The sequence below is a fragment of the Nannobrachium achirus genome, assembly GCF_963921795.1.
Source record: "Nannobrachium achirus genome assembly, chromosome: 17".
NCBI classification, from domain to species: domain Eukaryota; kingdom Metazoa; phylum Chordata; class Actinopteri; order Myctophiformes; family Myctophidae; genus Nannobrachium; species Nannobrachium achirus.
Genome location: NC_137824.1, coordinates 28776655 through 28837602, shown reverse-complemented (window position 1 = coordinate 28837602; position 60948 = coordinate 28776655). Strand labels below are relative to the sequence as shown.

At 41.6% G+C, this 60948-nt stretch overlaps 1 protein-coding gene across 4 annotated transcripts; it reads left to right on the top strand.

The window, feature by feature from the left end:
- Positions 1–736: 736 nt before the first annotated feature.
- rab28 (RAB28, member RAS oncogene family) lies at positions 737–42221 on the top strand. 4 transcript variants are annotated; one of them, XM_080746148.1, is made up of 8 exons: positions 737–763; positions 1081–1180; positions 8520–8616; positions 13898–13986; positions 16939–17068; positions 34588–34691; positions 35000–35077; positions 38953–42221. In XM_080746148.1, the coding sequence occupies exons 2-8, from the start codon at positions 1106–1108 to the stop codon at positions 39043–39045; spliced, it is 666 nt and encodes a 221-aa protein (XP_080602274.1). In that variant the 5' UTR covers positions 737–763; positions 1081–1105; the 3' UTR covers positions 39046–42221. The 4 variants fall into 4 exon arrangements, with proteins under 4 accessions (XP_080602274.1, XP_080602275.1, XP_080602273.1 ...); XM_080746149.1 differs by lacking the exon at positions 737–763 and having other exon boundaries at positions 977–1180; positions 35018–35077; XM_080746147.1 differs by lacking the exon at positions 737–763 and having other exon boundaries at positions 977–1180.
- The last annotated feature ends 18727 nt before the right edge of the window (positions 42222–60948 follow it).

The following is a 60948-nucleotide window of genomic DNA, read 5'->3' as shown; positions in this document are numbered from 1 at the left end:
AATGATTAAAACCACTAAACAACGGGTATTTATTTATTAAATGTAATTTATCATGTCATTAATTATTACTATTATTAAAATCCTGGATGGCTTGATTATAGGTATAAAATCATATATATAATTTTGTAAATCTCTATGAGAAAAATGAATGGCAGATTTTTGTGAACCACGTCCACTGCTCTGCCCAAGGATGCTAAAAGGATAACACAAAAATCCATGAGGGCTTGTTTCCATTGTGGTCCTAATATTGGTATTATGTCCTAAATTATACGCAATGTAGGCGTACAAGATCATCTTTTCCTGTCAAGCTTAAAAAGAACACAAGATGATGATGATGATGATGATGATGATGATGATGACGATGACGGCATGGTTGTGTGTGTGTGTGTGTGTGTGTGTGTGTGTGTGTGTGTGTGTGTGTGTGTGTGAGAGAGTGTGTGTGTGTGTGTGTGTGTGTGTGTGTGTGTGTGTGTGTGTGTGTGTGTGTGTGTGTGTGTGTGTGCGTGCGCGCGTGCGCGCGTGCGTGTGTGCGCATGAGGGCCAGGGGCACCTTGCTCAGGCTTATTGGCTTGCTTTTTATTTTTTCATAATCATTATTTAAACATAATCTGATTTATTGTCATCATAATCGGGAGAAAGGCACGGCTATAATAAGGGTTTTTCTTTTTTGTTTGTTTTTGTTTTAATGCTCAAACCTTGACCTGTATTGCCATAGCAACGGCATCGCGTCATGGTAGGACGGGTCCATGGCAGTAAGCTAGCGGTAAACGATTTCATTTAATATGTAAAATGTTCTCTTTTAAGTCGGAATAGATTAAAATATTAACCGATAGCTGCATTCAGTGGACTCTCAGATGTCATGCCGTGGTCTCTGTCCGTGCTCTGGGGTAGTAGACGTGTTCATGTTATTTTCTTTCACCGTGTGTGTGCGTGTCTGCGTGAATGGATCATGCTGCAGTGCAGAGTCAAAATGGCGTCTGGCGTGTGTTCATTTAATCCATCAGACTAACCGACTACATTCAACAACTTGTAACTTCTTTATGTGTTTTTGTTTTGTGTTTTTTTGTCGGTGCAACACAGTGGCACTACATAGTTTAACGCCGTCATGTCGGACTCTGAAGAGGACAGCCACGACCGACAGCTGAAAATAGTAGTGATCGGAGATGGTGCGTCTGGGAAGGTGAGGACATCACAGTGTGACAACAGTGTGAACAACACATCCACGGAAAAGAGACTTTAATCAATAATCTTTACTTGCTCTCACGACGAGTGTCGCTTCAGCAAAATGTCGCGTTCGAACGTATCTTTGTCGCACGACTCACGATGAGTGATCGCTTGACCTAAATACAATATCGCATTTCAAATTGAAAAACGTATATTTTTTTTGTGAAGTGACCGCTCTTATCTCGCTTGACAAATGCGTGTCTATTTTCAAAGGAAGAAACGTTGTCGATTAAACGGTTTAAAATGTCATTATTTGTGAGTGACGACGATATAAAAGCCTGCAGCCTTTCTGGTCACCATGGAGACCGACGCTATAATGTTAGCTACGGCGGCTCGACGCTATCATGGCTATTGGCTATAAGCTAGCTGCCTGGCTGCAGTGCTGGCATCATAGAGCATTGGACGTGGTTGGTTCTCAAACTTTTTGATGTCAAGGACCCCCAAATTGACACTTATTAGGCCGTGGACCCCCATTTGAAAACATTTGCCAGGGTACCCCCACAAGAGAACATTTTTACAGCTCTATAGCAACGATTCTCAACCATTTCAATTTCAAGGACCCCCAGTTTGACATGCATTAGGGCTACGGACCCCCATTTAATGGCATATCTATCTCTGAGACCACAATTTATATTGTAAAAACAATGTCTCATTTGTACACTCTGAGCTTCATACCCACAAGGGTCCATTTGGATCCTAACTACAACTGGGGACCCCCTGAAACTCCCTCAAGGACCCAGGTCATGCGTTAGGTGCTACAAATGCTCCACTGCAGGTGCAAACTTGTGTGTCACTATTAAGTGACACATATAATAAGTGCAGTTAAGCATCTGTGGCTCTAAATGCTAACCCGTTTACGGGTATTTTCTACATAAGTCAGTGTGTTTAACTTAGTTTTATTCTTTTGGTGCCAAAAACAGCCGCTGTCTTTCTTTAATACATCTAGTTAATGTGTCTCTCGTGTGTAGAGTTAACTGAAATGTCAGGGCTGCAGTTTGTAGTGTCGACAGGACAGAAGTAGCACAATGTTAACGATCATATGATTAATTTGATTTGTACATCAGGAAGTTAATTGCTGTAGTTTTCCCACTACAAGTTTAACCTAAGCCTCAGCGATAGCATACTAGATTTAAATCTGACACAAATCCTGTCTTCTAAACCTATTAAACGTACCTGGTCCCTAATCCATGTTGCATGTGCTGTTGAGAGGGTCACCTGCAGTGCCAGTGCTTTCAAGGGTGGTGGTATGTGTGTCAATGGTGTCTACCTAGTTGAGTTTATCGACATAATGCAGATTTATAGAGCTAGTGTCATCTTCTTTAATCCTGGATGTGTACATCCAAAATTTGAATATTTATCAATTAATTGTAAACCTGTAGGCTAGCCGATGCTCTTATCCAGAACAACTGATGTATGATTCAGTAGTAGCCAGGTTAGGGTTTTTGTACAAGCTCCATAGTTAGTATGTTTGCCATAGGCAACACACTCTTATGTTGGGTCAGAGAATTTTTCCCTAGCAAAGTCAACCTGAGTGTTGTAACCTTTCTGAGTGATATTATCCGGGTTGGGTGGCTGCACAAAGGAAAAGTGAAGTTTTGTTCATGCTTCACTTGACATCACAATATCTAATATAAATGGTAAGACGGATTTCATTACCCAGCAGATTCCACATGACTCGCGTCATGGCAATCACACTTGCAATATCCCACAATTGCATCTTTCTAGTTTTTGTTATTAGAGATGGACCGATTGCAAAATTCTTGGCCGATACCGATCCCCCGGTTTTATGAAGGTCTGACCTGCCAAAACCGATTTTTCTGCTACTGATTTCTTTAGCTAATAACTAGAAAATAGGGTTGCTCCAATACCCTTTTTTTCAGGCCAAGTAGGCCTACAAGACATACTTCAATTTGAGTACCAATAAGCTAGAAGAAAACTAATGCCAAATCAATCACAATAGTACAGGAGGAAAGCAGGTGACGCATGCTTTTTTTTCTCCTTCTTTTTGGAGACGACATTGACACAGGATTATGGAATATATCCTTACATTGCAAAGGTAATCAGCACCATCTGTATTCTGTAGGCTGCCACTAGTAGACTGGCTGCTACTTGCTAATGTTTACTTTAGTCACAGACCAGAGCATCATGCTGTGCAGTGCCATAGACACAATCGGCATAAAACCGGTATTTATGTCAGTGACCTGCCGGTCACCGATGCGGCCGGTTTGATATCATACCTGCCGATTTTTTATATTGGCCGATTCTGATGTCCATCCGTAAGAAAGAAGAAGAAGATCGTATACATATTTACTCGTAGTACCGGACCAGGGTCTTGCTAAATACTGCTGCTGTGGCTTGTAAATAAATAAACCTTTATGCACCTATTAGGACTTAGACTAGAACAATTGATTAAGAGGACTACAGTTTGATCATCCTGTTTTCTGGTTCTGTGTTACACACTTCTACTTTGTCAGACAGTGAGACCCTAGCCCCATTTGGGGACATAATGTCAGGACAACCCATCTGAGAAAAAGCTGTTTTGTTATTTGATTGAGCATATAAGGGAAAGGGGATTTAGGGCACGGTCACAACAAAGTACCTACAGTATGAGAGTGGATTCCCCATTCCGCCCATGTATTTCAATGGGAATGGAGCAGTTTCATGCCAGTAGAGGATTTCTGCATGGGCAGATACATTCTCCACGTAGATGCCGGTTTTCCCCCTCTGTTCAATCGGGTGAGTCAACGGACGATACAGGGAGGGTCTTGGAAGTGAGTGACAGGTGCATCACAGGCTTTGGGACAGAATGCGCTCTCTGTGTTTTTAGTCAGCCGTGCACAAAAAGAGTTTATCAGCTGGAAATCATACTTTGGTGTGACCGTGCCCATAGCCTACCGGTACTTCCGTCAGGTTAAGTAAAACTTCTCGCTAACCAAGAGACCTGTAGTATGTCCTGCAAGACTTTCCGTGCATTTATTGTATGATATCGTAGCAAAGATGAGCCTGAATTAGGGTATGTCAGGCTAGATTATTTTTTTGTTTGACCAACCTTTATTTTTTTCACTCAACATAGTTTAGGCAAGGCACAGAAATACCTTCCGTTAAGTAATTTAAGCAGTTTGCCATCATTCTCCATTTTTAGAAACTAGGTTTGCATTATCTACATAGGTGATGTTGTTTTGCCTGTCTAAACCTGCATTAGAGGGGATAGCTCAGCTTCAGAATTGATCTTATGTCACTTGCAATGATTTGAATATGTTGGAACGTGGCCCTAATATCCTTAATTTACAGCGAGTTATTCATTATTATTATTATTATTATTATTTTCACCATGTGAAATGGCCGTACAACAAAGTATACATTAGGCTTTAGGCTGTTCGGCGCTATTAGTTTATTTATTCCTGGTTAGGAACATTTAAAAGATACATATATAGCTACTGCAGGCTTCACCTACACCCCATAATCAGACTTTTCTTTCATAGTAACAGCATCACACCACACCACACACAGTGCTTGTTTTGCAATGAGGTGTCATGACAATATACTGAATATAGCTATGTTTCCTTTTCAGTGAATCTTTGAATCCTCAAAAGATTGAGTGTGTGAACATTAAGGCCTTCTTTTAAGATGCTTTCAACTTCAACTTTTCGAAGGTAATCTGTCCTCCTTCCTGTGGGAGAGAGAAAATGAACGTAGCAGTAATGGAGACACCCAATGAGAGGTAGAAAAAAAGAATGTTCTTATTCTGGAAGGTTGAAGTCTTTTGGGGTGGGAGGGGGCAGACGGATGGTGGTGTGGGGAATGGGCAGAGAACACACACAACTCAGTTCCCAGTAGATACGCTACATTAATAACCCCCCCCCCCCCCCCCCCCCCCGTCTTACTGCTGCCAGGTGTCCGTTCATCACTGTCTGAATGACTTACCTGCTTGTCTGTTTTGGGCAGAAAACAGGAGGGCCCCTTACCCACACCCACCCGTTTTGACTAGGCACCACTGACTAACATCTTGAATGCAATTTCCCCCCCTTATTAATGTCAATTTACTGAGCAAATTGCAATCGGATCAGTTTTTCTTGGACCGTTTTTTGGTGGTATTTGTGCTTGTGGTTGGTTGTCCATTCAGAAATATAAGGAGATGTGTGAACTGAAGGCTTGTCCACCTGAGCGAGGTGTTTTTAAAATATGGAGGCTCATATGCTAGCATTTTGGTTTGCAAGGCCTAGCCGAGTGTCCTGTCCACCATTGCCCATATTTTTTCAACTAGATTTGAAATCAGTCAGTGTTTTTCTTTTTCTGAATATCTTCTTTCAAGGATTATGGATATCGTTCTTAAAGGAGTAGTTCACCACTTTGCAACCTGTCTTCATATAATAGGTCCTATCTACTCAGTCCAAGTCTCCTAGGAGAGCTGTGGGAAGTTCAGAATCCATCGTCTTGTGACATCATCATTTCCCCCCCAAAAAAATTGTAATCAATATTTTAGAAAAAAATATTTAGATTTTTATTATCGCGACAATGGCTTCCACTTTAAAATTGCAACTTTTCAGGAATAGAAAGCCTGCAGTTTCTATAAGCTGGATTGGCAATCGATGATGTCACAAGACGATGGGTTTCTGACCTGCCCACAGCCCTCCTCTGAGAAGAAAAAAAAAAAAAGAAAAAAAGCTATTTTTGAGTGAGGACCAATTATATGAACATAGGTTGAAAAGTGGTGGAGTGCCCCAGCATCTATGATTTTATGCAACCAATTACCTATATATCTTTTTTTTTTTTTTTCATGTTTAATTCCTCATTTATACAACAATTAATCACGATTTCACAATGGTGATCTTTTATTAAGGCTGTCACGAGAAATAAAATGAAAGAATGCATAGTTTTTTTTATGGCATTCATTCTGCAAGAATGAGCTCCATCTTGCATCATTTGAAACATATTTGGGTTGCGTCACATCGACATGGACTGCTTGTCGGTTTTCTTCTCTCTCTCTCTCTCTCTTCTTTCTCCCACTGTTTTCTTTTTTTTTCACTGGAACTTCCCTCATTTCCCGGCAGCGCTATCATTGGTAACCCTGTGCCGTTCTCTATTGGAGTGTCAGGATTACGCCAATTTTTTCATTCGTGGGTTAGTCCCAATTGTGTGGTGGAAAAGAAGGACTACGAAGAGGGAGGAGAGCCAAGCTACTGGAATGCCAAGACAAATGGCCAGCTAGGCCAACGTGAGCATGTGGAATACATTTTTGCTGTCCAAGCGAGTTATTCCTCTGTTGTCGCTGATTGTTTGGGCTACTTAAATGGCCGATTTTCTCCTTGTTGCATCAGTCACCTCTTATAATTTTTCAATCACTCTAGAGCCAGTGACACTCACTGCATGCTGGGACAAGAGCCCATGGGCGGTTGAAAAATAATTAGATGGCTAAATCATCCAATGTACAGCTCCAAAGACAGGTTCATCTGGGAAGCCATTGACCCCAAAGGTTAGCCTTAAACTTTCAGTGTGTTGGGAATTTGAATTCCAAGATTACTTTAGCAGATCCGTGCTCGGATGAACTTTAAGGTTTAATATCAAAGGTGACAGTCCCAGCAGCACATCTGTGTCTTGAGGAAACCAAATAGGTCTCTTGCCTTAATTGAAGATTCAATTCAAGCCAATTTAACATTGAGCTTAATTGTCTTCCATTGTGCCTTTAAAACCCTATCCTTTATTTCAAACATGTTTTGGCTAAAGCCGACTCACTTCTCAGGGTGAATGAAGGTAGACTGGTTTGTAGGGCTGAGTGAATTCTTTGTGGATTGAGTTAGAGTTAAGAGTAGCATTTTAGCTAAAAAAATAAAAAGAAGGAAAAAAAAATCCAGTGTCTTAATCTGTGCAGTTTAATAATGTGTACACAATAATACTCTGTCAGTACTGTGTTAGCAAAGCCGGTTTTCTCAACATTTTTATCACATTTCAACAAGCACTTTACGCAGTGTTTTTGTGTATTTACAATGCTTCACCATAGGTTAATACACAAGCTAATACACTGAAATGAGGTCATAGTAAAGTAAAGTGCCACTGAATGTGGCTCAAAATCCTCAAATCCTGAATGACTGTCAAATAGCACATTAAATGCATTCACTGCCACATGAAGACCAAGGAAGTCCCACTGTTACGGCTCTCTGCTATGTTTATGTAAGCTCACTGCTCTAAAGATAGCTAATAGACATGCAGCACTTTTTTATCCTCATCCATCAAAATGAATTAAACTTGGCATGTCAAGACTCTGCGCTGAATTCCCATGGATTTCAGGCGGGCCCCCAACATGCCATTTTTCTCCCGTCGTCTCGGGACACAACAGTGACAAGGAGTGATGGAGTGTTGTTGTAATTCGCGGCGATTATTGGGTCTGCAGTTTGACATGACACATTCCCTGACACCTGTTTTTGTAATTCACATTGGTTTTTCACTGTCACACCCGTGACAAAGTTGTGAGACTGGTGCAGTGTCAATGCTTGCCATTCCCATTACTTCTACAATGTATGTAGAAGTTCTTAGTGAATGTATATTGTGCAATAAACAATCATAATATAATAATAATGCACTACTACGGAGAATAACTATCATAATACAAATGTGTGTTTATTAGTAATTATTACATTGCTAGAGGATATTGGATGCATTTCCTTTTTTGTCTGGTTGGGTTATTCACCCATGTAGGTGTAGGTAGGCTATAATAACTGCCCTGGAAAAAGAAATGGAAAAGCCTTTCTTGGAATTTGGTCAATTTGAATGAAACAAAATGTTTTCTCTGATGTGGAATGCAATTAGTTGGCTGTGAATTCTATTCAGCACCTAAGTACCCTTCTCAGGAACTTAGGAAGCACACTAATATATTTTTCTTGGAAGATGTTTTGCAGCTTCTTGCACTTCATTGGCTTATGCCACGATTTTGACCAAAGCTTAAGTACAGTATGTATGTGTACGTATACAGTAGATATTCTCTCTCACACACTTGCTTACTTGCTTATGCTTACACACACACACACACACACACACACACACACACACACACACACACACACACACACACACACACACACACACACACACACACACACACACAGAGAGACACACAGAGAGAGAGTATATACACGCAATAAAATGTGTGCAGCAGTGTGTATCATCGTATGTTTATTTTATTCGATCAGACTATTCATAGATTCATTTGGTTAGGTCTCGAGCTACAGATTTTGAAGGATCTTGCCGGCCACAGCACTCGGCACTCATTCACTGACTTTTCCTTTGTCTCTCTATTTCAGACGTCACTCGCCACCAGGTTTGCACAGGAGGCCTTTGGGAAACAGTACAAACAAACCATCGGCCTGGATTTCTTTCTGAAGAGAATAACTCTTCCAGGTGAGACACCTTCACAATCCTTTGGGAGTGCTAGTTTGTTGTACACCCCCAGCGTAGACACGTGGGCTCTATAAGCACAAGCAGGAGGCTTTTTAGACTTGCAAATACAATGGTATTTTTGTCTAGCAAGGTCATAGGGGAGACATACCGGTACGACTATTTGTAATCGCCGTAAATGCTGCATTATTAACCTTTTAAATATGTGCTATTTATGTAGTATTATGGGGAATGTAATTATCTATTTGAATCCCCATTGGTTATTACAAATGTAACTGCAATTCTCCTCTCGGGATCAGAGAAACATTAATAGTTTTTATTTATCAAATCACCTTTTTTATTAGATTTATTTGGCTTCATATTAGGAACATCCCAATCTGCTCCAAAACATCATTATAGCCACCTAATGAAGACATATTTTTATTGATTGGTATATCAGCGGTATTCAGCCCTTTTCTACCCCATTGCACTGTTCTTTTTATTTGGTACATTATAATACACATACACATGCATATTGTGCCTAATCTGTCAGGATATTGCAAAGTTACATTTCCATTGCAGTCCTGTTTTGGCTGGAAGGTAGGCAGGATACTGTAGCATGTAAGCTACTTGTAGCACATTATAAAATCAACACATATTCCACAGATTACATAGTATAAACTAATGTGCATTCTGATATTTTACTCAGAAGCCAATTTTTCTAATGTTTCCTAATTCTTCTCCAAGTATTAACTGATTTTCTTCCACTCTTTCACACCAGAGTAAAGAAATGTAGCCTACTTCTAACCTGCTTCTTAAACATAGTTTCAGGTTGTACACCGTAGTCCTCATATTCATATTATGCAAGTTTCTTATGAAAATAATTAAATAAATGAATAAAAAAGACAATGTTGAATCTTATAAACCATGATACGTTTTAACTACAAAATCCTAAAATCACCCTGAAGCCATTTAAACTCTTAAAAATATTTTGGACTTTTTGTGTGCTCTTGCTGTCTAAGGACTATTACCCTCATTAGCTGTTCTACAGTTTATGATGCTAGTTTTTTGCTCTTTTTGTTATACAGTTGTTCCAGGCAGTTTGAGTGTAAGCAGCGTATCTTTGAGCTAATGATGTATGTCCTTACTCCTTATGGTTTCTTTATCAAGGAACTTTAGTATTCTTGTTAAACATGTTTATTGAATTACCTTCCCAATAACAGAAAGGGCCATAGATTCACCTGTCATACATAGGTTCAGCTCACATCCAAGATAAGTAACAGAATGTTGTTCTGCATCACATGGCACTCCACAGAAATACCAGGCAAGTCTCTTAATTTAAACCTTGATCCAAATAAAATACTTAGGATTTACCTTAAGTTATATTATTGTCACATAGCTAACCACTTACATTTTGGAGCTCTTTACCAAGTAATGTCTTTATAGGGGTCTAATGGGACTGAATGAACACGATATGAACAAACTGACTCTGTGTCATTTATAAATAATAATAATAATATTAATAAATAGTAATAATATGACTGATAATGTATATGTCTAAAATAATAAAATATTTACTATACAATTTAACAATTATAATAAATGATATATAATACAGTAGGTGTCATACAGTAGGTGTGTACTCTCAACTTGCCACAGCGAGGCAGAAACACGTGTTTACCGTCTGTAGCAAGAAGATATTTTAAAGTGGAAAATGAAAGCAGTCCAACAGCCACGTATAACGTCTGAAATGCACGTTTTTCAAGAAGCGTCAGGCATATCTTACCAAAGTTGGATTGGTTTTGCTAACTTTTAACGTTTTTTTAAATGTGCATTGTGCAGCTGTATTGCTTGGAAAATATACTGTAAATATCGGATCAGTTCTCGGTGTTGGCACTTGGTACACACTCAATATGAAATGACTTGATCAGGACATCCCTACTTTATGTTGATTTCGGTGGGGTTTAAGGTTCAAGTGACCTGTTTGTTGTAACCTCAAATGATTTACAGATGCACCACAGTGCGATAATCTTCTGTGATGATTCCATGTTTAACGGTTTCTGGTACTGCCATTTCTTTATTTTTTTTATTTCCCCAAAACCAGCATTTCCAGGTAGAGCGATTAGAGGCTAGTTCCGCAGGTTAACTCAGGACTGTTTAAATGTGTCTTTTCTAGTAGCTCCACATTGTGGAGAGTCTGCCACTTCTCAGCGTTATTCACTGTGAAAGCTCTCCTCTCCAGAGCAAACACCAACCTTTTTTTTTTTTCTTCCTCCACAAGGCCAATGGACAACTTATGCCCCAACGGCCAAAGCCTCGCTCATAATTCTGTGGGTACAGTGCAGAGTAAATACATTTAGCATTTTATATTCATATAGTAGATCCCTAGTTCAACTGATCTTTGTCCTGCACCACATAAAACATTCATGTTCCTATTTGTTTATGTTTAACCTGCGGAAATAAAGCCATGCTCTGTGTCCCTGCTTAGATCTGTAAAATAAATGTTTATTGACTAATGCTATATTTAGACGAAGGTACTCGTTTTGACTTCCTACCCTATGAAATGGGGGATTTTCAGCATTTTTAAATGGCCACGGCCTTAAGCTCCGCAAGTCTGCAAAGTGGCTCCATTCTTTCATTACTAATAAAATACCATTAAGCGAGGGCGAATTAAGTGCTAAAGTAAAAGTTATGCTGATTTGTGTGTTGGCTGAGATATAGTATTTTGGTTTTGTTTCAGTCTCAGCTTATGGGACTTAAGAGAACTAAACCCCCAAATATGTTGTGGTTAAGTCAAAATGAAAAGGCCAAATGTAAGCACATGCTGCAAGGCTCAAGTTTTAAAATAAGACCTTGCTGTACAATGCTGTTAATTGTAGAATTTTTCTTTCCAGTACATTGTTTTTTTTATTCTGTCGAAAGCGCTGATCCCTCGCGTATCAAGCAATGACCTTTTGTTTTATGATGGCTGACATCTGTATCTTTGCTGCAGCTAGAACACTGGTTCAACACCAGAGCTGTTAAATGGCCCATTTTCTGGGGGAATTGGGTGTTGATGAGCTGATGAAGAGGAGGGTGGCTTTGCGAGCTGGGTGGTCTGGAGCTTCGTTAGGACCCCCCCCCCACACCCTTGCCCTTTATATTGAGAGAGGTTGTGTGGGTCTTTGGGGCTCAATGGGGCTATAAGGCTCTCCTTGCAACGGGGCGAGAGTAGCCTATACAGCCAGCGCTGGCCCCTCTCTTACACATGAAGGCCCAGCTTGTCAAACTTAATGTAGATTTTCCAATGCGGGGAGAGGTGAGGCGAGGCCGATTGGCACACAACAGCCTCCTCTGTGTGTGCACTTTTTTATAACAATACCTCTTCCAGATGTGTCTGCCAGCAGGGGCCGTGGGGGTGGGGACAGCAGGGTTGACCAGAGGTGGAATTGACCTTGATAAATACTTTTTTCTTCTTACCCGTTATCCCCCCAATTTGGTAATTGCTAATTCACCCCAAGTATAAGTCCCCGTCACTGACCAACCATGACTTGTTGGTCTTGGGTAGGGTGCGATACACAGAGCGTCACCCGCCGCTTCTTTTCACCTGACAAGAGAGGAGGGTCTAACGTCTGTGGAGGAACACACTGTCCCTCACAGTTCTGCTCCCTGCTGAACAGGCCTCCTCTGCCAGCTTAAGTTCCCCCTCGTGAACACGGTGTGTTCGTTGGATTGCCCGGCCAAGCCCCATGCACCGTGGAGAAATTGAATCCCAGTCTCCATGGTGGTGGGCAAGAACTTTACCCGTGTGCCACCCGGAACCATCTGCTGATTTATACTTTGACAACCTAATTGTGTTGGATGCCACTGGACTCTCTCCATCTCCATCATTGTTTATAATGGAAAAATATGGAACAGTTTGTTCTTAAAATGTAATTTTAGACATTAAAATATCTTTAGACAGTAAAAAGACGAGACACTGAATGCAGAGAGAGAGAGAGGTTAGGACATGCAACACACGTCTCCAGCTGGACTTGAACCAGGGATGTTCTGCGATTACAGCATGTCCTGTGAGGGATGTTATTTTCTTATCAATGTGTAATTTTTACATTTCTGTTGGCTTTTAAAAAGATATCTTGGAAGGCCGCTCTATCAGGCGCATGTGTGCTATTTCAGTATATGTAATCCACCACATGAGCAGGGGAGTAACGTCTGGGGGGGTGTGGGGTTTGTGTCTAGTCAGCGTGAATCTCCCGAAACATAAATAAAGTTCATGTGTGAGTGTGGCGGATAAGGGGCGCGGATCGCTCGCAGTAACACCGAGGGTCCGTTATTCATTGCCCTCTTCAAATGTAGCTTCATGTTGATGCTGTATAGTCTAGATGTAGTCACTGGGAACATTGCCGTTTCCTTCCTCTGGGTCAAAAAAGGGGAGACTCGTGAAGGGGTTGATTTGTCCAGCCGTGTCCGCACACTCCTCCATCGCTTCACCCACCCGGCGCAGAGCTCTCATTACACACCAACATTGAAGCCTCATGCTTCGTCATACGATAGCGTTGCTTACCGAAAATAACAGACTTTTCATGTTACGTTATCTTGGGAGAGTGGCACCATTGTGCGGTGAAGCATAACTGAGGCTAAACTCCTCGCCTTCTTCTTAGACTTCTTTTGCTTCATCCACAGAAATCATAGCAAGTCTTCTTTTCCCCGTATTTTTCAGTTTTAATTTTTAGCTGTTTTTCTTAACAGCACATAATTCTACTCACTTTCCTCGACTTGGCAGAAAAAGTCACAATGCAAACAGCTCTTCCCAGGCTAATAAGTGCTCATTTTCCCCCCCTGTCAGGGCATTGAGAATGTTTAAATTAGAGGGTAAGCATACCTATTCAACCCCCCCACACACACACACTCTCAATCTGTGGACCTGGATGGTGTTGGTGACCTGCCAGGCGTGAGCGGTTTAGCATGAAAGATTAATCTCTGATTTATTGTTTCCAATATGTAGTATATGAACAACGACGACTTTTATTATAGAAATCCCTCACCCAAAACGCGGGGCTCCGGTTACGGCTGACTCGCCGTTTTCCTGGGGATTATGGGCTTTGTTAAAACAAACTACTAAATGTTTTAAAAGTGAGAGACAGAAAAACATCCGAGATGGAAAATCATCACAGACTCACGTTGGTGTTCGTTGACCAACATACATCAAATCCTTTCCACAGAGACATGTTAAAACACTTTTTAGAAATTATTTCTTAGGTTTATTTGTTAGTTGGTTGCATTGAAACTATTTCATTTGTGGAATTTTCTTTTTCTTTCTCTTTAGGTAACTTGAACGTGACTCTGCAGGTGTGGGACATCGGAGGTCAAACACTAGGAGGGAAAATGCTGGATAAATACGTCTACGGAGCTCATGTACGGTGACACCCACATGTGCCAAAATACACCAGCCCACGCAGGGTTCGATTTGCGGGGGATGGAGATGCTTTTGACATCCACCCATGTAGTGATAAATGTTCATCGGCAGTGGCTATATGTTTTATTTTTTATTTTTGGGAAATGTAGGCCGCCTGATAAGTTTGATATTTACATTAAATTTAAAGGTAATATAAGTGATATTGTCTGGTTCAAACATGGCTATATTTGTGAAAAGGTTGAAGCTCTATATTCTGATAGTAATCACTGCTGTAGAGTCTTTAATACAATTTCATCCAGTCAGGGGAGAGTATCCATTTATCACCTTCACTTTTATAGTGTCACTTCCAATTTCACTTGTTTGTTCTGTATCCTGTATGAGTTTTCTCTCCTGATTGGATAAAGTTGGTATCCCGACCTGAAAATATATTTTCTGTTTACAAAAGAGCTGGAGAGACCCTTGTTATTGAACAAACACACTATAGCAATTATTGTTATCAGAATACAGTATAGAGCCATTTAACAAAAGAAAATCCCTTACTGCACCTTTTATCAATTTAATAAATTGTTATTGTTAAACACATCCCTGTTTTGGGCAAATGTGTAAATGTTCAAAAATGAAGAATTGTGATAGTAGCACATTTACAAGCTTACAGATTGGCCAATTTTGCCTATTTGTCATATGAAGAAATGTAAAGGGTTTATGTGGTTAAGAAAATTTCACTTTTTAAACAAATCAAATGCTGCTTGTATGTACACGCGCACACACACAAATTCAGACAACCAATTCCATTAGTCAAACCTGAGCACATCTTCTTGTTACGGCCTCTGCACTCTCAGCTTTCTTTTGTCCAACAAACAGACAATAAGCGTTTCAGAATATAGTCTCAGCGTGCTCAGTGGAAGCTACAGTAGTTTTGAAAGGCTTCAGTTCATACATAACTGTCGATGCCCCCACCCTCAGCAAGGATAGCCATGTCATGTCCTATTCCAGTTGTAAACCTGGCGTAGGTTTGAATTAAGAACTACACCTTAGTGAATATGGTTATGGTTACCATTATATTACCTTAGCAACTCCATTCAGAAACACTAACAAGTCATAATAAATTATAAATCACTTGGGTTCACAGGGGAGCACATACAAAATACATTTTTTTTGTGCATACAGATATTGATAATGTATATAATATAGTGTATACAATACATGCATAGCACTCAGCACACACAACATGGATGAACAATAGATTATTTGTTTCGTTTTAGTTAATCACTTTTTGCTTTCCATCAATATACCTGTGCCAAAGGAAATCGGTAGAATGGTAGACGATGAATCAGTCTCTTTTTCATGTCTCATTTTCACACATGGTGTGTTTGATCTCCACTCTCGTTCTTTTCAATCTCTGTGGAAAGAATAACGATGTAATTACAATAACATTGAGAGCTCTTGGCAAACACTGCAATTTCCGTGTGGGAGTCGTTTTGTTTGCTTAATAGCCGCCGTGGCAACCTCCACAGGTAGCATTGTTGCTATAGACTGGACATCTATCCGTCACCTCCAGAAGCTATAGAGCCCACCTGGTTTAAAACGTGTGTGTGTGTGTGTGTGTGTGTGTGTGTGTGTGTGTGTGAGTGAGAGTGTGTGTGTGTGTGTGTGTGTGTGTGTGTGTGTGTGTGTGTGTGTGTTGTGTGTGTGTTGTGTGTGTGTGTGTGTGTGTGTGTGTGTGTGTGTGTGTGTGTGTGTGTGTGTGTGTGTGTGTGACATGTAATTCTTTGTCTAGGAATCTGCCTCTCTCTCACACAACAACAGAGGTGTTGTACATCAGTGCCGCATTACGCTTTGCTTAGGGAGTTTCTCACAGGGGTTTTGTTAAACTTTCACAACTGTTGTTGGAGGCAGCGCAGCCTATAATCAATCATAGCCATCCGTAGCAGTGTGGTACAATTGTCAGAGATGCGAGCTGTCGTCACAGACATTACGTGTTGTGACATCGCGTGTCCGTGGAATAGCAAAGAACATCCATCTTTGCAATCAAAATAGACATATTTAACTTGGCTCACGTTCATATTCAATCCTTTGAACTGACAAAACCTGAACTAATTATAACTTATGACTTTTTGTTTCAATGTCGACAATGTTGACTGCGAGTGAAATGATGGTCCAGCATTTACATTGGGAATATTTAGCTTTCAGTTGCGCGCTTATTCAGTACGGCCCAGAGCAAGCGCAAACGTTTAATAGATTGGCAATGTTACAACCATTCCTAGGAAATGGAAGATCAGCATCGATAGTGCACAGATAATATTCCTGTCGACTTTAGATGTATGGAATAGGGTAGTTTTTGTTGTTGTTGTGGCATTCTTATGGATTTAGTCTACATTTTACCTCCTCTCTTCGTTGTCTTGTCTTGTGCTGACTAAGCTAGGAATTATTTCCATGTGTACTGGACTTGACCACTATTTGCATGTGAAAATGTGTCAATTTACAAAAAGAATCATAGAGCAAGTGTGTGTGTTTATGTGAGCAAATGTGTGTGTGTCCTCATCAGACTGTCCTTGGAAGAGAAGCAGTGCCACCTGCTGCTTGCTCACCCACACACACAATATGAAGTCCCATTTCGCCACTGTTGGGCAGAAACCTTGTATCTCCAAGTTTCAAAATTTCGTAAAAGTAAAGCACTGCTTCATCATACAAGACTGTCATGCAAGACTCGTGAAAATAGAAGATCTACAAGCACACAACGCATCGTGGTGTGAGGCGTTGTGTGCTAGTAGATCGTCTATTTTCACTCTTTTAAATCATTTTTAAAATGATAAATACGAAACTAATCGTTTTGGACGTACAAGGTTTCTACATTTGCTAAGAACAATTCAAGCCCATACTAACGCTGAACGTGAGCCAGGTGAGAGGGGGTGTCTGACGGGAGGTCTATGTGTGTGTCTCTCAAATCACAGGGGGTTCTCCTGGTGTACGACATCACCAACTACCAGAGCTTTGAGAATCTGGAGGACTGGTTCAGCATGGTTAAGAAAGCCAACGAGGAGTCCGACATTCAGCCTGTCGTAGCGCTGGTTGGGAACAAAGGTGAGCGTGAATCCGGACACATGCAGACGCACACACATTAAAAAAAATATACATACATGAGCAAACGAAGCACAGGATTTGATCCCCTTTAACCCCTGGTGGCAAGACTATCTTCTGCTAGCCAGGATAGGAGACCGTGTGGAAACTAAGTAGACTTTCATGGTCTGTTAGAGTAAATGTCAGCTTTCAGTTGAAGGTGTCACATGTCGTGTGTATTTATGGAAAAGGCCTTGAAGTAGGAATGTGATGATGAATTGTGTCTTAAAGAGAATATAAAAGGTATGCTAGACAGAAAGATTGGGAGCCAGGCAGGGAAGGATGTCCCGTTATGTCTGCTACTCTGCTCCTACTGTTCGGTATTGCTAATAATTCATGCTTTAAAATCCAAATGTATTTTCCTTGTGTCTCTATTGCCTGAGTTTCACCTTAATAATTAAAATACGCAACATGCACACACTCACATACACAGGCACAAACGCACGCACAAATGCATGCATAAACATAGGGACACTGAATCATACAATAGTGAATGAGCCAGAGTCAACATCCAGTTAACTGTTATTATAAACACGTACACATTCTGTACTGTAGACCTCCTTATACTCTAATGACACATGATCTTGATAAAGAACTGGATTCTTTTCCATGAATAACTGTGTATCAGTTTGGGGTCACTGGCATCCTTATTTAATTTGGCCATGTTGATTACATCCAACCATTTTCAAAAGCTCTCAAAAAATGCTAAAATACCAGATCTACAAGCCCCAATGTGGATTGTTGCTTTGTAACTTGTAGACTGCCTGTTTTTGCCCTTTGACATTGTTTTATAATGAAGTATGAAATAGGGCTTGAATGGTTAAAATAGCATGAACTACATTGAGACTTTTTTTTTCTTTTTTCTTGCGTGGGCCCAAATATGTCTGCGTTTGCCTGTGAAAGAGAGTGTGTTTGACAGTAAGCAATGATGTTAACATCATCTTATAACATGATTGGTGAAGCCAAGGTAAATGAGATAAGATAAGTGAGATAAGCTAATTGATAAGACATATAGCGAGGGCTCTGGGAGAGTGTGTATGAGTGTGTGTATGTATGCGCGTGTATGGGGGTCGATGGGAACGGTGATGTTTCCAAGCCCTGGGGAGTGACTGACTGTGATTTAAGACCCCTCGGGGGCCGTCTGACTCTGGGCACCGCTAATCTGTGCTCCTTGAGCCCTGCCGCAACCCTGCCCCAAACCCTCCCGGTCAGCAGTGGTTACAAGTTAAAGTCTGGAATTCAAAAATGACTTGAGTAAAAGTATCAAAATGTACTTAAAGTCCCAAAAGTAAATGTACTCATTATGCAGAATGTCCCATTTCAAGTTAGTTTCGAATGTTTAAAAAGCTTTTGAAAATAGCAGATCTACAAGCTCACACGCATTGTGAGCCTGTAGATTGGCTATTTTCAAATGGCTATATATATATATATATATATATTGGCTATATATATATATATATATATATATATATATATATATATATATATATATATATAGCTATATATATATATATATTAGGGATGTCACAGAATAACCGATTTTCGAATAATCGATCGATTAATCAATATTCGATTTTAATATTTCATAATCGAAAAAATATTAATATTTCTTTTTTTCGTTTTTTTTTATTTTTTATACTTTTTTTTTGCTTAGTTAGTTAGTTTCAACCAAAATATAGGCTAATAATAGTATTAATGATAATAGTAAATGGCCATTGATTTATTATTCACACCAGCACCAACTGTAAACTGTGTAGAGTGAAGGAGCACAGCAGAGTGGCAGCTGCCTGCTACACACTCCCCTCCCCCCCTGTCTCAGACACAGGTGTGATTGATTCAGGCTTGATTGTTTGGTACTTGGTAGCCATCATCAAAGAAAAGGGAAAACAGCGTCCTCTGTATTGTAAGCATCACAGAATCTGTTCTTGAGAGATTAGGTGAACAGTACACTGACACACTAAAAAGACAGATGAAGAGTAGTAGTTAGGCTACCAATTACCTGAAGAGCCATGTTGTACATATGTAAATGTGCATTGAAATCCAGTAAAAAAAACGAAAAACAGAAGAAAGAAAAACGTTTTTTTTTTTCTTTTTCTTTTTTTCTTTTTAAAAAAAATAAAAAATAATTAATAATCGATTTTCGATTAATATTCGATTATTGCTATAGAATAATCGATTTTGATAAAGGTCCATTTTTGACATCCCTAATATATATATATATATGGCTGAAGTGGTTATGTAAGTTTTGTAATAATAATCAAAGTCTACAAAGTAACTAGTAACTACATTTTCAAATAATAAATGTAGTGGAGTAAAAGTTGAATCAGAGATGTAGTGGAGTAGAATTAAAATTATTGGAAATACTCAAGTGCAAACTAAAGTAAAGTTCTCAAAACTGACCTTGAGTACAGTACTTGTAAATGTGGTTAGTTACTTTACACCACTGCACTGCCGGTCAGTCCGGGCCTCTGCCCCGGCGTGGACTCGCCGAGTGAGGAGAAGAAGAAGAACTTGGATGATAACCAGACAGGCTTCCTATAAACCCCCTCCCACCCCCCACCCCTACCCCGCCGTCTGCCCATCTCGAGCAAATAAAAGACTAATAACGATGACTCTTTTTCTAAACACGTCCCTCCGTGACAGATGTGGAGTTGTGACTGCCGTTGTGTTATTGTAAAGCGGGAGACATCAGTGTGTGTGTGTGTGTGTGCGTGCGTGCGTTGCGTGTCTGTCCGTCTTAGTGCGTAATGGTGACCGCCCACACTCGCGTCGGTGATGAACGGCCTCGCAGAGTGGTGCCTAGCGTACAGGAAGCTCTCTCTAAATGTTACTCGACGGGGGGGACCATAGGTCACGGCTTAATTCGCCTTCGTCTAGGGGAGCGGATTCCCCTCTCTCGTGCTCGTATCCGTCGCATCTCCTAATTCCCAGGGCTTTAACGCTGGGCGCCGCCGTATTTAGGCTAGGGTTTTTTTCGGGACCGTGGATGAGTGCGCGCGCACTTGCGCGCGTGTGTGTACTGTAATATCTAAAGTGGTTGACGTAGACATCCCCGCTGCCGGGGGACCCCCGCCCCTCACACAGTCAGTCTCCTTCTAATGGCTCTATCGCTGAGAATCACCCGCGTGTTTTCTCTGCTCCTACAGGCCAAAAAAAAGAAAAAAACAGGGATCCCACACAGATTGCCCTACCAGGAGCAATCAATTACCTAGCCAGACTTTATGGATCCCCCGGACCCTCTCACAGACTCCTTTTTTTCCAGTGGGCATGAAGAGAGAGTTAGTCTAGCTTTCTAGTGGGAATAGGCCACACAGACATTTCTGTTTTTTGTTCTCTCATTCTTAGCCTCTCCCTGCTTTCTCTGTCAACCTTTTGCCAAGGAGCCTCTAACACTTTTATGTACCACAGAGCTTATTATTGTTATTTATGTGCTCGTACCAAGGCCCGATGACGGCAACATGACAAATGCACGTTTTATTTGCGGAGGACAGCGTTGAGATTTCTTTTCAACAGTTCCCATGAAGTTGGACCGACCGAGGCAGCCTTCCATTTAACCGCCTTTTGACCATGTTTGTGACAGCTCGAATAGAACAAGAGCTATTACTCAGGAACTTATAAAAACACTAAATCCTCCATACTGATTTATGTCTGTGTGATGGCTCGTCTTTGGGGAGATTCTTGGTCTTGACCACTCGTAAATTTTAGTGTTGTTTCCAGTTCTGGTCGTTTGGTTTACACACCTTATCTGGGTATGCCGATTGTATTAGGCCACCTCTATAGAGTAGTGCTCTCAGATACTGGTGTAGGATGAAGGTTGGTGTAGAGTGAAATAAACTAACTGTCCTATTTTTCTATTTGATTTTCTTTTCTTTCTTTTTTTTTTTTTTTTTTGGTGTTTGGTGTTTTCTTGTCTCAGTGTTTTCTTCTTTGGTTTTTGTAGTACTTATCTGTAGGACGACAACTCCCTTGAGTACTGACTGAAATGGTTGACGCAGGTGTGACACATCCATTAATCAAGTGATGACACCCTTTATATATGGTCATTGTCACAAATGATCTTATACCTGAAGAACGTCTATGACCGAAAGCTTGCACTTTATTTAACTGAAAATAAAGAACTTGATTTTGCACAGTTTTGAGTGTGCGGAGAATCCCTTTAATTTTTAACCCCCTAACCCTCATCTTGCTCCATTTTGGCTCCAGCACCTCAACTAAATCTATTCATTTGATTTCTTAAAATAGTCAAGCATGTCGGGCTAAAATGAAATGCAGTCATCAGACGTAATTAATGGACCATCGCAACTAATATGTCTTGAATCACATCCACCCCGTTGTCCCTATTTCTGGAATGTCATTATAGGTAACAATCCTCACAACAATAACAGTTTTACAAGTTCAAAACGTGTCGCTATTGTGAGCTCATAGATCCGCTATGTTTTCCATGTGACACTGTTGTACTACAAAGTATAAAATAACAAGCTGAAGCCAGCGTTACTGTTCGACTGAGAACAATTGGTGAAAATAGCCAAACTCCCTTTTGATTTGGTGTATAGGGAAATGGAGAGCGGTGGTTAAAGGACAACTTTAGTTTTTTACAGCAAGGGTTCATATTTTAGATTGTAATTAAAGAATATAAAAGATGAGTGTAAATTGATTTCATTTACTTCTTTCTGTTGTTTTAGAGATTCTTATTTCCGTGGTTGGGGGCATGCATACAAGTGGCTAAATACTTTATGTAATTTTACACAGAATAAGCCCATTCCCAAGATACAACGCAACCTTTCATGGTTGGATGTGACTTATGGGCGCTAGAAGTGTTACTGTAAATAGCAATGAAGAAACTGCTGGCTTATTGTGTCTAAAAATACATATTTAGCCACTTGTACACATGCCCCCATGCGTACGCATGCCCCAAATTTTAGCATGGTAAACACGATAAAGCAATAGAGCGAACCAAATGAAAACATTTTAACACTCACTTTTTCTTTTCTCTAATTACAATCTAAAATATGAACCCTTGTTGTAAAAAAAACAAAGTTGTCCTTTAATAAGCTAAATTCTCAAGATATGTGAAATTGTAAAACAGTTTTCACACTCTGGCAGTGTTAAATTTTGTCAACTAAGACTAAGGATAAAAGACTACAAGATGTTGATATTTTGTCGATAAGACTAGACTAGACTAAAACAATTTCTGAAGACTAAGACAGTTTCAGAAGACTAAGACAGGACTAAGACTAAATGGTGTGTTATTCAAAATTTGCTGAAAAAAATTAACACTGCACTCGGATTTCATTGTTCGGTGTTTAGTGTAATTGAGCCTGTTTCATTAACGATGCTGCCCTGCCCTGTCCTCTCCTTAGCCTGGCCCGTCTGCCCTCCTGTGCCATGTCACTGCAAGGGAACAACCTCTCCTTTCTTCAGCCAAGCATGGCCAGCTGGGGTTAAGTGTGCTTGTTAAGCACTGGTGCACTGCAACACCCACACCCCCCCATGCTCTCCGTACGCTGCCCCCGAGCCCTGCGTTAAATAATGGCACCACTTGTAACAATTCAGAGAGGAAGCCAATGAAATATTTTATTATGGGCACACATGTGTGTACACAATTACTTGTGTGCACATCCAAGCGTGGTTGGACAGAGGCACGCACACGCACGCACTTAAACATTCACACAAGCGTGCACACATGCACACTCACTTTGGGAAACACTCGCGGAGGGTGGGTTCTTCTGGGAACACACTGGTAATGGAAGAATGCTAAGCTCTTGGTCTGTCTAAACATACTATAACTGTTTATTACAGCGCAGTGCTGGGTAACACCGTACTGCACACACAGGATGCTCTCAGGAGAAACCCTAACTTGATGTGCAGCCGTCTCGCACACCACGCCACTTTTTCACTTTTTAGTTGAGCAATACAAGTGCTGCATGCTTTCAACAGGCCTTAAAGGGCAAATCCTGTTTGTCTTGTGCTTATCAACAGCAAGTGCTTCTGACATAGTTTTTTTTTTCAGCAAGTGAGTTAGAAGAAGTATGTCAATTACCAAAGCTCTGTTCTATAAGTTTGCATTATGCAGGGGAAAAATGACATAGCACAATTTATTTTTCAGATTATTATTATTATTTTTTTAAAATATGCTCATAATATATTTTCAGACCTGTGTGTACCCTTTCTTAATTCTGCTGTTCATCAAACTGATTTGTTTTTATTCGGAGGGGGGATCATAGTCACTCCCACCCATCTTCCTCTTTCCTCTCTCTTCCTCCGTCTACTCTTAGGAGCCGTGGAGCATCCATCATGGACTCCCACAGCCCTTATTTGGGTGACTTAAATGGGTTCAGTTCTCTTAACCCCTCCTCATCACTCATGCCATTTCTTGCACTGAGGTTCTATGCTTTTTCACCTCTGCTGATCCACTCCTGCTCGCTATGGGAAACGTTCACTCTCTGCAGCAAGACAAGCCCCCCCCCCCCCCACCCCATGTCCACCAGGAGTTCCTACACTTTCCTGTCTTGTCTGTCTGTCTGTCGGATCTTCCTCTCACTTTTCACGTCTAATGTCTTATTTTGTATGTATTTATTTCTCTATTGCAGTGGATTTTCAGGGATTCTCTAGGTTCCTTTTTATGGGGGTCTGAATTGCCCCTTACGAGTCTCTGACAGTATTCAAATGGAACCAAATGGGTCCATTTATACACTGTCAGAGTTAAGGGGAGACCTTGACATTTGAAAGTTTGAGAACCACTGCTCTATTGTATCTTCTGTGTAGGTCTCTATCTCGCCTCATCTCTCCTACACACTGACGCTTTCAATTTCATCCCTGTGTAAACAGCCCCTCTTTGACTAACACCCATACGCTTATCTCTCACAAGTGGGGGACCGACACTTTTCGCTGTAGCCGCCTTTACTCTACAGTAATGTCTTTTCATTGGCCCTGCGTCCCTGTTGTGTCAAACAACATGTGCGTGTTTGCTCTTCAGCACGCTGCGGCAGATCTCGGCACATACCGCTGCACCGTCGCACCTCTTCCCTCTCTCCTGTCTTCCATTCAGCCGTGAGAAAGTGGAAAAAAAAGTGTGTCTTTCCAAAACCCTTCTCTCAAAGTGTGCCCCCTTTTGCCACCAACATTGTCGATCTTGAGTTGTTTGCCCTCTTGGCAAGGCCCAGGGTGGGGTTGGAGCCTCACCTCCTTTTCCCCTGCAACCCCCCCCCCCCCCCCCGTAAAGCTGCCACAGTTCCTGTCTGTTCAGTGTAGGACTGCACCACAGTCCTTAATAGAGAGATGCTCAGAAGTCCGGAGCGCGCGGAGGAGCTCAATGCGCTTCTGTTTTTGGTTTAGCTCAAAAAATGTTTTTCCTGGCTCGGCCCGCTCGTACTTAGGTCCTCTTACAACAAACTAAAAGGTCCTAATTGCCCCCGAGGGAAAGGTTGAGCCACAATAGACATGTGGTGGGACAAAAGCCCAGTACTCATACCCCGGTACCCCCCCTCCCCCACCATCCCGCCCAGATATAGAGGATGCACACGTCAGCAGTGTCTATGTTGCACTGTGGGGAAGGCGACCACAGGTTCGACACCGTAAAAACATTATACATACAGTATATAGACCCTAGTAAGGCACGGTGTATGGTTGGTTAAAGACTTGGAATGTTTACAGTATACAGCGAATCCAGTGTTTCCTGTCTCTTTACACGTTTTATTTAAGGGTGGAAACGGGGATGGGGGTCGGGGCAGAATGGACGTGTGTATCAAATTTGTCGAGTAACCGCGTTGACTGAAGTGGGCTGTCTTTTCTGTAGAGCTGGGAGAGACACCAAGTAGAGATTGGGGTTGAGCACACACATGAATGAGAGAAGAATTACAGCTGCAGGGCTGCAACTGTTGACTATTTTCTTAGTGATTATTCTTTCAATTATGTTTTTCGTTGATCGAATAAGAGCATTTAAAGGAAATATACTGCAACAGTAATACAGTATATGGCTGCCATCTCAAACGTGCTCCTGTGCCAAATGTTATTATATTAGCATAACTTCTTAAATGTGAAAATCTGTAACTTATGGTAGAGCAGGCTCATCTATAGTTGCTGGAGGTGGTCTCCTAACTTTTCCATTGAGAAATTTAGACACTGTTCTAGGAGGGTAGGATACTTAGTGCCCTATTTCGACGTCACATTAAAGCCTGGCGCTATGTCTTGTGCCATGGGGGTGTGACGCAGTGCTATTTTGCTATCTCCTGCCAAGTACAATACCGGACGGAACCAGTGGTGGAAAATGTACTCAAATGTTTTACTTAAGTAAAAGTATCAATACTGCAATGTAGAAATACTTTTTTTAAACAAGTAAAAGTCCAGAATTCAAAATGTACTCGAGTAAAAGTACAAAAGTATTGACATCAAAATGTACTTAAAGTACCAAAATCACCAATCAGACTCGGTTGCCATTGCCTTTAAGAACAAAGTTGCGGTGCAGTGCTATCTTTCGTGCGCAGTGTTGTCTTTTGTGCATCTATAGTGGCAAGATCAAAACAGCACAAAATGCTTTTCCACATCCTTGTGGCTGAAGTGAAAGCACAAGAGCGAGAGCACTCAGACCAGCATTAATAATGTGATATAATGATGTCAGGAGACGTGGGTGAAACAAGCTCTCTGCTTACCCAAACATCACATTGAAAGGAGAGATGCCAAATGCAGTGCATGGCCTAATCATGTCTCATGTTCAAAAGACATCTGTGATATCTTGACATGTGAACTAATATTCACATTCTCAGTTGGCTCTTATTATACATTAAACTTAAAGCATCCCAAAGGGTTGTTTCTCCCCCTTTCTCTTTCATCACATTGACAGTATCTCACCTGACCTAGCAGTAATGCCTTATTGTCAAAGTGGTAGAAATGTCTCATGCGTGATACCAGGGTTCGAATTCTGGGTAGAGCATGAAAGTTATGTAATTCACCTTTAAATTGTGTGTTTTTTTTAGCTTATTTGATGCCTTTTGCCTCATAAATCAATACAGTGGTTATCACAGGACATACACTACAGCATATCAGTTTATGTTTATTACACTTTTGTGACTTGTGTGAATTGTCCTCAATTCAGTTTAGTCTCAGTGGGGCTAAACCCCACCCATCTCGTACTGCAGGCTAAAACAAATTCTAAGAATTATTTGCGACTACCATTTGACCCCAGGTCTGGTGCTTTCATACTCCTCTCTCTCTTGACTCCTGCGCCTGCAGAAACATGGAAAGTCCTCATTCATTTTAGCCATCCATAAAGCAAATATTGTTGCACATGCAGTAGATGATCAGTCTTGGGGATGGCTTCTTGTGTGGTAAGTCACGGGCCATTTGAGCTGCACAGCACAGCTGAGCCACCTGACCTGCCTGCAGCCTGGAACGCCATCATGCTCAGGCTCTGCTTTATTCCCCTCACTGCTCCACTACATTGATATGGAGGAATTCACAGACACATTGCTGAATAAATGACCGATTGATCTGGATCCACATCCATCTTCTTGGAATCACATGTGATACATTACATTTAGTTTTTCGTCTTATCATTTTGAGGAGGGGATCCGATTTTCTTTATATTTTTGTATGTGGAATATCACATTACTCTTTTTTTCCCCTTTTTTCAGCAGAACATGTTGAAAACGTACTTAAAGCTGCGATCCGTAACCTATGCAAACCAAAACCGGGTCTCCTGCTTAAGAGAGCAAATTTCTACTGCTCAGCCAAGAGGCAATCCCTGCTTAGGGGAGCACCTATGAGCTTCAGGCAGTGCTACTTGTCAATCATTTGGTGTCCTAACCGACACCAGAGTCTAAACTTCTCAAGGGAAGAGTTTAGGATACCACCTCCAACCACTGCAGATGTGCTAGTTATATTAACCTACTCTTCCATACAGATTGTTTAAAAATTACATCGTATTCATTAAATTAAGTTCTAGCTTGCAGCTGTAAAACATGTTACAGTAAACGTCTGTGGCTTTGTCATGACTTTGCAACCGGTCCAGTGTATCATCTCTCATGTGGAGACTGTGCAATTATGTATCGGCTCATGGCGATGCGATAGGTATAATTACCGAGGCTCCCCAACGCTCTCTATGATTATTATGCCTCATAGTTACACTACTGGCTCGTAGCGACGCACATTACTGCTCGGCCATAAAAGTCCACTTAGTTTAACAGCGACAGGCGAGCTCCGAGGACACGGCCTGTGAAACCCCCGGGCAGCGACTTGTGCGGTCGGCTCAGAACTGGGTCTTTTGTTCAGTTTCATGAGCCCTAGGAGCCCGTTAACCCAGCCGGCGAGGCCCAGCCCGTGGCCCCCGTGTGTTTTACTGTGGCAGTGGACTGCTCCGAATCTCCTCCTACCGGCACGGCTACCGCTGAACTCTCTCTGGTTTACAACCCCTCACAGGGGAGGAAGACCATGCTCAATGTTGTTTTACGTGCCACTGCAGAGTATCTGATTATGTTTTAAAGTGTGTGTGAGTGTGTGTGTGTGTGTGTGTGTGTGTATGTGTCAGTCTGCTTGGGAACATGTGTGAATTGTGTGTGTGCATGTGTGTTTGTGTGTGTGTGCGTGCACACATCCGTGTGTCTCTACACGTGTGTTTTTGCAAAGACCGGTCAGGTGACAAGATGAGCTATGATCAATGAGCTGTCGACAGAACACTTCTGACCGAGTGGAAAGCTTGGTCCCCTGACGGTCCCGGCCCGTTTTAGGCCACCGGGGCAGAGGGGCGACGGAGCACAAAGGGCTCTCTGTCTCTGTCAGGATCCTCTTGAGGACGCCTGCACAGGCCTCACTCACCCTGACAACACCAGAGCTACACAGCTTCATCTGGGTCTGTACTGTAAAATCCTGAGTGTCCCCCTTTAACTCTGAGGGTATACACATGCAACCAGAATGAGTTACAAATGGATAACACTGTGGATTTGACTGTGTACAGCTGTACACACTCTCTGTTTTCTTTTCATACTTGAAACAATATTTTGATAGTATTTCCTCACAGTTGAGCTGTGTGATGCACAGTACTGATGTAACTTATGTCCGCTTCCACTATCACTGGTTTTCTGATAACTCAAATAGGCTCATAACCTATTACCTTTAGGATTACCTTCAGGACTTGTGAATGATTCAGTAGTATGTGACTAAATTAATTAGCCACATATTTCTCCTTATTATGGTTGCTGTTGAAGCCAGTGTTAATAATGACATATTTTTCAATGTCAGGTTAGTTTTTATTGCATCAAATTTAGATGTTCCGGTTATATGAAAATAAACATCGCTTGCTGTCAACAATAGCTACACTGTTAAGGTCTAATAAAAATGTACTGGAGTAACGTTTCCATTCCCTGGTCACTTCATGACTGCTGAATGACTACACAGTGTCTTATGAGTCCAGCACAGATGGCTTATTCTTTAATATTTAGCTTAATTCTAGACCAAAGATTAATTACATTGACTCTATTTTTGCACATGCTATACTCAAAGTAACCTGTGGAAAATGCCATGTATATGATAAGCAGGTTGGGAAGGGTACAACATTTTAAAAATACAATTCAACTACTGCACCAAGCAACTGCATTATACAATTATAGTATTATATGTTAGTAAGTTAGTAGCCTCTGGATCTAGGCATTTCCTTCAAGAAAGAAAAGCCTGGGAAAAGCCCCAGTAACTGTGCTCCAGCCAATCACAAGCCACGGCCGTCAAGGCATCGTAGTGAGCTTGTAGATCGGCTATTTTCTATGTGCTTGTTTTTTCCTAGGATGACAAAAATAACCACCCTGTTTTATCCTAGGAAAATATCCTTTTTTAATTGTAATTTTGCCCATATAAAATATATGTAACCGTTCCACCGCGGCTAACTTCCTCGTTTACTCCAAGGCTCAATGCGAGCCGAGCAGCAGAAGCAGAACAGCTGACGGAGCAGACAGAGGGGGTTGCGGGAAGGGAGCTGGGTGAACAAATGCTATTGGCCGGAGACTCCCGGAGAGATTCTCCGGCTAGTGTATCCCCGCCCTTCTGCTCCAAAGCATGGCCGCGATCTATCAGGCTAGTAAGTTAGTAACCAAATCCTTTATACTTAGACTAAACAAATTATTAGTTGACTGTGGTCTGCTCTGTACTTTGGTTCGCTGCTTTTTTCCAATCTACACCATATCTCTTTGCCAAAAATGTTAGATCTTTTGGATTTTTGATTGTCCCCCCCCCCCCTAAGGTTCACGCGGATAAGTACTTAGTGTTGTATTTGCCCTAAAATCACGCAAATCGGTATACAGTATGTCTACACTAATCTCATCAACATGGATCTCTCCCATATAGCGCCACCGTCAGGCCGATTTTTTCAAACACATTTTTGGACTCTGCTCCTACACATTTTGGCCTAAATTCACGTTGCGACCTGACGGTCGCTTATCTCCCGATTAGGGAGTCTTACTGGTAGTCTTTATTGGTTTTATGAAGTGTTAAATTGTCCTTTTAAGATTTGTTTGATACAGAGAGAGCTATGATGCGTTTTAATGCAAGGCCAAAGGCAGCAAATGCTTCTTATTTCATAACCCTCAAGTTTTTATGGGCCCTTTCCATGTCAAGTAAACCAGTTGGAGCCTAATAGTTTAAATGTGTCACATTAATTCATATAAAAAATGTTGTTACCTTTTTACTGGCCACTTTATGTGTTTAAAAACGGCAGTCAATGTCTAAATGGTTTAAACGTCACTGTGTGTGTGTGTGTGTGTGTGTGTGTGTGTGTGTGTGTGTGTGTGTGTGTGTGTGTGTGTGTGTGTGTGTGTGTGTGTGTGTGTGTGTGTGTGTGTGTGTGTGTGTGTGTGTGTGTGTGATTTAAAACTTTACTTGCAGTTTTAAGGTAAATAAGACATCACTTGAAATAAACATTCCTGGATGCTAGATCACATAGGCTATGTTGTCATGTGGTCATATTACAGTATTAACATAACAGTCCATCTTTAAATAGGAATACGCTCCTGATTTTAGCTTCATTCAACATGCACAGATGTTAAATGAACCAACTGAAATGCCCCTGCTTTGTGTGAATGTGTTGCAAAATTACTAATACCGTTTTTCTGTCATATACTAATACCGTTTTTCTGTCATAATATGCCATCCTGTTGGTGACCTGATGTGATGCTTGTTTTTGCGACAGTCTTGTATGATGAAGCAGGGCTTTGCTTTACCAAAAGACGTACACGTTTGAAACTCAGAGATACGAGGTTTCTGCCCGACAATGACGATATTTTAGTGATTATGTTATGAGGAAAACGTTGAGATAATAGCCATTTTGGTTAGAACTGACTGAAAATAACTTTGTACTTCAAGTTTAAAATGATACTAAATATTTTTTCAAGTGTCCAAATACATTCCAAATATTATCAAATGATCTCGCGGCACCCCTGGACTGCCGTCGCGGCACCCCAGGGTGCCGCAGGGTCACCCCAGGGTGCCGCAGGGTCACCCACTTTGAAAACCCCTGATCTACAGTACACATGAAATGCATTGTGTGTGTAAACAGGTTAGTGCTTACCTAGAGGTCTGAGAAGTGGGGCTATGACCAGACAAGGATGCAAATCTGGAATTACTTTCTCCTTGCACTTTTTGCATGTTGTATCAATAAGTTGGTCCATTTTCAGTCACAGTGGGCATTCTAAATGAAATGAAAAGTTTCCATATTGCTGACACGCCAATTCCCTATGATTATGACTCTGGGAAATAGTGGGATGATAATTCTCGACCGCAGTGAAATTGTTCCTGGAGTTGGAATTGGCGTTTGGTTGACACGGAGGTGAAAGAGAGGGAGCCTCACTCCTAGGTTCTGGAAGGCATGAGGTCATGTTGGAAGTGATAGGTGCTCCCCTGGGCTTGATTAGGCTAAACTCTGTAACTTTAGTGGGGAATGACCCCTCAGACCCCGCCCCACTAACACCAACACCACCCACATGCACACACACAAACCAGACATTCCACCCTCATCGCACATGATCCCCAATGTACCAACTGCTGTTTGGTTTAAATGAGGCTGGCGGCAATTAGCTGTGCTACGTCAAGCTCGATAAAGTGTTCCACTGGTCCCAGGCTGTGAACTGGACCCCGTGGAACAGTAACTGGGTCCCAATGTTATCACAGCATGTTTTTATAAAGCCATACTATTGAGGATCGCTATCCCTGGTTAGCAACAGCAGAGAATCTAGCCTGTTGTCTCCAGAGCCATCAGATCTCCTGGGGCACTTATGGATTAGTTATATCTCTTGTTCGAGCCAGAGATGTATCATACTCAAAGCTTGAGTTGAATGACATATATATACACTTCATTAATAATTTGAATTACATTATTTATCCAAGGTGCACATCAGACATGAATGGCATTACCAACAAACACGGCATTATCGCTCAATATAACAAGCCTCTGCCAAATCACTGTAAGGCTGACCAAATACCTCAATATCAATATTGTGACAATAATATCATATTGTGACTATAATATACAATATACATTAAACATAAAACAATAGAAGATCTACAAGCTTGCTAGTAGATCTGCTATTTTTGCTATTAAGGGCTTATGTGATTAAACCAGGAAAAGGCCACACGTGCCATATATACCATCCCAGACAATATATAGTCTCTATCATCACGATATTTATATATTATTGATACACTGCCCAGCCCTAGTTCACCTTACTAGATTACCGGTACTTACTGCTGACTAACTTGTCAGTTACATCAACTCTCTTTTTCCAGGAAAGAGCCTGGCAGGGGCCAAAGTAATCAGATCTACCACTGAGAGGTTTCTGTCCACCAAAGTGCTAAGTTGACATCCCCACAGACGCTAAGTTGCGGAGAAGAACAACTATAATTTCCTCAAGTTCCATATGTGTTCTTTCCCCGTTTTGTTCTGTTGTCAATTATCTAAAAGGCCAAGGCTATAGCAAATTTACCATCTATTTACAGTGAAACTCTTGATGTATCCCACAGATATTAATCTCTTGACTGTTTTCTTGAAATCCACCACAGTGACAGGCAGGCCTTTTAAATAAACACCCACAGTGACCAGAGAGGGAGGGCTATCGTTCTTGACGAGTGATGATCCTTTCCGCTATCTCTATGTGCTCGGAGGCCCAAACAGTTTATTTTGTGTTTGCAGTTACTTCCTTGGGGTAGTTAAGCTGATGTACAGTTTGACAGAAATGGAGGGAAACCAGATCGCTGGGTGAAGATGGTTTGGAGCTGATAAGTAAAAATGGGTACATTAGGGAGAAAAATGGAGCAAACCTCTAAAACTGTGGGATTAGGCCTTATATTCAGTTTACACAGACAGATGCCACATGTTGCTAAACACTATTGTGAGGGATAATATATGCTCATGTTTTAATGCCTGTAGGAAGCACTAAAATTGTTCCTAATTGTCAGAAGAAATGTACCTTTTTGATACATACTGTAACTTTTTTTTTATTATTTCAAGTAACTCCTGACCGAGGGTATGTTTCTCTGCATTTTCATTAAATAGTAACATTTGGAAATGGCATTTCTCCTTCTCACAGATCATACAAATTTGCTATTCATTTTGAATATTATATATTTTATGCATTTAGTGGTAGTCGCCTTACCAAAGAAACATTGCAACCTCTTGTAGTTTGAATGCTCCATAGTCCTAATGCAACTTAGATCTGTGCTTGCAATCAGTGGTGCAGCCCAAACAGCAATTAAGTTATATTTGGTATCAAATGCAATCTGTTACATATTATTTCTTATCTCTGTAGTTCTAATCATTAGATTATTCCACTTCAGCAGCATGAAATAATGATACAGTTTCCATATCTGTCTGCCTGTCTGTCGATGGATCTCTTTTAGACCCTTTTTTCACCTCTCCGCCAAAAGGCCTAGACAGAAGTAAATAAGAATCTATTCTTAATTTGTCTTGCCTGGTTATTCAAGATTAAATAATAAAAGATGGTTTATAGATAGAAATATGTAGATATTAATTGGTGATGACAGTTACCAGTTCATAGTTGCTGTAATCCAATTTCATGGATTTGGTTACTACCAAGTCTTGATGGTAAACCTACCATTCTTCGTCTGCTCCCGGACCTGCGTGTTAATGTTGGCTAATCTGAGTGTGACATATGATTGATCGCCCCTCCCAAGTGTGCAGGATCCAAAGGATTAGCACTGTTTACTTCTAGTAGCATGCTGGGTACCTCCGCTCTTAATGACTGGAATTAATAACCTGCTGACGCCTCCTAGACAGCTATGTTTATGTACGGCCAGAGACGTGACAGTCTGCTGTGGACATTGAGTACATGTAAAAGTGTCTGCCCTTGACCAGAAAGGTTTGTGTTTATAAGTCACTTACGATGACGGTAATATTCTTTTTAGGCTAAAAATGAGTCTTTCCAAACATATTTTTTCTTTTTTTCCCCCCTGCTCTCAGCGGATTAGCCTTTCACATTTCTGGGTCATATGACTTATAGAGTTATTAATAATACCAGACCAGTGCACTGTTTACATTTTTCCCTAGTGCTGTATCTTTCTCTGTGCTTCTCTCCATTTCTCCCTCTCCTTTACTCAAATGTACACGTAGACACATAAACACACAGTCACACACACCAAGGGGCATGAGAACGGGGTAAAACACTGACAGCTTGAATGAAACCTCACACAAAGAGTAAAACTGGTGGGGGTGAGAGAAAGGCAACACCATACAGTAGCAACCACCTCCTCCCATAGACGCCGGTATGCACCAGATACCGGGCGTGGCCGCTGTGTCGCACAAAGCCCGAAAATAAAGAGTGAGGCTATTGCTTTCAGCGGCAAGACCCCCAGGTGACCTTCCCCAGCGACCCCTGCATGACCCCGCATTGAGGCAGGAGAGACGCAAAGCGCCCTGGTATCACTGAACGGGAGTCGAATGCACGGGACGCGTCCACAATGGCTAGAAAGGAAGGCGCTGTCATTGTGCGTGCGCAGTAAATCACCGCCGCCGTGACAGACCCAGTTCACTTGGCCCATGTGTTCCCCTCGCAGGCCTGCTCCAATATGCCAATATGACACTAATATGTCAGGTGGCTTTTCTCCAGCGAGCACCGTGACACTTGATGTGGCCTGAAGTCTTTGGTCATCTATGCATTGTGTTTTAACTACCTCTCCACAGCTGGGCGGTTTGTTTGTGTCAGGTCAGGTAGAGGTAAGGGCTAGATGGCTCCAGGGTAGAACTGTACAGGTCTGAGGCTTACGCTGTGGAATGTGTCACATTAAGCTTTAGCGCTGCTGTAGAGGTGGGAACGGAGGCGTTGAATTGATCATCTCTTCAATCCCCTGGAGGGGGACGGACGTCATCCGTTATCTTTTGTGTTTTTTTCGATCCAGATAGGTGGCAGTCGGCCCTGTCTATAATGCTCTTTAAACAAAAATGAATCCTGTGTGTGTGTCGTTCCCTGACGTGCCGTGCTCTGTTTTATCCACAGTCGACCTGGAACACATGAGAACCGTGAAGTCTGACAAACACCAGCGCTTCTGTCAAGAGAATGGCCTCATTAGTCAGTTTGTCTCCGCAAAGACTGGGGATTCGGTGAGTATTGGCTGATTTGAAGTGTTTCAGCAAAAAGGAACACAAAATGTTCCCCGTTATCACTTTGCGTTCTCTTGAGTTGTTTTGCTTTTGGTTGGTGATTGTTGTACAACATACACACAGCTCAGGCTGTGTGTATGAAGGTTTCCTTCCTTCTCAGCATAGTTCCCAAAGTAACTAAAACATTTGAGTTAGTGTTTGATTATTGATAAGTGTAATGACAATGCCTATGATAGAAATCTGATCCTATAACTCAGCATCATTCTCATCCGATTTATCCACTCTGTCCCTGCTTCTTTTTGCCTCAGGTGTTTCTTTGTTTCCAGCGATTGGCTGCTGAGATTTTGGGTGTGAAGCTCAACAAAGCAGAGATTGAACAGTCCCAGGTGAGACATAATGGTTTCGAGCTCTCTTTCTCTTTCTCTTTCTCACTCCCACCAATTTTTGAAGCAGCCATATGCAGCAGTTTGTCCAATTGCACCACAACTGGTTGAAATTGGTTTTGTTTATTTCAAGTCTATTTAAGATGTTATGACAGAGGTAGGTTTAGAAAGTGGTTACCAGAGTTATTTGAGCTACATGTTGGATGAAGTCTCCTCGTAACTGAAAGGAAACACTGCTGTTATGTTATGGATACTTCTTCCCTGATAATAATAATGATTTTTTTATTTGTATTATACTACAACTGGAAGGCAAATACCATGCATCAAGAAACACTAAGAGAAATATTTTTCTTTTGAGGCATATCCATTTTCGTGAATGGTAACTAACAACCCTCCAAACAATCCATGACAGGCCTCCATGATATTTTAAAATTTCGACAATGACGGGCACGCTTTGGAATACATCAGGCACTTTGACCCGTGCATGCGAATGTTAGCTTCCTACTGAGCCTCCAACATGATACATGAAGGTCTAAATGTAAGGGAGGTCAGAGGGAGTGTGCCAGCCGGGTCAGTGGAGGTCACCACACACTGTAAAGGACCTTCTGTTATGTAAACATGGCTTGTTATGTCTGACTCCTGTGACGGCTTACCTGCCACTGACGGTGCCCATCTGTAAATAGACCCACATTGACCATGTTAGTGCGTGAAGCCCAGGGGTCAGGGGTAGACCATCCGAAGGTGAGCAGGTCAGGATTTCGCCGTCTGATTTATTAACGTTTATCTCCCGCTGATGTGAGCTGCGGCGAAGGGCGTCTCTGCTTGCCACCCAGGCCAAGCTGCCCCGTGGTGGCAGCATGGGATTTATAGGGTCACTTCCCCCAGCCACATTAATCCTGGCTCTGATATGACCAGTTGGAGCCATGCTGGCTGGGCACCGCCTGATGAGCCCAGGGAGCCAGGGAAAGGTCAGGACCCCCCAGAGAAGGGAGAGGACTATAGGGAGAGACTGGACACATTCTCAAGACTCCCCCACCCCTCTCCCATCACCCAACTCCTTGCTGCTTTTGACAGTGAGTGACCATTGACCAGTGGAGAGGTTTGTCTCCTTGTCCTCCTTGCCTCCTCTCTCCATAAAGCCAAGTGCTTTAATCCATGCTAATCAAACTGGATGAGTGACCGGACCCAACCTGCCAGTCAAGATCCAGACCAGTCCAATCACTTTGTTCGCAAAGCACAAAATGCAAACAGTTATTTTACTCTTTTTTTTAAAGATTTGTTTTGGGGCTTTTTGCCTTTATTGGATAGGACAGTAGACTGACAGGAAATGGGGGAGAGTCAGGGAGTGACATGCGGCAAAGTTTGCCCGGATCGGGAATCGAACCGGCGACGCCGACAGGCATTGATGCCGAAATGGCAATGCCTATATGGTATACGCCTGTTCCACTAGGCCACCAGGCGCCCCCAGTTATTTTACTTGACATAGTTGCAAGAACATTTTGATTCATTATGATGCGAGTGGTGTGCATACTGAAACATGGACAGCAGGACCTCACATTTTGTGCAATAGGACGGTTTGTGGCACCGTTGAATTGACCTTAAGACGTCGGATTAACATGTCCATTGTCCAGTCATGAGTCAGCATTCCTTGGCTCTGTCACTGTTGATGTGCAGCAATGACATACTGACAGTTTCATGGAGATGAGGATCTGATTCTGAGATGGTCACAGCTCTGACTCTGGTCAGAGAAGTGTTTGTGTGTGGAGTGGAAGCGAAGCCTGATTATCAGTTGTCAGGTTTAGAGAGCTGAACATGAGGGTCTTGACCCCTGACGAGATCATATCTGCCTAGGAGCCCGCTCCATCATGGTCCTCTGTCTGTTGGATCAGATAGCGGGGCGGCGGATCACTCAGTGGCCTCGACACCAGGCTTCGGCAGCTCGTTAATCAGGCAGCCAACCAGGGCCTGGCTTTCTGCCCTGTGGTCTGTCCTCCACTGGTTTGCTTTAGTCTTTGAAATGGAGAGTTAATGTTAGCTATTACACTTTGGTATACCCTGCCAGGTGACCTGAGATTTGCCCCAAATGTTTCTGACTGGTTTGTATTGTTTAATGAAAAACTTCTTTACACTACTACTGTATAAAATGTAAGATAATATATATACAGTATTTTCGGGTCACCAGCGTCAGCAGGTTAGCAACTCACCAGTTTCAGGGTTACTGAGGTTATGATTAGATTAGGGTTTGGGTTAGGTTTAGGCATAGATGTTAACATTCACCAGCGTCGGCAGGTTAGCTACTCACCGCCGTCGGCAGGTTAGCATTTCACCAGGTTAACATTCACCTGTGCAGTCCAAGTGAACACAGCCCCCCCACCTCCGCTCCAGCCAATCACAACCCGCGCCTTCTAATTTATTCAACTCTGTGTCCTACGGATTCCATTATCGCATACGGTATATACTGTATATATACTGTATATATACTGTGTGTGTGTGTGTGTGTGTGTGTGTGTGTGTGTGTGTGTGTGTGTGTGTGTGTGTGTGTGTGTGTGTGTGTGTGTGTGTGTGTGTGTGTGTGTGTGTGTGTGTGTGTGTGTGTGTGTGTGTGTGTGTGTGTGTGTGTGTGTGTGTGTGCGTGCGTGCGTGCGTGCGTGCGTGCAAGTTAAGTGATTATACATAATTTGTTTATGCTTTTGATCAAACTTTTCTTTATTCATGGTATATGTGACCTATAAAATAGTAATACTAATACCATATATATATATATTTCATTTCCTCTATGTATTCTTATTTTCTCATAATTATCCTTTCCTCTCCCTTCCATCAACTTTTCTATGGTCTCTGCACCCTTACGGGTCCATTTTTACTCTCTCTGAGTTCATTAACACTTTCGTTTGTTCTGTTATTGTCTACCTTTGTTTCTGTCTAGATTTCATATCACTGTTTTCCTCTTTTCCCTCCATCTTTCCATTTGTGCTCTCAGAGGATTGTGAAGGCAGAGCTGGTGGACTACCCACAGGATGAAGGCCCCATTAGACAAGATAACGCTCAGAAAAGCAAAATATGCTCTGTGCAATAGTTTTCAAAAGTATGTCCGTGTAGAACATAGTTACACAGATATATTCCGATATATCTGTTAGTCTGTTAATTTCATTCCTGAATCTAGTTGTAGTAAATAGACTAGAAATGGCAGCAAAATGAGCCAACACCTTTATATATAAACCTCTTGCAAGACTTGGTTGAATTAAGTGTGATCCATTAAGTAAGTGTTGGACCTCTCTGAGCTTAACGCAGTGTCCTCTCTTTGACCTTTATCTAGTTCTTGATTAGACAGACCAGCAGTGCCCCATCATTTAGTCTTTGAGGGCCATTGGCAGACCCGTTATGTGAGTGATGGGGCGACAGTGACAGAGGTTGTGTAAAGTTTTAAGCCCTTCGTACACATGTAATTTATTTAAATTAGCTGTGTTTTAAGCCCTTCGTACGCATGTCATTTATCGAAATTAGCTGATCTACAAGCTCAACGCGCAATGGATGCGATGCGTTGTGAGCTTGTAGATTGGCTATTTTTGGTACCAGCAAGAATGCTACTGAGAACAATTGTAGTACACTGATTTATCCCTAAAATGTAACATCTGGATAGTAGGTTGCCATATCGAGGCTCATGGGGACCCAAGGAGGGCCAAATATAAATATAGACCCCACATTGCACAACCTTGGCTTAGAGCGTAAAGACAACAACACAGTCTGCTGTGAATGACATTACTTTAAGGCACTTGTGCTCTTGATAACATTACTGATCACCATTTGGACTAGGCTGTTCTTCGTCTGATCGTAGTGGCATCATATTAATTCGGTGTGATCTTTGTGTGTGTTTCCAGCGTGTGGTGAAGGCAGACATTGTGAACTACAGCCAGGAGACTGTGGCCAGGACGGTCAACCCCCCACGCAGTTCCATGTGTGCGGTGCAGTGACACTTTATCGCTCCTCCCCATGCTCCTTCACTCCTGTCATTTCACATCCCCTCACCTCTGGTTCCCTACACACACACACACACACACACACACACACACACACACACACACACACACACACACACAAACATACTTTTCAATTACTATACTTTGAGGACATCAACACTTTTGCCATTGAAGTTTTTTTTGTGCCATTTTTAAACCTAAAGCTGGATGGCTGACCTGCAAGCTTGATATTTTTGGTGCATGATGTCATGTCACTGATGCTCAACTAAGTATAAATCAGGCACAATTCTAACCGTAACCCCCAAACCTAACCTCTACATTTTCCTAATTCCTAATAGTAAGCCTCACTCCAAAGATACTTTTTAAAGATTAGTTTTTTGGGCTTTTATGCCTTTATTGATAGGACAGTAGACTGACAGGAAATGTGGGGAGTGACACGCATCAAAGGTCGTCCGGATCGGGAATCGAACTGGCGCCGCCGCCAGACATCCATGCCTATGTGGCAATGCCTAAGTGGTATGCTCCTGGACCAGTAGGCCAGCGGGCGCCCCCCAAAGATATTTTTTATCCATAGAAAAAATAAAAATGTTCTTGTCCGCACCAGGAAAATGGTCCTCACAATATCTATTTCTCCAATTCTGCTATACTTGTGGGGACATTTGGCATTCACAAGTATAGTAATACAAGTACACACACACACACACACACACACACACACACACACACACACACACACACACACACACACACACACACACACACACACACAGAGCTGTCAGATAATGTTATGTTTAAACTTAAGACAGTATTCAATGAAACAAATTCTGCAGAATGAGCTCCTGCTATGTTCTGTGTATTTGTTTGTAGGACCAGCTGTGGTTTGGATTGGCATGGGCTCAGACTGATGGTTAGGACATTTAGCAGGGATGGTGTACTGAAACTAAGCCTTGATCTTTTCCAACTTACACACCACTTTCACCATGTAGTTATTGCACAATTTGAAAACACCAAAACGTCAAATTGTCCCATTTTCTATGTTTGTTAACTGTTGCAATGTATTCTTGTGAAAGACCATTTGAATGTTGGTTTTACCCCAATGTGGGAGATGTGTCACAGCAGTCAGAGAAATTATTTTGCATTTAATGTATTTTGCCATCGTTGTTGGCGTATCTACGGTTCAATGTTTGGATGTACTATACAGTATAAGGTGACACAGATGTCCATGCCTACCAAATCCAGCCTCTCACTGTTCCTTCAAACTGAAGGGTGAATCTCTACCTTGGAGCAAACGAAATGTGGAGAAGTGGGACCAGGGGCTCTCTCATAAGATGGTGAGATCTCTGTCACAGTATGTCCAAGTCCTGTAGGTCCCTGTCATGGAATGTTTATAAAGTGGTTACCAGTGGTTACAGAAGACATGCCACCATTTTGAGTCTACAGCTGCATAGCAATTTGACATTAGCCCCGCTATGAAAGAGGCTCTGACAATGGCAAGTTCGGTCTGTCTATCCGTCCATCCAACCCAGTACAACAGCTGCCTCTAGCGTCACCCTTTCATTCTGAATTTATCATATTCATGCTTTTTGGAGGATGAACCCTACCCATTTGCGTAACCTTGTGACCTTTCCTCTAGCACCACCATCAGGCCAAAAGGTCAACGTTACACAGACAATATACTGTACTATATCGTACTGGGCTGATTGCATACTGATTTTGGTGCACAATTGTCTATCATTTCTTCTAGACAAAGACATGTCAATGTCTCTCTTTGTTGCCACTCCACCTGTATGATCGCATATGCTTTGTAACCACTGAAAACCATTCACCAAACAAACGTCCCTTGGTCAGCCTGTTTTGATATGTGCTGGATGTCAAATGGTGACTTTAAAGTATAAAGTATTATTGTGCTCCCTTGTTTTATAGAAGGGAAATACTACGCATTTTAACATTTTAGCTGCCAGAAATGGATATCTGATTTTTATTTGCCAATTTGCGGCTTACTTCAGTAGTGCTGTATTGTCTGTATACTGGGTAGTGTTATGTTGCATAGACATGTTTTGATTTCCCGTTCTATTAAATAATTTGACATTTGGTTTTGAACCAGAGAGGAAGACATCTTTAACTTATGGTTTCTCTGGATGCTTTTTTCTTCTGTTTGTTGTCCAAAATATGCAGTAATTATATACTGTCTGTAATATCATATTATATAATGGTGTATCTCATTGTCCTACAATTATTATTATTGACAACATTCCTCATATCTGAACTTAATACATATTATGTATGTTTTATGTGTATTTTCCCCTGTTATTTGTTATGTGTGAGTGAAGTCCTTATCGCTGAGGACACATTTTAAATCAAAATGCTGTGTAGGTCTTGAAAAAATAGATGTATGTCACCAAAAGAGAAACTTGAATGTGAACTTGAGTGGATGAAAAATATGCCAAGGCATGATACTGTAAGTAGTGGTCTTTTATACAGCCTTATTCAGCTGTCCATTCTAGAACAGACGTTTTCAAGAACATATGGTACAATAAGACAGTGTTTCATAGGATCTCCACTTCTACATTGTCTAAATATGTGGGGAAGAATTGTCAAACATACACAATTATAGTTTGTTTTAATCTATCTATTGTAGATTTTCTTTGGACCAATTGTGTACAGCGGATGTCAATACTGGTACCATAGTACTGTACCTTACTTTATAGTGGCCTGATTCCAATGTATTTATCTGAATATTATGAACTGACTGAGATAAGTGTAAAACTACTTAATCAATTGTGTTGAAGCTCTGATACAATTACTGTTTCTGCTTGTATTATTGTGCTTTAAAAATACCTTTCTATATATATTTGCTGGTTAATACAGTGGATTAAGGTCATTGTAAAATAAGGTGTAAACCTGTCCTGAAATACAAACTAACTATACATGGTGGCATAGTTGAAAATGACATGCTATCCGCCTTATGTGTAAAATATGTATTTGTACAGTAAATTAGATCTGAATTTTATGGAAGATCTTGAGGGTTCTGTCATTATAACATGTTTTGGAGTCACCGATGATTATGAGGAACACCATGTTGAAGAATTAACGACAGAATAACATTTTTATTCACACGGAACAGAATACTGTCAGAGTACAACTTATGACCTCTGGTCATGTCAACAAAATATAGACAAGAACGTACAATTAAAAATGGTGGTTTTTGATCAGCACAGATCTATTTGTAAATAAAACATGTGACTTGAGAAATAATGTGGAGTTAATATTGTAACGTGTGTAGCTGTGGACTGTTATAAATGTGCCAATCTGGGAACCCATCGTCAGAAAAAAGGGGAAAGCAGTGCCCTCTACATCTGTTCTTGAGAGATTATAAATTATCTGATGCATTAGGATCGCATTATATAATAAATTTGGTTTTAGGAGTATTGTTTTACCAAAATACGAATGCGTGTGGACACGCTCATAACTCAGCCATTGTTCGTTCTGGCGTCGTCCAAAGTTAAAAGCATAACTGTGCTTGGGCCTAGGTTTCAAGGCCATTTTTCACCTCAGGCTGATAATACAAACCAAAGGAACATGCCCTCTGGGCCTCAAGAGAATGGAGGAAGATGGAACCGGGCCTGCAGCCTATGAAGATACTGCAGCTGAAGGATCCATGTGTTGAAATCTAAGCATCAGAACTGAAACATGACCACACCAAAGATCCCCTCTACAGCCTAACTTAAGTCTCTAAAAGCTAATGACCCACCTGGCTTTTGTTCAGTAAATCTTCATTGAAAAAGGCTACTAAATCCACTCCGGACAGATGATACAAATGCCTTTATAAATGGTTGTAAGCTGTATTAATTAATCACTTAAATAGTTCCGCCTTTTGTCATTTCCACATAACTGTAAGAGGGTCTTAGTCTCAAGTTTGACCTTTTTGCTGAGTCAGCGTCACCGAATCCAACCCCTGGATTTATAGGGATTAAGAATGGTTTATGCCACAAAGAAAATGGAACAAATACACTATCTTTATAAGACAATGAATATTACACAATAAGGTGCTGTTTGACGTGTGTTTGCCCATATTGTGTGTTAGCTAAAACAAGCTTAAGTCTATACTGTAGGTCACTGACCTTGGATTAGTTTGCGGGCATGGCTCTCGGTGTTCTCAAACCTTTTCATGACAAGGACCCCCATCGCGGCACGTGAGCTTGCAGATCAGCTATTTTCAAATAGTCGATGTATATATGGTGGTCAAATAATTTAGATGCTATTTACTCATTCTGCTGGGGACCCCCCTGTGTGTGATCTGATCATTCTACCTAGTCGCTTCTTTGGGGCTTTTTTATGACCGCTTGTTTCTCTTACAAAATCTGGCAACATTGGACAGTGTTATTTGCAACCTATTCTCGCGTGCCAGACAACTATTCAATCTGTCAATGCTATAGCTGGAAGTAGTAGTATATTTAAAATGTCTTTACATTTTATTTATATTTATATTTGATTTATATTAGCATTAGGACACATTTGCACAACTCTATTTTTTATTTTAGTTTTCTTAAAGATCTTAAAGATGAATTGGAAGTGCAGAGGAGGCTTCACATCCGCTTTACTCCCGGATCATTTTCAGAGCTTCCGAGTTAAGCCTCTATCAGAGTCCAGGGTGAAGAGCTATCCACCGCAAATTTTAGGTGGAAAGCTTTCCACCTCAAGTCAGAAAATAAGTGAAGGCCATCATAGTCAGTCACGGTGAAGTCCTATTCACCGTGACTGACTGGTCTAGATCGACCAATCAGTGAACGGGGTGAAGAGCCTATCTGTCTGAAAGTAAAATCAGAAAGATGTGTCGGGACTCGCGGTGGAAAGCTCTTCACCACGAGGAATGACGTAACGTTGTAGTTTTATGACTCAAAAAGACTACACCGCGGTGGATAGCTCTTCACAGCGGTACCGACTCTGATAGGGGCTTTACACGCTCTAGGCTGTATGATGGAGCCATTTGAAATTTGATTGATTGCATACTTTATGAACAGTTTACAATTAGTACAGTGTTGCAAATGGTGATAAAAGGATAACACAAAAAGCCCAAAGGGGCTTGTGGTCTATTCAATTCGTAGAGACATTTAAAGACAATAATATACAAGACAATAGAAAGCAATAACAACGTATAATATGTACAGTAAACAGTGTGTGTGGGGCAGGGCATTTCTGGTGTTTAGCTTAGACTTTACAGGGACCAGTTACAAATTGCAGACTGTGCTATTTTATGGCGGTTTTGAAAGAGGGAGGAGGATCACACTTTTGTGGAATAATCTGGCACACAAGACAAGTTGCAAGAGCAGTGGCTCTCAATGTTGGGTCTGGGGACCCCCTAGGGTCCAGGTTGGTCCTGCTAAAATAATGATTGATTGGAATCAAATGGACCCATATAGGGGTCTGAGAGTCTACAAATGGAACCTATTTGGAATGAGTCTTTGACCATCATGTTCCATTTGTAGGCTACTACACTAAAGACTAAACTCTCTCAGTCACATTAAGACTGAGGATGTTACAGATTGGTGTTCCAGATCCAGAGATAAAACAACATCAAATGGAAATCTGTATACATATTGCCTAAAAATGCATAATAATAGCATACTGTAGCCAGGTACTGGGGGTCCTTAGAATCACTGACCTAAAGGTCTGCGCAGTGAATTTGTTTTGGTGTTTATTGCACCCTCTGCTGGACACATTTCCGGACTGTGTTATACAATAGGCTATTATGCACACCTGTTCGTGTTCCATATAATCCATAATTTCACAATGGCAGTGTTGCGTGCCCTTCGCTTCAGACAAGCGTTGCGAATCTGCGATAGCAGTAAGCTGCTGGCAAATTCAAAGTTCAATTCAGGTGTGTTTGGTTTTGGTGTCAATGGAACTAGCATGACATTGGGAATTGTTTTAAGCGCGACAAAAATACCTGCCACTCCGAAATCAAAAAGTAGCCTACTATTTAGGCTACAAGAGAAAGTCTGCCCAGGAGTAAATGGCCAACTCGCCAGTTATAGGGCCAGAAACGCAGGTTTGTGAGCCTGGCTTGGTAATATAAACACACATAGCACAAGATACAGTCGTGTTGAGCCTACTTTTAATGCATAAAGTGTGAAGCATCATCCGAAAAAACAAAACAACAACAACAACAGGAAACCACCCAAGTGAGAAAGACATGCTTTTGGCTACTGCCGTGCCCTCCTGCATCATCAGCTCTACTGACAAGTGAGTGGTTTATTCTTTATGGCATCCAATTGTATTATCCATTATTATGTATGTGGCTGCAGAGTGCAGCAGCGGAATGGTTGTGAACCTGGGATAGTGACGCTTCCCGTTTGTAGTAGGCCTACATTTGTATTTATTTTTTAAAGCCTGCGTGTGCTTAATTGGCTTTGGAGCTGTGGCGATTGATTGAATGGTTAATTGATTCTATTTTTGTACAAAGCTGAATTACATACATTACTGAACAGGCTTCTCAGCCCAAGGGGCCAAGAGCTCAGGGGGCCTTAACCAGAGCCTCTGTGTGAACTTGAAGCTGTTGTTATTACACTTATTTATGGTTGACAATGGTGCATTTGGTTAATGTCTCTGTAATTTTTGTGTTGTTGAGATACAAATGAATACATTTATAGTTATTTTGCTGTTGGCTTAGAAGATTACTGTGCTCTAAACCCTGTTGAGGTCTAGGTGAATGTACATCTTAATTAATATGCTGCTTGCCCTTTTCATATCCTTGCCCAGGGGCCCCATTGTCTCATAATCCACTGATGATACTGAGGATAACACATAAGTATAATAAAATACTTCCAATGTGGTTCTCTTAATTTGACTAGCAGGTGTTACACCATTTATTTCAGATTAAATGTTTCTGGTCCTCTGGCATGCATTCATCTTGTTAAGTGCAGTTCCATTCTTTTGAATGGGCTGAAGCTATAAGCAACACAGCTGGAGTCATTCCTGCAACACGTGCCTTTGTCTCACTTGAGTGGGTGTCTTTAGAATGGTCTCTGGTGAATTTTTGTCAGGAGCTGTCACCAACGCTGACAGGTGAGGCTTGCCTTTGGCTTTGCTGATGTTTAGACAGGTGTTTTTGTAAAGAAAACAACCGCTTCCCCGTTTCCAGCTTAGACTCCCAACAACACCAAAATTCCCCAAAAGACGCAAGGAAAGAATATTATTACTGGGATAATGCTAGGGAAGAGTGAGGCCTTGAGTTGACAGATTGGGGGATAAAGTGTTGTGGGGGCATTTAGCCTCAAAATACATTTCCCAAACAACCTTTCCCAATTGTTACCTGTGAATGAATTATACACAACTACTGTATTCACGACAGCCAACAGACAAACCATGTTGTATATACTGTACTGATTTAAAAGTAATCTTAAATCTCTTGTATGAATTTTTCTTTTCTTTTCTTTTTTTCCCTTTGGCTTGGAGAGTACATCTTAATGATGTCACTGATCACATGACCCCACAATCAATCCTCCAGTTCTAGGCAACACAGAAGGGGAATCATTGCCAGTCTTCAATGTTTTGGCTTAGGAATGCGACACAAATGAAAAAATGTTCATAAATTCAAGTCTCCCTAGTAATTGATAGAAAATAGTGATTTTTTTGGGTGAACTTTGTTAAGACGTGCATTTTCTCCAGTTTGATTGGCACCAGTGTTCGATGTTTTGCGCTGTTGAGGAATTTTGGCTCAGACAGGATGTTGAGGCAAACAAAGTCTGAGATGCATGCGCATTTCCAAGATAGAAATGTATTACATTAGCTCACAGGAGAGTACGTTAAACCCAAAAGTTGTTCTCTGCTAAAAGTGGGCTTCAGACTGGTTATTATACACATCTTGTGTCATACATAGATGCAAGCTGCATCAATAACAATACAGTTCAAGGTGCTTTATTTTGTTACGTCTTGTTTGCATGTACTCAGAAAAAGTAGGCTAACATGTACTTTTATTTGGCTCCTTGGACATTGCAGCCAGGGCTCGAGACTAAGGGACTCCCGAAGTCCCGGGGACGTAAAAATATATATTTGGGACGCACATTAATCTCCCCTGGGACGCAGACGGGACGTAGAGGATTTTTTGGAGCCAACGGCGCATATCAATGTCACTGCTCAAACCACGGTGTGCAAACTCGCAGCATGAGACTCACAGAAAATGAATATGATGTAAACAGAATGTTTAAGAAGTTACCACAGGCAGTGCTGATAATCCTTTTCAGGTAGAACTTAGTTGCTAAAATGCTGCGCTATCTGAAGAGATTAACCAGCAAAATGAGGCAGAGAATAGACTGTCAATCTGGGTTACAACCAGTGGAAAATAGCCGATCTACAAGCTGTGGCTGAGAGATAAATCTTAGCATCCCGCCCCGGTGCCCCCTGCTTCGCCACATAAAGAGTAACGTTATATGATTTGGATTGTAATTATTAATGAAAATGTAAAACGGAGCGCGATGTCAATGCACCAAGCACAGACACCTACGTTTAGTGAGCAGCACGAGCAGTTGTTTAAATATAGGAGTAGGACACATTGTAAGTAAATCAACGGTTTGTTTAACTTTTGTCATCTCTATAAACCTATAGCCTATATTCCCAAATACAAGACGTTACTTATGTTCGTCTAATCAACTTCATCACAACCAGCCGTGCAAGCTGGCATTCATTTCACAGAGTTCCCGTGCTGTGTGGCGGCTTATTTTCTCCAGTAATCGTCTCTTATTTAACTCTCAAAAACAACCAGTCCGCTCATAATAAATAACTCCATTTCGGCTACAGTTCATCTGAACCGCTTGCTGTGAAGCACAACGGACCCAAAAAGCAGACTGCACGCGTCTCCACTAGATCAAGCATGGCACTGGTTATACTTCTGTCAGTACGACGTTGTTGTGCGGTGCGGTGAGCATATAGACGATCTAAAAGCCCTCAAAGCCCCGAGGATGCGTCTAGTTGTAGGCTTGTAGATTAACACGCAACACGTTCGTACGGACAAAGTACAAACCCAGTTTTATCGTAATTCCTCCAACAGTCGTGCATGATTGGTTCTTTAGTTTACTGTATATGACAATCACACCAGCAAACTGGCTGAGGTAAGATTTTTAGAAGCCACAAATGACAGTATAAAAATAGAAAGGATTGTCAAGCCAATTTCACCAGCAATAACAACAATATAATAACAACAATAACAATAATAATAAATATTATTATAATAGTAATACTAATAGACCTGCAATAATTTATTATTTTATTATTCTTTTTTGGGACGGATTACATTCATTTGGGGACGGTTCAATTTGTATTTTGGGACGGTCCCGGGACGTAGGTGAAAAAAGTTAGTCTGGAGCCCTGATTGCAGCAGCATGCAATAGGGTCTTGTTTCTATAATATTTAGTTTGTTAGGACATCATAAGGCCAAGGATGAACATCATAACATGGCACTGAATCATTCGCCTAATAATGCAAGATAATCTTTTTGCCTTTCCACCTACTATTCTCTCCTCATCTGTGTTTCTCATTTGTGAAACTCTGCGATGACAGTCCAAAAACCACACACAACAAGTTAGTAAGAGGGCTTCGGTTGTGGCCAATTTCTTTTTTGGTGGGCAGAACGGGGCCAACACCCCACTGATTACCCACTCACCCTCTTCCGTTTTCCACCTGTGCAGTGTGCCAGAGCCACAGCATAGAGTAGTAGGGAAGACTGAGTCAACCACCCCTCAATGATGAGCTCCACCAGTAGGTCCCCTACACAGGCTCCTATTCTTATAGCACGCTGGGTTCATGGGCAGGAAGTGGAGTGTCAAGCCTGGCAGGACAGTGGTTAGACCCACACTAAGAACTGGCAAGCAATTATCCAGCAGGAGTGAATTGAGCCAGTAGTGTGCCAGTGAGTTCCCAAGCCAGTATCGAGGAATTCCTTCAACCTGTTGTATGCGTGAGTTCATCCGTGCTCTTGCGTACTTGTATGCATGTGTCTCTCTATGTGCATTCTCTGTTGTGTTTATGATTGCCATCGCTTCTGATGCTGGTGGGTTGTGTGGGCGGTTGTTGTGTGTGGGTGTCTGTGGGGTGGTGTTCAGGAAGTCGTGTGCTGTGAGAACTCTGCTGGTCTCATTTGCAGACTGTGGATATTTGGGTTGTTTAGTTAGACTTGACTGTCCTCCTTTAGAGGTGCCGGGTTTCTGCTCCAGCTGAAAAGCCCGGTGATTTATTTTAGGGGCAAGGATGTGGGCAATCAGAAGGGCCATATTTATAGTTGGTCTGGTGAGAAGACCTGCCAGTAAAAGCACTGGTTCCAAATAGACACGTGGGGACAGAAAGCTGAAAAGTCCCTCTTTTTGAACAGCCCAAGGATTATGCTGTTTTCAATGAATAATGAATTATTCTTAACAGCTTGGCTTTTGTACCAGATCATGGCTTCAGAATATCTAGAGGAACAACGAGAGATGAAAAGCCAAAAACCACTTCACATGGCCTGTGATGTGATGTACTCGCTCTAACATCTCAATTACACTGTGCCGTTGAGGTTAGCACTTAGAGATTTGCTCTAAGCTAATCGCGGTCGGATTAATGTGAGTGTATAGGGGACAGAAGAAGATAGGGAGATGGTGAGCATGCATATATTTGTGTGCGCGCCGCGAGTTATGCGTGCGTGTGCGCATGTGTGTTTATGGCATGCATGCACATACAGGTATGCCTCTGCGGACACTTACCCTCTTGCAAGTTCGTGATTAATGAACACAGTCTTTTCTATGCCCTCTATAATTGAGATCTCTTATTACCCAGCGGCACTGTGTGGATCGTGTGCTCGATAAAGATCTCCTGACTCAGATGCAACCACAGTGATATCATCCTTTAAAAATGACAGCAATTATACAACACCTGGGCACTTATCCACTTCTCAGCCCCTGCACCCAACCTGTGGCATATCTTTACAAAGAGGCGGTTGCTGGGTGACTAGAATTGGGTGTCACTCTTTCCCCGTTTTCAGCTAGAAGAAACTACTCAGAAAGGAGAGTTAATACAGTATGTGCGGGTAAGATGTCAGGAGTAAGGCAGATTACAAGGTCATTACTCAAATCTGCCTCTCTCTGTCTCTTTTGCTTTGTGATTCCTCTCCCATTGTTCCCCCAAATACTTTGGATCCAAAACCTGATACGAGAGCCATTCTTTTTTTTAAGTGCTATTCATTTCAACCCACTGAAAATAAGCATTTATCCAAAGAAGACACTTTGTGGCTTTTCAAAAGGGTACTTAAAAGATACTGGAGTGTTTTTAGACACCAGTAAGTATGAATATACACAAAGATGTTTTATAGTACTGTAGTTACCTTCTGAGATGGGGAAAATATATGGGATTAAAATTCATGCTTCCGTGGAAAAAAAGGTTCTTCAAGCCAAAATGAATTGGTTCCTACTGTGGGTCTATCCCTTGGCGTTTGAGCAGAGCTATGCTAATCCCATGCTCACTGGAACCTCAAATTATGTCCCATTTAATTTGTGACATAGTGGAACTATTCACTCCACATTTGCCTGGAAAATTCATCCGGCATGGTGGAGCCTATAAGGAACAGTCTCTCACTCAGACATCAGTGGTCTCCCAGGAGAAACAATGGCTTATGAGGATGTCATACTAGACAAGCTTCTATTATTGACGTCGGTGAGTGACAGTTTCAGGTGTTCCACTTTCTTCCTCCGGGGAAAGCCCTCTTATACCAGAGAAATGTGTTGCAAATGTGTGGTCTGCTTATCCCATCTCGTTCCCTACAAACGAAAACTGCAGGGATATATATTTTTGTTGGGTGTTTTCGGGACCGCTGTGCTTAACCACATACTATACAGAGAACACATATTTTTCGACCGTAGAATATAGGCCCTGGTGCAGTGGTTTGAGTAAACAATTTCCTGCAGTGATTTTAATTCAAACTGAAACTTGGTAATGACAACAACATGAATGGTTTTGATGTTATGAGTTCCTTCTTCCTGAACTACAGTAGCCATGTCCCCCATCTTTATTGTATAATTTGAAGATCGTGACAGCACTTAATATATAGGTTTCTCCATTTTTTGACAGTGTAAAAGAGGTGACATTTCTGTATCTCTCTTTCTTAATGCTGTTACATGTCACTCAGTATCCCTGCATGGCAACCACTTTCCCAACGATACGTTAACATGATGTTACAGTTACATGCCTCAATACAATGATGAGGAACAGGTATATGATGGAGGACAGCTGGATTTATTCTATCATTAGATCATTTTAAATTCTTCAAAGTAATGCTTCAAGACAACACATTGGTGTTGTCGGGTAGAAACCTTGTATGTCTAAAACCGTTCGTTTTGTATTTTATCATTTTAAAATAGTGAAAATAGCCGATCTACAAGCACACAACGCCTTGCATTGATGCATTGTGTGCTTTTAGATCTGCTATTTTCACTTGTTTTGTGCGACAGTCTTGTATGATGAAGCAGGGCTTTACTTACGAAAAAAACGTACAGTACAAATTTGAAGAGTCCGACAGTGACGGCATGCACTTAGGCTTACAGTGGCGGAAGCCAACAGCTGAACCTGTCTCTCTAAATCTGTATAACCTACATATATACTGTAGTTATAGTTATTTTTTAGTACAATGAACCCTCTCCCCGTCCCTCACCAGGAAACGGTTCAGTTATATTTTATTTCATTTGGGTGGAGCCTTAACATTTTCTTTCAATTTACTGGATTTGGGTTTTCTAACAAACGTAGGTTTTGTGGGGGGAAATAAAACTTTTAGTGGAGCAGGGGAAGGATGCTGGAGATGGAGATGCCAGGCAAGTGGAGAAGGCAGCCAAAGAGAAGGTTTATGTATGCAGCGAGAGAGGACCCGCAGGTGGCCGGAGTGAGTGAGGAAGATGCAGAAAACAGAGGTTTTCTAAAGCCCACATACATGCTGACGTATGATTCAGAACCTCCATCGCTGGACTTGTTGATGTTTAAGACGGTGGGTCTGGCCATGTGAGAATACTTACACACTTACAGAGCTGTGTGTCTTTCAGTTAGGGTGGCTAATAATTGCGACCGTAGGTCGTAGTTGACTATCAGAACCGTCACAGCTTGTCCGTGCCTGGACAGGTAACGCCTGACACTGTGGTTCCCCTGACACATCACTGTGACATCACAGGTGACATCACACTGATGTCAGATACTCATCGCAGGGATCTCCATATATGGGCATAAACAGATGACATCACAGTGATGTCAGATACTCAGAGCAGGGATCCCCATATATGGGCATAAAAGGGATTCTGTTAGGGATCTCCATATATGGGCATAATATAAAAGGGATTGTATTCCAGATGATGCCCTGTTGGGAGAACCACACTAACAGAATCCATATATGGCCAAGACAGATGGCGAGGTCGCTTTTCGCCCTTAGGCATCTTACACCATGGTACCTGATTAGTGTTTTTGTCAGTGGTGTCAGTTCAGCAAAAATTAAGGTATGGCAACATGACTGGTGGGCGCGCGTACAAGACACCAGTCATGTTGCCATACCTTAGCAACAGGCAAAATGAAAAGTACATTTTATTATTTTCCCCTGTAGCCAAGGTATGGCAGCTGCCATTTTGTGTTGCCGAACAAGCACGTCATTCATTCTTACTAGGCTAGGACCAAAACTCATTTGAGCTTGGAAAATGTTGACGACTGAATGGCTTATACTTGTGAGCCCGATGATCAGAGATCTCCCCCTTCTGATATGGCTGGGGAAATCTAAATTCAATATGGGTTAGAACAGCTGATAAACTATGCCAACCACAGCATTGAAAACCAATATCATCACCATTCCAATAAGAAGGACTTCTTACAGTATTGGGACAGGCAGGGGGCACTTATACTGTAGGCAGTGCCCTAAAGTCTTTGCACTAGTTCTTTAATGCAGTTATTTCTTTACGTCTCTGAATTGTTTCCACCCAGTTTTGGCACATTCATTGAATTTAGAGGTCACCAGACATATTAGGTGACAGACATCTCTGATCATCTCGCTACACGAGACTAGGCTTATGCAAGCTGTGTTGTCACAGTTAAGGACCCACCCTGACAGGGTTAGGTTTCCGAAACCTATGAAACCCATGAAAGCGAAATGGCCACTATGTGATTATGGTCAATAGCATTGCATGAGGCGTGTGCGAGTGTGAGCGTACCATACAGTATTTCCCCCTTGACAAATGCCTTACATTTCTAACAGTCACAGACAGACGTGGTTTCGTTGTGCGCTAAAGTGTAGATTGAGAGAAACAAAGATTGTCCATTGGAAAATGTAACTGCCTCATATTGAGATGATTTGAGGTGACGTTAGAATTTCTTTCTCTGTCTAACACAATGTGGGCAGTGTGGAAAACCTGGATCTTGAAGATTTTTTTCTCCTTCAGAGTATTCACAGCTTCACAAACCCTGCAGGTCTCACTTAGCGTACACAGCATTTCTAATCAAAACCGGCCTTGCCTCGGGTTCTGAGGTCATCAGCAGAGGAGAGGAAACTATTGATGGAAAAAAAGTTGCTGGACCAGGTCTAAAGGCTCCCTCTTACAGACTCTGCAGCTTCTAGACGGAGAGCTGCGTTATGAACAAGGCAGAGCTGTCCACGTCTGATTTAAGGGCTGCTTTTGTCGTGACATGGGCCAACGGAGGACTCATGCTTTTATTGGCTGTTTAGTTCCATTTCTTGACCCACGCTGAAAGTCCAATAAACGTTAATAAGTCTTTAATGTTTTCTTACTTTGAACACCGCCTGCGTCTAGAGAGAGTGTGATCCGTGATTTATCGACTGTAGCTACTTGAGTTGTACATCAAGAATATTTTCCCTTTAAATGAAACATGTGAAATCTGTTAAAGTCTTCTACTAATTCACAGTGATCTATTAAAGGCCCTATTTCATACTTAAATGGTGAGAATATACAGTGAAATATACAAGCCCACAACTTGTCGCATCATGACACGTTGAGAACTGCTATTTTTTCTTTTTATGTTTGAAAGTGGTTAAGCAATTTTAATCAGGACACCGGGACGTTCCATAGGATAGGAGAGGATAGGACACTGTGTGTCTGTGTTGCCCCCCACCAGCTTAATATGGAAAGAGAAGTGCCGTAGAGAAACCGCACCACAATAGAAGAAAGGGAGGCATGAGGGTCAGGTTCCCATGTGCAGGCTGTTGTGTGTGAAGTGTCTGGTGATTGCCAGAGCTGTTCTGGGGATGCTGCTGGACAGGGAGGTGAGAGGCAGGTTAATTACTGCACTGAGAGGGGAGGGCAAGATGCCTTACACAGCCCTTTGTGGCCTGCAGTCTTGGGTTTCCAGTGCGGAGAGGGAGGCGCGAAGGAAGGGGTTGTGGTGATGATGGCATGGCGTTAGACTGCACGGGCCAAGTCCGTCCCTAGGTCACCCAATCAATCACAAGTGACAGGGCCCCAGCCGTGCGTCCTGAGTGAAAAACATACAGTATGCATTTTGTACTGTTACAGTGTGCATGCACAAAGTTGCATACATGTAGACATTAAGACATTAACACGTCTTTATTTAACTATCTACCTTGGTTTTGCTCATTTTTGCTCTCAAACTAACATCATGCATAATATACTACTGTAGGCCAATGTAGTGTACCTTATAAAAATAGACATAATACACTCTGCTACTCACTGCGGTGATGCCCTGAGACATTTACCAAATTCAAAAGTTCAACTCTGCATTTAAGTCTTTTCATTATTTTTCCAGTGGAAGGCCAGGGAGGGGAACATGCTTGATTTACAACCCCCTAAAGCTATGCTACCCTGTCTCCATAGGTTCATTAACAAAAACATAAATGCTGATATTTACATTTCAGTATCGGAGTGCTATTAAAAGTTTGTGTGTCTTGAGACCGCTATGTTGTCATGGCTGTGTCCGTTTATTTTTCTGCCCATGAACGCAGTGAGGTGCTTTTAGAGTTCATTAAGTAAATGAACAGGTGTTTCCCCCTCTTAACTCTTCATACATGGCTAATGAGCCAACTTAAGTGTGTTTAAATTATTAGGCCATTAGGGACGGGAAATGTACAAAACGCTGAACACACAAAGAAATTAGGGGAGTGTACATGCACTGCTAACATGTACAATGCAGAGTTTTCACAATTCTTTAGACTTTAGAAAGTCAACAAGCCTTTTTACTCATTCAGGCTCCCAGATGTTTTGTGATTTTTGAAAACTAATCATATCATTAGAGATTAAGCACTTTGAGAGCTGGTAAAGTTGAAAATAATTATGTTTTTTCAACCTAAATGGGTTTGGACCCCATTCAGCTAATTAACCTCTTTATTAATGTAGTGCTAATGAATAGAAATAGGCCTGTAGATGTTCCTCGTGAGAGGGTTTGGTAATTTGCGGGCAGAAGTTAGGGGGCAGGGGATAAATACTTTTGTTGCATGCTTAATTTCATTTTTCTTTGTCAATGCCATGGAGGTCAGAGCTGAGGAGAATTATTGTTGCATGAGCTAAAATATGGGGGGGAAAAGGACTGCTTGTGTGTCCAATGTAAAGTGACCTTATCCTTGCATGAGGAAGCCCATTAACTGGGGTTTCTCTGGGAGCATGTTGAATGTGTGAGTACTATGTTAGAACACCAAATCTAATTTAGAAACTGTGAGTGTGCCTCAATCCAGTTACACTCAGTAAAATCAACTTTTCAGATTGATTACACTTTTACAGTGGCTTCATTGCAATGTATTAACCTATGGAAACACATTTTAAGTATAGCAACTGTACAATCACCTGTTTATAGCTCAATATTTTATTATAATTCGTCAGACTAAACAGACTTACTGTTTAAATACATTTTCATACATTCTCATCATTTTGACTCTATAAGGATGTAGTTAGGGTTTACCTTCTTTCTTTTTTTTTTATCACAATTGCTCTTTGAAATGAATACATGGAAGACCTGAAATCTGAAAATGCATCTTAAAAACAACTCTAATTCAGCTGGTATGTGGTAACATGAGCTATTTTCTGCCAAGTACTTGGCTAAAGCAGATTTTTTGCTGACCGAAACACAATACAAAACATTTGATTCGCAGTGTCGGAGAACCTATGGCGGTACTTCTTCTACGCACACTATCTCAATAATTCACCACAGTTGGGCCACGAAGAAGAGAAACTGTGGCGCTCGGGGAGGAAAGAACCTGATCCATCTCCTAACAAGGGAGAAGTGTGAATATGACAAAGCCTTCCCATCTGACACCTAAGCCAACAATCGGCCATCTGTCATCATTATAAGTGGGGTCTGATGTGCCGCACTTAAGAGGCACCCTGAATTTTTCATGCTCCACCACCAATTAAGCTGGGCCAATTATCTTCTCAATTATTGAGTCAAATTTGGAAACCCAATCACTTATTCATAAATGGGTCACCGGTAAGGTTTCATCATCAAAGGTGATTTATTGAGCAAAAGTTGAAGGGCACACCCCCCCCACACAGTGTATACCTACTCATTTATTAATTCATGTAGTATGATGAGCTAATGTTGTCCTTCCATCAGTTCAGTGCCGACGTCTTCACTTCTTTAGTGGAGATGGGTCTTTGGGTATTCATATTCCTGGCCCGGGACAATAGAAACCTCTCCATACTCTAGAACAGCTAATCCTCTCAACGCAAAAGTCACCTGTCTCAGGTGTGTTAGGGAGAATGTCAGCTGAAACACTATCACCGAGATAGACGCTCCAAAAAATGTTTTCTTCCTCTTTTGTTAATTTGACAGGACTTAACACCACTTACAGCCTTTTTGACAGGTCCCGGAATTATTTTTCTCACCATTATGTTCTCGCCTTGTGGAAATTAAATCATGTGACAGGGGATTTGATGACACATAATATTCATTTTAACAAGGACTTGTTAAAATCTACCGTATCTGGTGACTAATCCCAAAACTGGCACAATGAGGATGAGATGAAGGTGTGGGTATTGCCTGCCGGGCCTTCGTTCTCCATTTCCTCATTTGTCTTCCACCTTCCTCTCTTCAGAACAAATTCACGACAGAGTTCCCTGAAAGGGGTCAATCCCCAGCGGGAGGCATGTGAACCTCGGCCAGTGCAACAATTCTGCTGTGGTCCGCGACAGTTTTCATTATGGGTACAAAGGGCAACAAAATGGCTCTTTCAGAACTTTTGTTTAACTTGGCAGCCAGGCAATGGTTTACAGTCACTCTAGAACCTGGTCAAAAATTGGTCACTGGGAAAGAGTCTAACCTATCTACTTCCGCCTTGATAGTTCATTAACCTATTCTGATCGTGTTAACTCCTACATGATCACCAGTTGACACTACTGGGTTTTGTTTCCTGATAACATTCCTTTACACCTGAACCTGTGCAGTAGTAATCATTGTAGGAGTCTTTCATTAATCCATCCTGCATGTGTCGTGGAGATTCATGAGCATTATACAGGAGGACCAAAATATTATTCACATTACGTCTACTTTCTGACACCGAACTGCTTGTCTCAACTGACTTATTACTCACTTTCTTGTCTGTTACAACTGTTGTCCATTTGAGACAGAATGCACAATGTAATCAAATCTGCACCAAAATGATGTACAAGGACAAATCCTGTTCCTGCTACTTATACCGTTGCATGGTGTACTGTACGTATTGCATTATGCACATAACAACAGCTCACATGCAGAGCTCGCTGTTGTAGCAGCATCTCCTGACCTGAGACAGCATTGCAGATCCTCTGACAGATTGGATAGAAGTGCCTATCCAATGGCCGCAACCCACCAGCTGTGAAAAGGGTTGGCTCTTCCAAATGTGGCTGTATCGGTGCTCATGAGCGACAGCCAGTTTAATATTTGATGAGGGAGACTTCGGATGATCCAAAGGTTGGTCTCTTCACAGAGTCTGATGCAGGGAACACCCAGGTCTTGTGGTATTGTTATCCTGCTCCTGTCGGGCCCTTTGCTATTCATAGACTGAAGGATAGGGTTCTGTACTCCCCTCTCTGAGAGTTTCGCTGAAGAGACAAACACAATGCAGTCAGAATAACAAAAGATGGCTTGCCCTTCTCATCACCACCACCTGAGATCCCCACTATAACATGATTGCTAGTGTGATGGACAAGGAGAATACGCATCCGAGTTTGGTGTTCATATTGTGCTACATGTATGCTTTTGTCTGTTGCAAATTGCAAAGCTTTACAAATGTGATGTGTGGTGTTGTGGAATGAACCACTTGAACCCTAGCTTACCTATTCTGGGCATGTAATAATTATGTGAATAGTCTGTGAAAATAGGAGATCAGCGCATACAGCGTATCGTGACGTGAAGACATTTGGTGTGAGGGACTCCGGTTGACAAAGTATAGACCGATTTCCTGAGCGACACCAGGGATGTGTTCTAGACTTTTTTTGAGGGCATACTATAATCTATGATCCGCGGCTATTCGTGTGGCCAGCGCATACGCAAGTGCATAATTCCTGTCAGATACGCTACTTTGAAAGGTTCACAAGGGCAGACGCTTTAAAAAAAAAAAATCTTCACAGCATACGGCGTGACAGGTAGAACACAGCACTGAGCGACACTGTGTAGAGGGCGCCGCCATTGCCGTGGTGTAAACAGTTGTGTAAAGTAAGTAGCCTACATTTACTTAAGTACTGTACTTGTGTACAATTATGAGTATTTGTACTTGAGTATTTCCCATTGTCAATAATTTTACTTCTACTCCACCACTGGCTTCTGTTTACACCGCGGCAATGGTGGCGGCGCTCTCTACAGGGGAGCGCTCAGGAAAACAGTATATATGGGATTTACCTGTATGAATTAGGCATCTCCAAATTTATATTTTTTGTAAAATATGTATACACATTTTAAAACTATTCAAACATTTCTTGAGAATTCCATATTAATGAGATAGGTACTGTTTTTCATATTTAACAACAGCATTTAACATGATCTGTTCCCCCGTCTCAATGAGTCTGATGATTCTAACCTTCACTGTATGGTAAAGTTGTGTATATCTGATCTACCACCCTGTTAGTGGAGTATTTTTAGTCTAATAGACTCACTTTTAGTCTTAAGACTAATTTCATGGATTTCCAGTGTTTCCCCTAGGAGGAAGTTGTAGCAGCAGCTCTGAATAGGCCTATTTATCTCCCAGATATTTATATGTCCAGAAAAACAAAATAATATGCCCTCAAAATAAAATGAGTCAGTTATCTGAGATTGGTGTTTAGGAGTCACGGTAGCCCTGCTGTGGACCACCTCTAGGCAAAACACTATGTGTATGGACAATACCGGGGCTTCTATCTTTATGGATCTTAAATGTTAATTTCACAGATGTTTCCTTATACATTAAAATCAAATGATTACGATTGATGTAATGTTAAGTTTAATTTAATCTCCATCGCACAACAGTGTTGCTTTCTTGACTAAATGAATAAATCGACTGTTAACTTGATATAATGGGCTGAGCTGAGGTGATCAGACCTATAAGCGCAAAGTTATTGACCTGAATATGAAGCGATATGCCGTTTTGCAAACAGACGAAATAGACCCAGTAGAAAACATAGTTGTCACCATCCATGTGTCCATGGAATGACATTTTCAGCCAGATATTGCTGTGCATCGTGCATCCCTAGTAAAACATATGTCAAAGCATAGCACTTTATGGCCAATGTGACAATAAAACAAAATTTGTACCGTATGCATTTAACATGCTTACAAAGCAATTACTGCAGAAGACCTGTGGATTTGAATTGACTGCGCTTTGTACAACAAGCAGCTGAAAGTGAGTCTTTCAGCTGCACCAGGACCAGGGGTGTCACACCAAATTCTGGGCCCTGGGTACAAGGATTCACTGTGGGCCCCCCATGGGCCATGAATGTTCTTCATAGGGGGAGGGGGTTTAACTGGGAACACATTATTACGCATTATTTTGTGCTTTAACTATTGAAAAATAGCAGATATACAAGCTCACAGCGCGGCACTTTAGATCTGCTATTTTTGATTTTTTTTTTTTAATATAGAATATTTCAAATACTTCTAAGGTTTTTGAAAAACCTACCGTATGTTTCTATGTCAGTGTTTTGCCCCTAACTTTTTCATGTGAAGGACCCCCAAAATGATATGTATTTGGCCACGGACCCCCATCTCAAAATATTTAGTTCCAGGGACCGTCCAGAAGCAAAATTTGAGTTACAAATGTAAAAAAATACATATATTCAAAGATTTGCACACATTTTCACGACTTAAAAAAAATAGCAGATCTACAAGCTTGTATATCTGCTATTTTTCAATAGCTAAAGTATAAAATAATGAAGGCCCCTCCACCTTCATGGGCCCTAGTAACTCAGTCCCACTTTCCCCCCCTTGTGACGCCCGGGCCAGGACATAGTGTTTGTGTGGAAGAGTAGCAGTAGTATATCACAGGGCGATGATAGTATCAGATGAGGGTATCAACTGAGCTAATGTGTAGTGATAGTAATTCACCTGACCCCTGGAAGTCGAAGAAATATACAGTATCATATATCCTGCAGGTGTCTCACCCTGGCTCAGTGTGAATCCATGGGATTTAGCCCAGGTCTTTGAGCTGCACTTTTCTTCCTACCACCATTGGCGGCATGCCCAAAGGAATCAACAGCTCAGGCTTTTTTAAATGTCCATCAGGCCATCTATGAGGGAGTTTTTGGCAGGTTGGACAGAGACATTGAAACCGATCCTCCTTTTTTTCCTTTTCCCCTCTCGTTTTCTTTTCGTCTCTTAATCCATAAACCATCTCTAACCAGGCCCATCTGGTCACCTCTGCCTCCGTCTGTCCTCCCACCCTCTCCTCTGTGCTGACTGGGGAGGATGGATGGACGGAGTGTGGTGGTGATCCCTGCATTC

Coding starts and splice junctions, on each gene's coding strand:
- rab28 (XM_080746150.1), top strand. CDS start 1,106: ATGTCGGACTCTGAAGAGGACAGCCACGACCGACAGCTGAAAATAGTA. Junction 13,987..16,938: donor AATACGTCTACGGAGCTCAT/GTACGGTGACAC, acceptor CTCAAATCACAG/GGGGTTCTCCTGGTGTACGA. Junction 34,692..34,999: donor CCGCAAAGACTGGGGATTCG/GTGAGTATTGGC, acceptor TTTTTGCCTCAG/GTGTTTCTTTGTTTCCAGCG.